Here is a 72089-nt window from a genome sequence, read left to right as displayed (position 1 = left end):
TAAATGGTTCGGAAACACCATGGGAAGGATGTCTGGATGCATCTTGGACTCCCAGGTCACTGCTGGGAATGATGTTGTCCGAGTGTAGTACGCTACTTTTACAGACTGACAATAATACACACAAAACCGAAGATAAAATCGGTTTTAGAGGAAAAATTGCTAGGAAACATTCTTTCCTGTATATATACTTGTATATAAAGTGCAAGTGCTGCCAAAAATTACAAGGAAGAGGCACTCCGATACAACCTGTATATCACATAATGGAGGGCCTCATTCACATTGTCATACAATTGTTCAGGTAGTGGGACTCCTATACTCATAAAGCCTATGCACTAAGTGAAAGGGCTGCCAAAAATTACAAGGAACCGGCACTCCAATACTCCCTTTATTACAGATAAAGGAGGGTATCATACGCCCTTGAAAAATTAAGATTGATGGCCTGCTGGTGACCCTCAGAAACATTAGGAGCAAGGGCCTGCTGGTGACCCTCTAAAACATTACAGGCAAGAGCCTACTGCTGAGTTGACCATCTAAAACATTAGGGGTGAGGGTCTGCTGCAGAGCTGAGCATCAAAAAAATTATGGGCGAGTGCCTGCTGCTTAGCTTACCATTGAAAATATTATGGGCGAGGGCCTGCTGGTAAGGTGACCCTGTAACACATTATGGTTGAGGGCCTACTGGTCAGCTGACCCTGAAAAACATTATATGCGAGGGCCTGCTGGTGAGCTGACCCTCTAAAACATTATATGCAAGGGCCTGCAGGTAAGCTGACCCTCTAAAAGATTGTAGGTGAGGGCATGCTGGTGAGCTGACCCTCTAAAACATTATATGCGAGGGTCTGCAGGTGAGCTGACCATCTAAAAGATAGTAGGTGAGGGCCTGCTGGTGAGCTGACCTTCTAAAACATTATATGCGAGGGTCTGCAGGTGAGCTGACCCTCTACAACATTAGGAGCAAGGGCAGACTAATAAGCATGTTGATATGATGGAAGAGGAGGAGGACGAGAAAAGGAAGATATACCCTTTTTTTGTGGTGGAAGGGGTGCATGGGAATACAGTGTATTCAGTACATTATATAAAACACATTTAGAGTGCATTTATGTTCAGCCTTCACCCTTTCCTCTGGTAGAGTAGGGAAGTCAGGGGCAATCCAGGCCTTGTTCATTTTTATAAGAGTCAACCTGTCAGCATTTTCAGTTGACAGGCGAATACGCTTATCAGTTATTATGCCCCCAGCAGCACTAAATACCCGCTACCAGGGCAGTCCAGCACCTCTAAGGCGTAGAGCGCCAGTTCGTGCCACATGTCCAGCTTGGACACCCAGTAGTTGTAAGGCACAGAGGGATCATTGAGGACCCTGACACGGTCTGCTACATACTCCTTTACCATCTTCCAAAAATTTTCCCTCCTTGTGACACTAGGCCGCGCATCAGGGTGAGGTGGGGGTCGAGAAAGGTGAACAACCAGTAATTGGTGTTGTCCAAAATGCGTAAAACGCCTGGGTCATGAGAGGCAGCCTAACATAAAGTCAGCCATGTGTGCCAGAGTCCCAACAGGCAAGACTTCACTGTTGTCATCAGGACGATGACTCTCAATCTTCTCATCCTCTTCCTTCTCTTCTGCCCATCCACGCTGAACAGATTTGCGATGAGAAGACGAACTGAGGGTGGTCTGGCTATCACCCTGTGTAATGTCTTCTCCCATTTCCACCTCTTCTACATGCAAAGCGTCGGCTTTAATTGTGAGCAGCGAGCGTTTCAGTAGACACAGAAGTGGGATGGTGACGCTTATAATAGCGGCATCGCCGATCACCATCTGTGTTGATTCCTCAAAGTTTCTTAAAACCTCACAGAGGTCAGACATCTATGCCCGCTCCTCACTTATGAAGAGCGGAAGCTGACTGGAAAGGCGAAGACCATGTTGCAGCTGGTATTCCACTACTGCCCTCTGCTGCTCACAAAGCCTGGCGAACATGTGGAACGTTGAGTTCCAGTGCGTGCTCACATCGCACAACAGTCGGTGAGCTGGCAATTGTAAGCGCTGCTGCAGTGTTGACAGACCGGCGGAAGCTATTGACTTACGGAAATGGGAACACACACGGCGCACCTTCACCAGTAGCTCGGGCAAATTGGGGTAGGTTTTGAGAAACCGCTGAAGACGTGGGCTAGGCATGGTATGTGTGTAAGTTTGCGGAGCTCCAAAGCCGCCACCAAGTTACGGCCATTATCAGACACAACCATGGCTGGTTGTAGGTTGAGTGGCGAGAGCCACAGCTCAGTCTGGTCTCTTATCCCCTGCCACAGCTCTGCGGCGGTGAGCTGTTTGTCACCTAAGCAGATCAGCTTAAGCGCGGCCTGTTGCCACTTCCCCACTGCAGTGCTACACTGCTTCCAGCTACCGACTGATAGCTGACTGGTCCTGCAAAAGGATAATTCTGAGGTGGAAGTGGAGGAGGAGGCGGAGGAGGAGAAGTGGGGGTTGGAGCCACTAATGTAGGTGGTGGCGGAAACCCTGATGGCATTAGGGCCCGCAATCCTTGGTGTCGGTAGCACCTGTGCCATCCCAGGGTTCGACTCGCTCCCGGCCTCCACAACATTCACCCAGTGTGCCATCAGGGAAATTTAGCGTCCCTGGCCGAAAGCACTTGTCCATGTGTCAGTGGTTAAGTGGACCTTTCCAGTAATTGCATTGGTCAGGGTATGGGTGATGTTACGGGACACATACTGGTGTAAGGTGGGCACGGCACACCATGAAAAATAGTGGTGGCTGGGGACTTCATAACGAGGGATGGCCGCCGACATCAGGATGTGGAAGGCCTCAGTGTCCACAAGCCTAAATGACAACAATTCCAGGACCAGTATTTTAGAAAGTTGTGCATTTAGTGCTATGGCCTGCGGGTGGGTGGCTGGGTATTTGCGCTTGCGTTCAAATGCCTGGGGTAAGGATATTTGTATGCTGCACTGGGACACAGAAGTGGATGTGGTCGCTGATGGTGCTTGTGAAGGTCCAGGTGCAGGGCAGGAGACATCCGGGCATGCGCCTTCGAAAGGGGATTGGCCAGCACATAACACAGGGGAAGAGGAGGCAGTGTTGAGGGACCCACAGACACAGATTATGAGCCAGGCGTTTGGCCCACCTATTACGGTACTTTGATGCCATGTGGCGGATCATTCTGGTGGTGGTGAGGTTGCTAGTTGCTCATTTTTGTATGGCACAGGTTACAAATTACAATTCTTTTGTCATCTGCACTTTCCTAAAAAAAGCGCCAGACTGCGGAACACCTACCCCTTGGCAAGGAAGATTTCCGCAAGGGTGTGCTCTGGAAAACAGTTGAGGGCCTGTGTGGTGTGGCCCACCTTCTCCCTTTGGCCACCCCACTACCTTTTCCCGCCTGTTGCGGTGCTGCAGATGCCTTCCCCTCTGTACTGCTGTCCTCGCTCGGCTTGCCACCTTCCCAGGTTGGGTCAGTGACTTCATTGTCCACACCTCCTCTTCCACTTCCTCACTCTGCTCACCCTCCTGACTTGTTGACCTAACAAAAACCTCAGTTATTGACAACTGTGTCTCATCCTCATCATCAACCTCTTGAGATACTAATTGACGTTGACTTATTGGGAACTGTGTCTCATCATCATCCTCCACCTCGTGAAACACTAATTGCCGTTCCCCAAGTCATCTTCTTGTGACTGTGGATGCTCAAGAGTTTGGGAATCAGGGCACAAGATCTCATGTCCCTCGTCAAGCGGGCTTGTTGAGAGGCCCAAATGAAGGAATGGCGCTGAAAAGAGCTCCTCGGAATATCTGAGTGTGGAATCACTTGTTTGGCAAGACTCTCCATGGTGGGAGGAAGGAGGATCAGGGTGAGGATTGTGTTGACCAGACTCTTGGCTACTGAGACTGGACTTGGTGGAAGACAGGGTGGTGCTTAAATGACTGGAAGCATTATCTGCTTCAATCCAACCGACCATCTGGTCTCACTGGTCTGACTTCGAGAGCGTTGTCCGGCGCCGCCCTGCAAACAGACATGAAGCTAGGTATCGTGGATGATTGTTTATGCTTAAAAGTATGTCACACGTACAGTAGAGTAGGATTTGTAAGTGTATGCGCAAAATAATTAAAAAAGGTATTTGGGATGTGGAAACATTACACAGGAGAAATAGCGCTGATAATGTCGCTGATGTCAGCAGCAGCTAATATAAAATTACAGGGAATGTCACAGGTATTTGGGATGTGGAAACTTACACAGGAGATGTACCCCAGGCAATGTCACTGTCCGCAGCGGACACCGTCTATGGAAAAAGTACACTGGATGTCACTGATATTTTTTGGATGTGCACACATTACACAGGAGATGTAGCGCAGATAATATCGATGTCTGCAGCTGTCTAACTATTGCACGCTATTTAGCACAGGACGCGCTAAAAATAGATATTGCTGCCACACACAATAGTCCTTAGAAGAACTTTTGGGTCTGTAAAGTATAGGAGTGAACTACAACTCCCAGCATGTCTAGGCTATTAGATGATATATAGGCTATACAGAGGACAATACAGTGAGCTATTAGGTGATGACATTACAGGGAGGAGTATAAGGGGAAAGAACTACAACTCTCAGCACTAGCTCCCTCACACCTGGCTGGCTTCATCCCAGTTCTGCCCTGATGACATGATGGTGTGGTAATCAGAAGTCCTTCCTCACCACTCCTACTCTCCACCCCTTCTGATTTTATCACAGGTCCATCACTTCAATTTCTGGTGTTCACTGCAGAATGCATTAGTCACATGATAGTGACATCATGACAGGTCTTTTACCACCCTATCTACTGTACACTATTGAGAGCCTATAGTTTTTGCTCTAGAGGTGGTTGTATGTGCCATCTGGTGCCCAATTATAACTACAGCTCTGCATGTGATGTATTTATTCATTTTTTATTTTGTTTATGCACATATATAGTGCTACTATATTCCGCAGCACTTTACAGACATTAGCATCACACTGTCCCCAACGGGGCTCACAATTTAAGGTCCCTATCAGTATGTCTTTGGAGTGAGGAAACCCACACAAATACAGGGAGAACATACAAACTCCATGCAGATGTTGCTCTTGGTCGGATTCAAACCCAGGACTTCAGCGCTACAAGGCACCAGTGCTAACCTCTGAGCCACCGTGCTGCTAGACAAAATCAAGGTTGCCACCCGGCCGGTATCTCACCGGCGAAGCTGGTGCCGGTAATTTTTCTCTGGGGTAACTAATGGGGGCAATGTTAATAGAGAGCAAATGGAGGAGGTGAGTGCTTTTTTTTTTTTTTGCAGAAGCAGACCTGGGGGCATTAATGGGGACATTATTCTAACTGTTCTTTTTCATAGACCCCTTTGGACCCAGGATTTAGAAATAATATTGTTCAAATAGCCGAAGGCTACAAAGCTCCTGTTTCTGGTCAAATAAAACTTAACGTTTATTTCTCTCAATAAAACTTATACAAAACAGGAGAAAGAAAAGAAAGAAAAACTTTTTAAAATTTAAAGGTGCTGTGATGATACTAACGGCAGTACATTGGGATTTAATTCCCATAAGTGTGTCCTAAATTGCTTTGGGATGATTCCCACTGGCGCAACCTAAGGTATCACTACTATCATATGGATTGTTCAGAGATAGACTCATATATATCGCTTAGGAGAGATTCCTTATTAGCGCCACTATAGGTGTAGCCACTGACGCTGGTGCGTCCAAGTTTAGTGAGTCTGCAGTTTTCACTACTCAAACACTGAATCCATCACACACCTAATTAAAAAGATATCAAGCTAGAGCTCCCCCGACATGTTTCGCCACTAGATGTGGCTTCATCAGGGGATGGAGCTACTATCAACACGAGTGCTTCGTAAGTAGATGCTTATATCTGTTAGGGGTGGGCTCTTAGTCATCCTCTGCCCTATCCCTATTCAGAACTCGTGTGACAGCGTGATCATCCTATCCGGTACCTTGAAAGCTTCTCTTACGTCATATAATCGCGTCACCCCTTCAAGTGCGCATGCGTCGGCACTTAGAAGATTTTCCCTTTGTTGCTCTGTGTGCCAATTGCGCATGCGTCAATACTTCTAATCAAGTCCCGTTCAACGACGTCTACTGCGCATGCACAAACACTTCTATTGAAGTCCCATTAGGTAACGGCTATTACGCATGCCCCTATACTTAGAAGTTTTTGCCTTCAACTTCTCCAATATATTTCCAGATGTCTATTGGGCATGTGTGAACACTTTACTTCCGATTATTTTTCTTTTTTCTTAGGTTTCTGGTGTGCATATCTTGGGACATAGACTATATTCTCTGCTTATTGATCTAAGTAGGGTATCCACGCATGCGTCGGCACTTTGAAGTTATATCATTGTTGTATATGTAGCCATACTCGCCTGGCAGTTAGAATTTTGCCACATTATTCCTCACCATGTGTCTCTGTTTATTTAAGCGACCATGTTATGGCTTGTCGACTATCCATATATATTAGGGACTTGATTCTTTAATATCTTTAATTGTACAATTTAAGATCTTCTTTTTATTATTCATTTTCTCCTCATTTTTTTAGGGAGAAAAAAAGGGGGGAGGGGCGTTTTTTACAGAATACCGGAAGGATTAATTTTCTCCTTCCCTTTCTCCAGGTAAGTTAACCATATATTTGTATTTTTTCATTTTTAATTATTTGTATCAATGTTCGTATCAATATTTGTACATTCAAAAAGTAAATTACCCTTATAGTTTCATTGAATAGTAGTATTATTATATTAACTAAGGGATTTTTGAGGTCTTTTGTTGGTATACTCTTTCTTTTTTTCTCTTCTTTTCCTTTTTCTTCCCCTCTTTTTTTATTTTACTCTTACATAGAGAGAGGGAGGAACTTCCATTTCCTATTTTTATTTTTATATATATCTATAGTCATATAAATGCCGTGAAGGAAAATCCTTCGTTTAGTCCTTGTGGGCTCATTGTATCCAGTCTGTGTATCCACCTAGCCTCACTCTGTAGTAATTTTTTATCAAGACTACCTCCTCTTGGTCCTAGAGATATTTTCTCTATACCCCAGAAGTGCAGTACTGTACTCTTGTTGTTATGAAAGTACTTGATGTGTCTGGCTATTGCTGTGTCTTTCCCTGTTTCTATGGTACTTAAAGAGGACCTTTCACTACAGCATAAACTAAAAACTAACTAGATCAGTGGGCAGAGCGGCGCCCAGGGGTCCCCCTGCACTTACTAGTATGCCTGGGCGCCGCTCCGTTCGCCCGGTATAGGCTCCGGTGTCTGCGCTCCCTCTGACTGATTTTTTGTAGGAGGCGTGTCCCTTGCTGCAGCCCTGGCCAATCGCAGCGCACAGCTCATAGCCTGGCTATGAGCTGTGCGCTGCGATTGGCCAGCACTGCAGCAAGGGACACGCCTCCTACAAAAAATCAGTCAGAGGGAGCGCAGACACCGGAGCCTATACCGGGCGAACGGAGCGGCGCCCAGGCATACTAGTAAGTGCAGGGGGACCCCTGGGCGCCGCTCTGCCCACTGATCTAGTTAGTTTTTAGTTTATGCTGTAGTGAAAGGTCCTCTTTAAGTGGCCCGATATCCGACGTCGCAGCTCCTGTGTGGTTTTACCCCCATATAATTTTGGACAGGGGCAAGAAGCTAGATAGATTACCCCTTGGGTTTTACAGGTGATCAATTGCCTTATCTCATACTCCTTTTTATCCACAGGGTTGACATATTTTTTTATGCGTGGAACATACCTGCAGAAGGAGCAGTCCCCGCATGGAGCTGATCCACGATATCTCTCAACTCTTCTGCCACATTTGGCTCCTTCTTCCATGAGGTGGCTATGGACCAGTTGGTCCTTAAGATTGGGACCTCGTCTGTATGTAACTGACGGATTGGTGCTAAGTACCATGTTGAGATCTCTATCTGACCTTATTATGTGCCAGTGTTTTTTTTAGGATACTATAGATTTCATTATTGTATCCATCGAAGGTCCCTATGCACCTGATGGTCTCATTTATTTTAGGTGGTGCCTCTTTTAAAAGATCTTCTCTCTTTGTTTTATTATTGTATTATTCTAACTGGGGGCACTAATGGGGGGCATTAATGTGGACATTATTCTAACTGGGGGCACTAATGGGGGGCATTATTCAAACTGGGGGTACTACTGGGGGCATTATTCTAACTGGGGGCACTAATAGGGGTTGTATTCTAACTGGGGGCACTAATGGGTGGCATTATTCTAACTGGAGGCACTAATGGGGGGCATTGTTCTAACTGGATGCACTAATGAGTGGCATTATTCTTCCTGGGGGCACTAATGGGCAGCATTATTCTTCATGGGGGGTACTAATGTGGCCATTACTCTTACTGGGGGGCACTAATGGGGGCATTAATTCTGGGGTGCACTAATGTGGACAGTATTAATTTTGGGGCACTAATGGGGCCATTATTAATTCTGTGCGGCACTACACTAATGAGGGCATTAATTTTACTGGGGGCACTAATATGGACAGTATTAATTCTGGGGGGTGCTAATGGGGGCATTGCAATTACTGGGGGCACTAATGGGGGCATTATTAATTCTGGGGGTGCTAATGGAGGCATTAATATTACTGGGGGCACTAATGTGGGCATTATTAATTCTGGGGGCATTAATATTATTGGGAGTCACAGTATAATAGTGACTTAACACCCCGTGTTAAGCCACCCCCAACAACCACACCCCCTTTGCGGTGTGGCTTAACTTGGCCGGCATTTTTTGTTGGGAAAGGTGGCAAGTCTACATAAAATGCCCCCCAAAACAGCATGATCTGGAAGTGCAGACACCCCAATAACAAAGCTCGGACAGGAGGGGACAATACTGCAGAGGGAAATTCATGTCAATAAAACATTTTCACTGTAAGGCAACCATAGACCCTGCCTGCAGTGTGCACAGTGCTGTTCTGGCTGTAGAAGCGCGGAAGGATGTCATTCATCCAATACTTCCTCGTTAACGTCTGATTGATGACAGCATTTGATTAGTTAGTTTGTTTGACTGACAAATATTTCTCACAGAATGTCATTTTGTCGCACAGAATGTAATTGTGTTGCACACAGGGGCATAACTACCATAGCGGCAGACCATGTGACTGCTATGGGGCCCAGGGCAAGAGGGGGCCCAGTCTTTGTTGGGATTATCTCCTCTTTTACTGGAGGTGACAACTTGGTTGGGACTCTACTCTCTAAAGGAAAATATTTTAGCAGGGTCATTGAAAAGGGTTTTGGCAGAAACCCTTCTGTCCTATGTGGGGGCCTGGTTTTATCTTTGCTATGGGGCCTTTACTTCTCTATGTAAGCCACTGGTTGCACAAAATGTCATTTTTTTACATAGAATTCTACAAAATGCACTGTGAACAAATGATGCCCCATATAAAATAGTGGGTATGGGGGATGCACTGTGAACAAATGATGCCCCATATAAAAGAGTGGGTATGGGGGACAACAGCAGTGGCAGTAACAGAGACAATAGGGGCCCCATGACAGAGCGGGGAGGGAAGGCAACAGCAGTGGCATACAAGATAAGATGGTGGAAGATCACAGTAGTAGCAGAACCCAACAACAGCAGTGTGATAGAAAGGCCCAGTGGCATGCATAGCCTTTAAAAAAAAATGTAACATGTACATATCAGTAGGCCAAGAAGCCCCATCATAGGAATGGCAGTAGAGGCAGCAGGCAGGTGGCATCAGGTAGGTGGCAGCATCAAAATGGTGGCAGCAGGATGTGGCCAGAAGTAATGGCCCATTTTGCAGAATAATCCAGTGTGCCAGCACACTACAGTATGATCATTAATGACAGGCATCGGTGTCTGGAAATCCTGGATGATCCATTCCTGATTCATCTTTATGAAGACTAGTCTCTCAACATTTTGGGAGGAAAGACGAGTTCTTTTAGGGGTAACTATGCCCCCCGCAGCACTAAACACCTGCTCTGATGCCACACTACTAGCCGGGCAGATAAGCATGCCCATGGCAAACTTGTCCACTTACAGCCACACTTCAAGTTTGCATGTCCGGTAGTCCAGGGGATCTTGGATCATGAGTGACAGGGTGCAGTCCAAGTATGCCACCACTTGCTGGTTGAGGTTCTGCTACATGTCCTGCTGCTGCTGGGTGGTTTCTTCAGTAGACAGCTGAAGAAACTGCTCATTATAGACTCCAGAATGAAGTTGCTGCATATGGAGCTGGTGCTGCTCCTTCATCCCATAGTTCTGCCGACTGACAAATAAAGTGGCCTCCTCGAAGGGCCTGAGCAAACGGCACGTGTCACATATGAGTTGCCACTGAGCTTCTAACATGGAAGTTACACCGGGAAGTAGACCTGCAGCATTAAGGAATCGCTGACGACCTTTTTTAGCTCGTACAGGCAGTCTAACATATGTAGTATGTAGTTCCAATAGGTGAAAACATTTCCTATCAGGCAATGTTGGGGAAGAACATTTTGCGTTTGCAGCTCCAGGAGGGTGTGTTTTGCACGGTAAAAGTGGCTGAAGTGCATGCACAGTTTCCTAGACATTTTTAACAGCTCTTGCAGTTCAGTGGAAGACCTGAGGAACCGTTTGACAATGAGATTGAAGATGTGCGCCATGCAGTGATCATGGGTCAGCACTCCCTGACACACACAAAATGTTCTTCCCGTAACCACGGTTCCTATCTCCATTTGGCGAGGAGAAAGACAGTGTTCGATTTCCTAATGGCGCTTAGCAGTTCCTCCCCTGGTGTGGTTTCATTCGCCAAGACTGACCAGATGCAGAACCGTGTGTCAACGCCTAGCTTTGCATAGGTGATATGCTGGTGGACCACTGTCAACTGTTCCTACATTGGAGGGTCAGGACAAGGTGGAGGATGAGGAGGCAGAGGAGGACATTGGCACAGAAATCTCAGCATTGCTATCATTTGGCCAAATTGCTAATGTGCCTGGTCTGGAACCAAATTTACCTAGTGGGCTGTGAACAACATATATTGTCCTTGACCATAGTTGCAAATACATATATCATCTCTGGCTTGAACTCTATCAGACACCGAGAGGCCCAAGGAATGGCCTACCTTCTGCTCAACGTACAGGTGTAGGGCTGGTATAGCTTTTTTTTTTAAGTAATGTCGGCTTGGGACTCTCCACCTTGGTACAAGCCATCAGTTCTCTGAAATGTGCAGTCAACTACATGGAAAGGGAGGGACTGAAGTACCAGCAACTTGGCCAGGTGCACGTTCAGCTTCTGCGCAGTTGGATAAGTGCACGCATACTGTTGTCTTTTAGCAACAGCCTCGGTGATCAATTTCTGTTGAAACAAGTGAAGTAGGAGGAAGAGCATCAGGATCTATAGATGACGTTGAACTTGATGGAAAGGAATGACAGCTTCCTTCTGCTGACATTGCCGAGCCCTGACTCCTGGAGAGGGGTTGCGATCTGATGGATTGCTGCATCAGGCTGTAACACTAAATGAGTGGCACGTTTTTTCCAGGCCACTTTATGGTGACGCTCCATGTGTTGATGTGGGGCTGTTGTGGTAGCATTAGGTGGCTGCACCTCACCTTCTGCCCACATATCCTGCATACTGCCACGCTAGTATCCCCCAGAGACTTGCTGAAAAATTCCCACCACAGTATAGCTTTTTCCCTCCACCACACATGGTGCCTGCCCCTGCTTTTATGAACCTGTGCACTGCTAGTGAGTTCCTTACAGGTAGCCTCCTGAGTAGCAGATGGTGTACCCCTCCCATGTTTGGATGCAGATCTCCCACTGCTTCCATCCTGCTGTCTCAAGGACACGCTGCCACCCTCGCCCCTAATGATGATGATGCCCCCTCTTCACCCAGCTCCCATGTGCAATCGGCTACATCGTCATCTGAATCAGTTTGTTCCTCACTAATATCACCCTTGCGCATGTCCCTGACCTCTCGCAATTTGTGCTCCCACCCGACTGTCATCATCGGTAGTTGCACGCCTAGATATTAGACTGCACTTTAATACTGAGGCACAGTAATATTCTATGTATAAAGTAACAGATTAACTGGGATTGTGGCAGCAGGTGAAGAAGATGCACATGGCGATTACACTAAATCTGCACTGTCTTTGCCCTATGCTCTCCCTACCGTGTCTAAAAACTCTTCCTAAGATCTCCTTACACTGTCCACGCACTGTCCCTATCCAATATTTTACAATTAAAAGCTTTCTGCAACACTGTCCCTAGCGCATAAGCCGTATTGTGGGCTGCATACGGCAGTTCCGCAATACACGGGTCACCAGCCCTGTGCATTCCGCATCATGGATGCGGACCCATTCACTAGAATGAGTCCGCAAATCCTGAGATGCGGTGCGGAATGGAAGCACGTAACGGAACCCCGCAGAAGCACTACTAAGTGCTTCCGTTCCGTAAAATATAGAACTTGTTCTATCTTTTTGTGAAATGGACGGATCGCGGACCCCATGCAAGACATGGGTTCACGATCTGCATGAGGCTGCCCAACGGTCGGTGCCCGTGCATTGCAATTTGCAGTTCACAGCAAGGGCTCGGCCAGCACATGGCCGTATGAAATAGGCCTTATACCTTACCTCTGTAGAGGCTCCAATCCTGGTTATGGCTCACAATCACTGATGTAAACCACTGACCGAACACTGATTGTGTGAATAAGTACAGATACAGTATGTGCCATGTTCTCTGCTGACCCCTTGAGGAGAAAAGGTAATAAGCAACAATTCATGTTCTATTTTAGATTTTATGTGAAATTCCCATTGAAATCACTGGAACGCATTTTGTTAGTGGATATCATTTTTTCCTCTGAAAATATGCCTTATGAACAGACCCGAATAGCAATAGCACAGTATGAGCACAGCCACACAGTCGGGTTTCCTGATACACTTTTGAAATTCAAAATCAGAAGTGGATCATAAAAAGGAAGTAATAAAGGACAGCTACAACTTCTCTTGTTTGAACTCACCCCTAGTTTTGGCTTCCAAAACTGCATCAGGAAACCTGACTGTGTGGTCCTACCCTATGTTTTACGCACTATGTAATACCTATAGTACATCAGTGTGGCACAACAGATGATATGCTTACATATTTCTACATTGTTTGGAAGCCACATTGATCGGCTGGGGCAGTGGTCGGCAAAGTGCGGTCTCGCGAGCCACTTTAGACCCTTCAATGCGGCTCTTTCCCACGGCGACCCATCCTGCACTACAGAGGAATCTAATTTTGCCTGTAGGACCACAAAGCAAGAGAGGGCGTGTTCGCTCACTAGTATTAGCGCACGCGCATCACAGTAGGGCCTACTGTGATGCGCGTGCGCTAATACTAGTGTAACGGGGTTTTGAGGGCGCCCCCTAGTGTCTTTGGGGTCCCTAAACCTAGTTAACTCACTATGCCTGACAGGCGGATCCTGAGCCTCCGCTATCTGGGAGCTGGGGTACATGTCTGCGGCAGTGCCTCCACCCAGTGGAGCATCCGGGGTAGGGATGTGGGGTCCCACTGGGAACATACTTAGTGCAATGAGACTGACACAGCCTAACTGGAATTCACTTTATATAGTAAGCAGCAAATTAACCAACATACATAAGAAAATACAATAGAGTAATACAGGTAACAATGCAATGTGGACTTTCCTCACCCACCCACAAGCACGCCTGTATCCCACCCCCTTATCTTCGCCCTAGTGGCCGTTGGTGCACATAGGAGAGTTGGGGCCCTTATAAGTCCTGCTCTGCAGGGTCACTAAAGCAGCCTGAGCTGTATAATGTACGTCACTGGACCTCAGAGTCTTTACTGTGAGTGAGGAGACAGGTGCCCTGTGGTGATACAGGGAGAGGTTTGGCTTACCCTCACAACACGATTAGCCAGGTCAGTCAGCAGCAGTCTCCTCTCACTGGATTCACCAGACGTCTGGACTCAGTGCTTGTCTTTGCCAGCAGGTCCCTCTCTCAGCAGGTGTGATCTTGGGTGAAGCAGGTTCTCTCAGCAGGTGTGATCTTGGGTGAAGCAGGTTCTCTCAGCAAGGTTCCATCTCTGTGCTGCAGTCTCTCACAACATGTCCTTTCTCTGGCTGAGCATGTAGTAACTTCCAGAAAACTTCCAGGACCTTCGATGATGTCACCATCATGTGACCAATGCTCAATGTTTTATTAACAGCATACTGGGTCCATCTGACATCTACTGGGCATTTCAGATAATGCAGCCTGTGTTGCTTCACAGGGCTACATGCTCCCCCTTGAAAATACTTGCCTTCCACTGGCAAGTCCTAGCCAGGGAGCATAACAAAAACTCAACAGAAAAAGGTTTAGCAAACATACAGTACAGTTAGCACAGTAACATCCTAGCTAGCTAGTTATCTAGGGTAAAGAGTCACTAACATTTACCACTTCAGCTAGTGCATGTAGGAAAGTGGCCATTTTAGATGCTGCTTGTGTCAGCGGGGCATAACTGGGCTCTCCTATATTATCATAAACTAGGGCCCTAGGGGGTTGCCGCACTCTGGTGCTGTGTCTCAGTTCTCGCTGGGGGAGAGGATCTTGGGACATCAATTGTGGAACTTCGACTCCTGCCCTCGAAGTAGAGTCTCTAAGGGAAGTTCCAGGCACAAAACATGGACTTTCTGGATTCAACCTTGGAGAACTTTGTGACCCAGGAGAGGTTTCGGGACTTTGTGAAACCACAGGAGTTAAAGGAGGCAATTGCTGTGTTTCTTCTGCGGGTGATGACCACCACTGATCCTCTGCACTGGGAGTTCCCGGGGTCTCCTCTGTCCCATTTCCAGGACTCTCTGCTGGGTTTTCCTCCAGTTCTTCACTACTCTCTTCCTCTTCATCAGCATACACAACTGGAAGCAGATGGTTTCTATGCCAAGCCTTTACTCGGCCCTCCGGGCCCCTAATGTTGTACACTGGCAGTCCTTCCAGTTTGGACACAACCTTAAGCAGGATATCTTTCCATCTGTCAGCCAGTTTGTGTTTCCCAGGCACACCTAGATTCCAGAGAAGAACTTTATCCCCTGCTTGAATCTCCCGATATCTCACCTTAGAATCATACCTTCTTTTGTTCCGTTCTTCCATTTTTGCTGCAGCTTGGGTAGCCAACTCATAGGCCCGATGAAGGTTTTGTTTGAGGTTCCTCACGTATTGAAAGTGTGAAGTTGAATCTGTTCCATCAGGAGACACTCCCAAATGGACATCTATCGGCAATCGAGCTTCTCTTCCGAACATTAGGAAATAGGGTGAGAACCCTGTAGACTCATGCCTTGTACAGTTGTATGCGTGGACCATGGCTTCCACATGTTTACTCCAAGACCGCTTCTCGACTTGCTTGAGAGTCCCTAGCATATCTAGGAGGGTCCTATTGAATCGTTCTGGCTGTGCATCCCCTTCCGGATGATAAGGTGTGGTTCTGGACTTCTGCACCTGCAACATGTCCAACAGCTCCTTGATCAACTTACTCTCAAAGTCTCTACCTTGATCAGAGTGTATCCGATTGGGTAGTCCATAGTGAATAAAATACTTCTGCCAAAGGACTTTGGCTACAGTCACAGCCTTTTGATCTTTAGTGGGGAAGGCTTGAGCATACCTGGTGAAATGGTCCGTTACCACCAGCACATTTCCAATTCCCGCTGTATCGCTCTCAATGCAGAGATAGTCCATGCACACAAGATCCATGGGTCCCGTACTTTTCAGATGACCCATAGGGGCAGCTCTCACAGGCAGGGTCTTCCTCTGGATACACCTCCTGCATGTCTTTACATGTTGCTCGACATGTTCCCTCATGCGAGGCCAATAAAAACCGATCTTGTACTAGGCCATAGGTCTTGTCCACCCCGAGATGCCCATGTTGATCGTGGAGAGCTCTCAGGACCATGCCACGGTGTCTGTGCGGTAGTACCAATTGTTTTCTGTCAGGGTGATCATGATACTTCACAACCCTATAGAGTACTCCATCTTCGAGATGTAGTCGGCTCCATTCTCTTCGGTATAATTCTCTTTGACTCACAGGTAGAGAAGTCAGCAATTTAGGATTCTTAGTCTTTATGGCTCTGATAACTATCCCAATATACCAGTCCTGCGCTTGAGCCTTCCTCTTGTCTTCTGTGGTTATACTGGACCACTGTTGAAGCATGACTGGAGCATGGAACACCTCAGGCACGGCTTCTGGAGAGTGGCTAATGGAGTCTATCCCTCTTAGCTCGGCAAATTCTTCTTGACTCTCGGCCACCACATACATCTGACAAAAGGCTCCTACCCCCGGCCCAGGGATCTCTTCCCACTCCTCTTCTTCTTGGTGAGGAGGGAGTCTAGGTCTGCGGGACAGGGCATCTGCGCTGACATTCTTGGGCCCAGGCTTGTACTTCAGGCTGAAACTGTAGCTTGACAAGGCAGCCAACCACCTATGTCCTGTGGCATCCAGCTTAGCTGTAGTCTGGATGTAGGTAAGTGGATTGTTGTCAGTCCTTACTTCGAATGTTGCTCCATACAAATAGTCATGCAGCTTATCCACGATGGCCCACTTGAGTGCCAGAAACTCCAATTTATGGACTGGATAGTTCTTCTCTGCTCCTGTAAGACTTCTACTTATGTAAGCCACCGGCCTCAATCCTTCTGGATAACTCTGGTGCAATACACCCCCTAGGCCTTCCATACTGGCATCCACATGGAGGATATATGGTTTCTCAGGGTCTGCATAGGCTAAGACAGGAGCTTCTGTAAGTCTCTTCTTCAATGTCAGAAAGGCATCTTCACATCCTGAAGTCCATTTTTCTCCAAAGGGGTCTTTAGGATATGGTGCCTTAGCACCCTTTACGTCAGAGGTAATCTTCAGTAGGTCATGTAACTCTCGAGCAATCTTTGAGTAGTCTTTCACGAACCTTCGGTAGTAACCACAGAATCCGAGAAAGGACCACAACTCACTGATGTTATTTGGTCTTGGCCAATTCAACACTGCTTCAATTTTAGCAGGATCTGTGGCTACTCCTTCAGCGGAGACTATGTGCCCCACATAAGTGACAGAGTTCTGGACAAATCGGCATTTGTCCACTGATAGCTTCAGGCCTTCAGCTTGAAGTCGATCCAACACCTTTAGCAATCTTTGTTCATGCTCCTCTGGTGTCTTCCCGAAAACAATTAGATCATCTAGATACACTACACACTCTTTGGGATTCATATCCCCCACAGTTTTCTCCATCAGCCTCTGAAAAGTAGCAGGAGCTCCTGTGACTCCCTGTGGCATTCTGGTAAACTGGAAGAACCCCAAAGGGCAGATGAACGCTGTCTTTTCCTGATCCTCCTTCTTCATGGGTACCTGATAATATCCAGACCTCAAGTCAAGCACACTGAACCACTGGCTGCCAGATAGGGCGTTCAGAAGATCCTCTATCCGGGGCAAAGTGTACTGATCTGGCACAGTCCTCTTGTTCAGAGTACGGTAGTCCACACATAGCCGAACTGAACCATTCTTTTTCCTCACTACCACAATAGGTGAGGCATAGGAGCTCCGGGACTCTGTGATGATGCCTGCTCCTTCCATCTGCTGGAGTATGTCCCGGACATCTTCCACATCTCGAGGGGGTATTCTTCTTGACCTTTCTCTGAAAGGAGTAGGATCAGCAAGTCTTATAGCATGGGTGGCACTCTTAGAACACCCCACGTCCATCTCTGCTCTGGAGAACACTCCCTCTCGGGTGGCCAGCTTTGAACGAAGGCTGTCTTTCCACTGCTGTGGTAGAGGAGAATCTTCTAGATCAAAATCTAAAGGTGCTTTCACATGATCCTTCTGTTCTGCGCTCACAGACATGATGGACGAAACTTGATCTAAAAGGTGTATCACACCAATCTTCTGATGACGATCAATCCGGATTTCTGTGGGGGTTAAATTCTGTACCATCACAGGAAAGCTCCGACACCACCTTTTTCGCCAATCTTTTACCTCAGGTATGAGAGTCCACCCCTTCTTCTGATCCTCTTCAGGCAGAGACTCAATAAGGTATTGTCCAGTTCCCCCCAACATTTCATGGTGCATTGAGGCTATGGCTCGTAAGGTTTTGGTCTCACCAGGCTTCACAAATGCGGATTCTGTTCCTGAATAGTAGCACGACCCTGGTTTTGTTTCAAGGGCTAGTCGTCTACACTCTTTTCCTAGGACAGGGCTGACCTCCATCAATCGGTCTAAGGAGACATCTCCCACTTCTGTCAGATAGGCCTTGAATACATCCTGTACCATCTTTGCATTAGTACCCAATATTATTGGGGCACACACTTTCTTGGCTGCAGGGCATATCAAAACTTCCAGCTCCATAGGACATATCATCCCGGTGTTTAACTGGGGAATAGTTATGGTCACTTTTATGCATCCCTCCACAGGTTGAGCTTGAGACCCAACGCCCCATAGCTGAAACTCTCCTGCAGGTTCCATAGGAATGTGTTTCAAATGACGTTCATAAAAGTCTCTGTAGATAATGGTGACTTGAGAACCTGTATCTAGTAATGCTGAAGCATGAATTCCTTCTACTTGCACGTGTATCAAAGATTTTGGCCCAATCTTGGCCCCTACAGATAAACTATATGTAGACCGGGTCTTCCTTCGCTTGTAAGACCTGGTCATTTGAGTCTCCTTGAGCTCGGTTGCCAGCACCTCCACATCCACCTCCATGGAATTCGCAGGGCACTCCCGCTGAAAATGCCCTGACTTTCCACATTTAAAGCAGTCCCCTCGGCGGGGTGAATCCTCAGGAAACAGTTTTTTCTGAGTCTTCCTGTGTTGCCCCCCACTTCCAGGGGGAGGATCTGCTCTCTCTGGTGGTGATTTGCATAAGAGCTCCAATTCAGCCACCTTCTTCCTAAGAGCTGACAGTTCTGTATCCTCTTTCTCCTTCTGTAGGGGTGGACACGTCTGATCTTCCAATCTTCTGGCTGTATTTATTAATGTGGAATAAGGCAGAACTTTATCATCCAACTTGGCTCTCAGCAGAATCATAACTGGATTATTGGTCAAACCACCTCTCTGAATTTGCTTAGATAGCCGAGCATCCAACTCAGAGGCAGTGACTGCTCCTTTATGGAATAACTTTCCAAGCGATAGCTGTAACCGGTTGATATAGTCAGTGGCTTTTTCATGCTCCTTCTGCTTAGTGGCTAGGAACTTAACCAACAGATCATCCAAATCTTCGGATTTCCCATAAGCATCCTGTAAAACTTGTAGATAGTCGTGCACAGTAGCTTGCCCATTTACTCCCTTGTACAGTCTTATCATGTCTGTAGCGGGAAAACGAAGACTCTCCACCAACCGCTGTTTCTTTATGGTATCCGTACAAGACCATTCCTCCAACAACTGCATAGCATTATCCTTCCAGACCTCAAAAGGCTCTTCTCCTGAAGGAACAGGCTGATTCCCAGAAAACACCTTTAGTTTGCGGTAACTATGAGTGTGGTTTGCCGTCACTATGGCTTCTGAGAGTTTCTGTAGTATGTCCGATACATCACTACCTCCTGTAGGCAGGGTGCGTACTTCAGGGTTGTCTGGTTTCAGTAATGCTGTAGATGGATGAGATTCTGCTTTAGGAGTAATCATCCCCTGTCCTCTAGGAGGATGGGCAGCTTGTTTAGGAATGGCTCCGGTCTTTCCGGGGATGGGAGTCAGGAGCTTAGAATAATTTTCTGTGACATAATCTCTCTGTTCTAATTTACAAGGTTGTTGCAGTGAGACCCTTTCTTTCTTATCAAGGAGAGCGTACACTAAGGAGCATCCTTCATCCGGGGCTCCATATAAATGAACGTTAGTAGGCATCTCATGGTCTCCCAAGTCCGTATGACAATATATTAACATGTAAGTTTGGCCTCCGGAATCCTGCAGGATATCCCTGACGGTCGCCATTTCTATTCCCAGTCAAATTTCTACACACAAGATGACATGATTCATCTCACAGCAGGATGGGACTTTGCATAACATCACAGCTTGCTGTAATGGTACATTTCTTTGCTGGGCCCACTCTTTTGCAAAGGAGGGAGTGGCCTGAGGACTTAACTTATTCTCACTGGTTGTACCCCAGTTCATCTCAGCAGTGTCTCCACATGTAACGGGGTTTTGAGGGCGCCCCCTAGTGTCTTTAGGGGCCCTAAACCTAGTTAACTCACTATGCCTGACAGGCGGATCCTGAGCCTCCGCTATCTGGGAGCTGGGGTACATGTCTGCGGCAGTGCCTCCACCCAGTGGAGCATCCGGGGTAGGGATGTGGGGTCCCACTGGGAACATACTTAGTGCAATGAGACTGACACAGCCTAACTGGAATTCACTTTATATAGTAAGCAGCAAATTAACCAACATACATAAGAAAATACAATAGAGTAATACAGGTAACAATGCAATGTGGACTTTCCTCACCCACCCACAAGCACGCCTGTATCCCACCCCCTTATCTTCGCCCTAGTGGCCGTTGGTGCACATAGGAGAGTTGGGGCCCTTATAAGTCCTGCTCTGCAGGGTCACTAAAGCAGCCTGAGCTGTATAATGTACGTCACTGGACCTCAGAGTCTTTACTGTGAGTGAGGAGACAGGTGCCCTGTGGTGATACAGGGAGAGGTTTGGCTTACCCTCACAACACGATTAGCCAGGTCAGTCAGCAGCAGTCTCCTCTCACTGGATTCACCAGACGTCTGGACTCAGTGCTTGTCTTTGCCAGCAGGTCCCTCTCTCAGCAGGTGTGATCTTGGGTGAAGCAGGTTCTCTCAGCAGGTGTGATCTTGGGTGAAGCAGGTTCTCTCAGCAAGGTTCCATCTCTGTGCTGCAGTCTCTCACAACATGTCCTTTCTCTGGCTGAGCATGTAGTAACTTCCAGAAAACTTCCAGGACCTTCGATGATGTCACCATCATGTGACCAATGCTCAATGTTTTATTAACAGCATACTGGGTCCATCTGACATCTACTGGGCATTTCAGATAATGCAGTCTGTGTTGCTTCACAGGGTTACACTAGTTAGCGAGCACGCCCTCTCTTGCTTTGTGGAACGCAAATGCGTCCCACAGGCAAGATAACTAGTATTAGCGCACGCGCATGCACTACTTTTTTGCGGTGCGGAGGCACAGCCAGAAGCACCACGGAAGCACTCTGTAGCACTCATATCCCGGATCCTGGACCCATTGAAGTGAATGGGTCCATGATGCGGGCTGCACACGGCCGTGTGCAGCCCGCATTATGGACCCATTCACTTCAGCATACACTTCCTTCCTATATATTTTAGGTTTTAAAAATGTGGCTTTTAAAAGAAATTTAAAATCATGGTTTTGGCGATATTTGGCTCAGTTGACAAAAAAGTTTGCCCACCACTGGGCTGGGGTTACACTTTTTAGGGTGAATTCACAAGCAGTAGATTTGTGCAGAAATTTCTGTGAATTCAAATTTGTTGCATATCTCTGAATGGTAGCATATGTGTGGATGTGTGCAAACCCCTTTCAGATCAATGAGACAGTTGCAGACATTTCTGATATCTGTCTTGTGTGGACATACCCTTAGAATTACAGGACGTGCAACTTGTATTTTTCATCATATAGAACAACCTTATATAATGTCCATCATCATCATATAGAACACCGTTATATAATATCCATCATTATATAGGATGCCCTTATATATCCATCATCATGTAGATCATCTTTATATAATATCCATCATCATATAGAACTCCCCTATATATCCATCATCATCAAAGAACACCCTTATATAATATCCATCATCATGTAGAATGATGTAATTTCATCATCATATAGAACACCCTTATATATGCATCATCTTCATAGAACACCCTTATCCATCATCATCATCATACAGAACACCCTTATCCATCATCATCATCATATAGAACACCCTTATATATCCATCATCATATAAAACACCCTTATATAATATCCATCATCATAGAACACCCTTATATAATATCCATCATCATCATCTAGAACACCCTTATATAATATCCATCATCATCATCTAGAACACCCTTATATAATATCCATCATCATCTAGAACACCCTTATATAATATCCATCATCATAGAACACCCTTATATAATATCCATCATCATAGAACACCCTTAAATAATATCCATCATCGTCATGGAATACCCTTATATAATATCCATCATCATCATCATATAGAACACCCTTATATAATATTCATCATCATATAGAACACCCTTATATAATATCCACCATCATCATATAGAACACCCTTATATAATATTCATCAAATTGAACACCCTTATATAATATCTATCATCATAGAACACCCTTATATGATATCCATCATCATAGAGAACACCCTTATATAATATCCATCATCATCATATAGAACACCCTTATATAATATCCATCATCATCATATAGAAAACCCTTATATAATATTCATCATCATATAGAAATTCTTTGGACACATATTTAGTCCAGCATTTGGGCTACATGCACATAACAGTGAAAAAAAATGACCATTAAAAAACACACTGTCAGTTTTTCAAGGCCTTTTTTTTAACCATTTGTGCATCCATTTTTTGTATTCGTATCTGTTTTGCATCTGTTTTTCATGGCCATTAAAAATGGATGAATTTAATTGGCTTTTTTGAGTAATGTCCCCCATAATGGCTCCCAGTGGTAATAATGTCCCCCATAGTGGCCCATGTCCCCGATAGTGGTCCCCAGCTGTAATAGTGCCCCCCACAGGGGCCCCAAGAGTAATAATGTCCCCCACAGTGGCCCATAATGTCCCACATAGTGCCTATAATGTTCCCCATAGTGGTCCCTAATGTCCCCCATAGTGGTCCTCAGCTGTAATATTTATTTTTAGCAGAAAAAAAAACGTCATCCACTTGAATACGCAGAGACAGACGCTCCTCTCTTGATTGTGAAGGACCTGCTAAATGACCTGCACTAAGCGTCATGACGTTGCCACGTGCACCCAGCATGATCGGCAGGTTCTTCATAATCGAAAGAGGAATGACTGCCTCTGCGTGGGCAAGTGGATGACGTGAGCCATTTTGTTTACTCCCTAAAAGGGCTGTGACACTTTTGCCACGCATGCTGGTTGCCGGTGGCAACGTGTGTCTGTTTATGCATGTGTGTGAGCTTTCCCTTTAAGGGCTCTTTCACACCTGCGTTCTTTTCTTCCGGCATAGAGTTCCGTTGTCTGGGCTCTATGCCGGAAGAATCCTGATCAGTTTTATCCTAATGCATTCTGAATGGAGTGAAATCTGTTCAGGATGTCTTCAGTTCAGGACCGGAACGTTTTTTGGCCGGAGAAAATACCGCACCATGCTGCGCTTTTGCTCCGGCCAAAAATCCTGAAGACTTGCCGCAAAGCCGGATCCGGAATTAATGCCCATTGAAAGGCATTAATCCGGATCCGGCCTTAAGCTAAACGTCGTTTCGGCGCAAATCCGACGTTTAGCTTTTTCTGAATGGTTACCATGGCTGCCGGGACGCTAAAGTCCTGGCAGCCATGGTAAAGTGTAGTGGGGAGCGGGGGAGCAGTATACTTACCGGCCGTGCGGCTGCAGCATGGGGCGCTCTGATGTCATTCTGGAGCGCCCCGGGAGCCACACGGACGGTAAGTATACTGCTCCCCCACTCCCCACTACTACTATGGCAACCAGGACGTTAATAGCGTCCTGGCTGCCATAGTAACACTGAACGCATTTTGAAGACGGATCCGTCTTCAAATGCTTTCAGTTCACTTGCGTTTTTCCGGATCCGACGTGTAATTCCGGCAAGTGGAGTACACGCCGGATCCGGACAACGCAAGTGTGAAAGAGGCCTTAGGCTGTTTCTCTTCCCTTCTGGTGAGCACAGGGTTAAGGTGTGTGCTAGGTGGAGTTGGGTGTGGCCTCTTAGCTTTTATAGTCTTGGTGTTGAGAGCCTGAGGTCAGATTCACTTCAGCCTTTTTGGGGCTGGATGCAATGCTCCTTTTTGGGCATTTACAGCTGCCCTGTTCTTTTGGGCCACCTTGTGGGACATCGAGGTCCTTGCCTATGTCTACTCTTCCCCATTGTTGTTATGTGTGGTGCTGCACTTATGGGTTGATGTTTGTCTAGTTGTTTGTTCCATGTGTGGTTTGTCTATGGTGTGGTTGATCCCGCATGGTTAATAGACATGTCCTGTTTGTTGTACCTCCAGAAGGGAGTCCCTGGGGTTCCCCGGAGGGGAAACTACAAGACAGCAAGCTGTGGCTTCCAGTAAGTGATCTTGTCATTCTGTTGCCTCTGGTCATCTGGCCACAGGACACTTACCTGCTGTTCTGTTGTTGCTTGCTGTCTCTTCCTTGTTATTAGGCCTGTGGGAGACTCTGATTTATCCCTGTCGTGGGTGAATCGGCCGTCTCTTATTCCTGACTACCATATTGCAGGGACCGATAGGGTCAGTAGAGCCTAGGTTCGAGAGTATGAGCCCCCCTACCATACAGGCCTAGTGGCTTTCCTTAATTTCAGGCTTTGGACGGTGGGGAGTTTTCCCCAGAATGCACTTTTGCTACTGGTGTAGTATTACCTACTCATACCTAGGTGGCACTGTTGTATAAGCTATAAGCATCATACTATTAAGGGTTAACTCATACATGCCTGACATCTTGAACACTACACATACCTGGCATCTGAAAGGCCTTGTCTCAGAGCTGAACGACAAACTTTGATACATGAATACAGTTGCAAGAAAAAGTATGTGAACCCTTTGGAATGATATGGCTTTCTGCACAAATTGGTAATAAAATGTGATCTGATCTTCATCTAAGTCACAACAATAGACAATCACAGTCTGCTTAAACTAATAACACACAAAGAATTAAATGTTACCATGTTTTTATTGAACACACCATGTGAACATTCACAGTGCAGGTGGAAAAAGTATGTGAACCCCTAGACTAATGACATCTCCAAAAGCTAATTGGAGTGAGGTGTCAGCCAACTGGAGTGCAATCAATGAGATGAGATTGGATGCGTTGGTTACAGCTGCCCTGCCCTATAAAATACACACACCAGTTCTGGGTTTGCTTTTCACAAGAAACATTGCCTGCTGTGAATGATGCCTCGCACAAAAGAGCTCTCATAAGACCTACGATAAAGAATTGTTGACTTGCATAAAGCTGGAAAGGGTTCTAAAAGTATCTCCAAAAGACTTGCTGTTCATCAGTCCATGGTAAGACAAATTGTCTATAAATGGAGAAAGTTCAGCACTGCTGCTACTCTCCCTAGGAGTGGCCATCCTGTAAAGATGACTGCAAGAGCACAGCGCAGACTGCTCAATGAGATTAAGAAGAATCCTAGAGTGTCAGCTAAAAACTTACAAAAGTCTCTGTCATATGCTAACATCCCTTTTAGGGAATCTACTATACGTAAAACACTAAACAAGAATGGATTTTGTGGGAGGATACCACAGAGGAAGCCACTGCTGTCCAAAAAAAAAATTGCTGGACGTTTACAGTTTGTACAAAAGCACCTGGATGTTCCACAGCAGTACTGGCAAAATATTCTGTGGACAGATGAAACCAAAGTTGAATTGTTTGGAAGAAACACACAACACTATATTCAAAATATCAAAGTTTATTATATTCACATTAAAAACGTACATACACACATACAGACATGTGGAAACAAAATAAAGTGCCAAAAAGCGACAGCTGGCATATATCCTGAGAGACCGCAATATGATATATGACATGGACTAACATCTGAAAAGCGTGACCATATAGCATATATCTATATCGTCTCAGACTGTCCTAACAACCAAATGTGGTGCATACCTCACTCCTCCTGAAGAAGCTACTCCTCCTGAAGAAGCTAACACGAAACTCGCGTAGGGGGGCACGCCAGCTAGCGATCGCTTATCCTGTTTGACACACACCTGGGCCATCGGGTAAGAGAGGATTAGATCATGATACCATATTCCTTGGACATAAGTCCAGATACTTGTCATTATTGACTAATATGAACCTGTTGTGTTCTTTTCACGTACTTGGATTAATGGGCCGTCTTTACCAAGGGGCAAAAGGGGCAGCTGCCCCGGGCCCAGTTGCTCCTGGGGGCCCCAAGGCAGCTGCCTCTGGAGCCCTGCTAGCTACTGCCCCGGGTGTCAAGCTGTCAGCTACACAGGGGGTGCTGCCATACCATGCCTGCCGGCACTGAGTCCAGGCATCGTACTGTGTTAAAGTTGTGATCTAGGACCTTAATGACATAATCACCATGTGACCAGTAACCTAGCAATTACTGGTCACATGGCTATGAGGTCATCACAGGTCCTAGCAGGAGTGTTGCAGAAGTTAACTGTGGAGCTTTTTTGTGTGAAGATTACATCAGAAAAAGGTGACAGGGGCTGTTATGTTAATATACTGTAAACTACTGTATAGTGGGGTGCTGAACTGAAACAGTTCTGTAAAGAGGAATGGTCAAGAATTACTCCTGACCGCTGTGCACGTCTGATCTGCAACTACAGGAAATGTTTGGTTGAAGTTATTGCTGCCAAAGGAGGTTCAACCAGTTATTAAATCCAAGGGTTCACATACTTTTTCCACCTGCACTGTGAATGTTTACATGGTGTGTTCAATAAAAACATGGTAACATTTAACTTTTTGTGTGTTATTAGTTTAAGCAGACTGTGATTGTCTATTGTTGTGACTTAGATGAAGATCAGATCACATTTAATGACCAATTTGTGCAGAAATCCATATCATTCCAAAGGGTTCACATACTTTTTCTTGCAACTGTATATACTTTGAGGAACATCTAGACAATTCTCGCACTGTGGAATTCATGTTCAGATAAGAAATACAATGAAGCCTCTACTTCTGCAGATGTTGTGTATCTTCTAACTGTCTAAATGTATAATTCATACAAAATAGTGAACATAAACCAACATTGCTCTTAAAGGCAATGAATATCCATTATAACTAGAATAAGTAAATATAACTGTTTACACTTCTGAAAAGGCATAACAACAGGGATGACCATAATTAGCTTGTAGTGCAGTGTCACATCTCATAGATAAAGCCTCTGTATATGAGATCTGACCCTGAGATGCTATAACTGAGACATATGAGTAAATCACAGTATGTGACTGCTAACCCGCAACAGCTATCAGCACTGTGAGTGTGGTTTAAAGGTTTACCTTTCATTTGCTGCAGATTTCCTGCAGTTGCCAGGTTTCAGGTGGACCCCCAATGCAATGCTGGGTCCCCCGGACACCACTGAATTGATGCAACGTCTAGATACTCTCCGGATGAGATGGTAAGGCATGGTTCATCCCAGTGGTTTAGAGAGTCAGGGTCTGTAGTTAATCAGTGTGCTTCTTTACTGGAGGAACTCAAGAGCAAAACAATCCAGGCAATGCACTGAGCTGACTTCTCCAGTCTTTTTTTACACCGTTTTTATTTTTATTTTTTTACGGTGGTCACCTGAGGGGTTAGGTCATGTGATATTTTTATAGAGCCGGTCGATACGGACGCGGTGATACCTAATATGTATACATTTTTTTAATTTATGTAAGTTTTACACAATGATTTCATTTTTGAAACCAAAAAAATGATGTTTTAGTGTCTCCATAGTCTAAGAGCCATAGTTTTTTCAGTTTTTGGGCGACTATCTTAAGTAGGGTCTCATTTTTTGCGGGATGAGATGACGGTTTGATTGTTACAATTTTGGTGTACATGTGACTTTTTTGATCACTTTTATTACCTTTTTTAGGGAAGTAAGGTGGTATTTTTTATTTTTATGGCGTTCACCGTTCGGGTAAAGTAACATGACCATTTTATAGATCAGGTCGTTACGGACGCGGCGATACCAAACATGTGTAGGGAATTTTATTTTTTTCATTTTTAATCAGTGATAAATTAGTTTTTAGATTTTTACTTTTTTTTCACTTTTTTTAACCTTTTTTTTTACCCAGACCCACTTGGTTCTTGAAGATCCAGTGGGTCTGATGTTTGTATAATACAGTACAGTACAATATATATTGTACTGTACTGTATTTTACTTACACTGAACAGAGCTATACCTTCAGCACCATGGACAGCAGGACGCCTGAGAAGGCATCCTGTTGCCATGGGAACCTTCCCCGTCTGCCACAACTTCGTAGACGGAGAAGGGTGAGGATCGGGGCTTCGGGGGGCTGTCTGGGGGCTCTCTCCCATCGGGGGGCTGCAAAGGCACAGCAGCCCCCCGATCGGAGAGGGAGGGAGCTCCCTGCGCTGTTAACCTTTTCCATACCGCGGTCCATTCAAGGGTTAAACGGCTGACATCGCATCACCAATGTCAGCTGTTTATACCAGGGTGCCAGCAATGTGCGCAAAAGCGCATCAAACCGCAGGTCTGAATTGACCTGCGGTTTCTTGCGATCGCCGACATGGGGGGGGTCACGGGACTCCCCCGCGCATTTAGCCTAGGTGCCTGCTCAACGATTTGAGCAGGCACCTTGTTCCGATCACCGCCCGCCGGGCGGCAGTGATCGGAACAAAACATGACGTACCGGTACGTCATGTGTCCTTAAGTACCAGGACATCATGACGTACCGGTACGTCATGTGTCCTGAAGAGGTTAATTTGAGGGTATTTACAACCAAATCAGGTGAACGGTGTAAGAATTACAACAGTTTGCATATGTGCCTCCCACTTGTTAAGGAACCAAAAGTAATGGGACAATTGGCTTCTCAGCTGTTCCATGGCCAGGTGTGTGTTATTTCCTCATTATCCCAATTACAATGAGCAGATAAAAGGTCCAGAGTTCATTTCAAGTGTGCTATTTGCATTTGGAATTTGTGGCTGTCAACTCTCAGGATGAGATCCAAAGTGAAGCAAACCATCATTAGGCTGAAAAAACTAAACAAACCCATCAGAGAGATAACAAAAACATTAGGCGTGCCTAAAACATCTGTGAGCTCAGCAACACCAAAAGACCCGGAAGACCACGGAAAACAACTGTGGTGGATGACCAAAGAATTCTTTCCCTGGTGAAGAAAACACCCTTTACAACAGTTAGCCAGATCAAGAACACTCTCCAGGAGGTAGGTGTTTGTGTGTCAAAGTCAACAATCAAGAGAAGACTTCACCAGAGTGAATAGAGAGGGTTCACCACAAGATGTAAACCATTGGTGAGCCTCAAAAGCAGGAAGGCCAGATTAGAGTTTGCCAAACGACATCTAAAAAAGCCTTCACAGTTCTGGAACAACATCCTATGGACAGATGAGACCAAGATTAACTTGTACCAGAGTGATGGGTAGAGAAGAGTATGAATAAGGAAAGGAACTGCTCATGACCCTAGGCATACCACCTCATCAGTGAAGCATGGTGGTGGTAGTGTCATGGGGTGGGCATGTATGGCTGTCAATGCAACTGGTTCTCTTGTATTTATTGATGATGTGACTGCTGACAAAAGCAGTAGAATGAATTCTGAAGTGTTTCGGGCAATATTATCTGCTCATATTCAGCCAAATGCTTCAGAACTCGTTGGACGGCGCTTCACAGTGCAGATGGACAATGACCCAAAGCATAATGCAAAAGCAACCAAAGAGTTTTTTAAGGGCAAGAAGTGGAATGTTATTCAATGGCCAAGTCAATCACCTGACCTGAATCCGATTGAGCATGCATTTCACTTGCTGAAGACAAAACTGAAGGGAAAATGCCCCAAGAATAAGCAGGAACTGAAGACAGTTGCAGTAGAGGCCTGGCAGACCATCACCAGGGACGAAACCCAGCATCTGGTGTTGTCTATGCGTTCCAGACTTCAGGCTGTAATTGACTGCAAAGGATTTGTAACCAAGTATTAAAAACTGAAAGTTTGATTTATGAATATTATCATGTCCCATTGCTTTTGGTTATTTAACAAGTGGGAGGCACATATGCAAACTGTTGTAATTCCTACACTGTTCACCTGATTTGGATGTAAATACCCTCAAATTAAAGCTGACAGTCTGCAGTTAAAGCACAACTTGTTCGTTTCATTTAAAATCCATTGTGGTGGTGTATAGAGCCAAAAATGTTAGAATTGTGTCGATGTCCCAATATTTATGGACCTGACTGTATCTTGATTTTTGTACAGAAATACACCACTAAAGGCTTTACCTCATATAACTGCAACAGTGAAAGCTGAATATATTTTTATTTTTATACTGATATATGTCAATAAATGTTTTTCAAGATATAAGTGCAGCAGCGAATGGCGAATGTACCGGTATATTTCTTTTTCTACTGATATACGTCAATATAGGTTTTTCTACATATAAGTGCACCAGCAAATGGTGACTGTATATATTTTTTTATACTGCAATATGCCAGTAAAGGCTTTAACAGATATAACTGCAACAGTGAACTGAGAATATATTTTTCTTGTAGTACTGAAATACACCCCTATACGCTTTCACCAGAAATAACTGCAGAAGCGGCCTGAGAATATATATTTCTTGTTGGACTCAAATAGACCACTATACGCTTTCAACAGAAATAACTGCAGAAGTGAACTAAAAATATATATTTATTTTGGGACTGAAATAGGCCACTATACGCTTTCACCAGCAGTGTGTATGTATTTTAATTTTTTTTTATGAAATAAGCACCTATACTCTTTCACCAGAAATGAATGCAACCATGCAGTGCGTTTAAATGTTTTGTGTATTACTGAAATACCGCCCTATGCTCTTCCACAAGAAATGACTGCAAATCATTTTAGCGTAAATAACACCCCTGCTTCAATAAATTTTTTGGGGGGGTAACTGGTAAATCACACTAGTAGAAATTATTTGTTACAATGGCGTTTGTCACAATTGATCACCCCCCGTAAGGCTCCATTTAGACGTCCGTATGTGTTTTGCGGATCCGATCCATGGATGCGTGGATCCGTAAAACAAATACGGCCATCTGAATGGAGCCTTACAGGGGGTGATCAATGACGGGGGGTGATCAATGACAGGGGGGCCCTGTTTGCATTCAAAATCTTGCGCATGCGCCGTACCTGTCTTCAATCGGCGCAGGCGCACTGAGAGGCGGCCGCTCGCTCGGCTACTCCATCCTCAATGCGCCTGCGCCGGGTATAGATGTGACGTCATCGGCGCAGGCGCATTGAGGATGGAGCGGCCGAGCGAGCGTGTGCCTCTCGGTACGCCTGCGCCGATTGAAGACAGGTACGGCGCAGGCGCCAGATTTTGAATGCAAACAGGACCAGCAGAGAACGATCCCGTTCGCTGGCCCTGTCAATCAACATGCGGAGGGGGCGTCATTATGATAGGAGGATGCGGCTTCTACTAGCAAGTAGCCGCCCTACTTGCTGGTAGACAGGTAATTTACATATTATAAAAGTACTTTTTTTTAGCAAAATCTACTGAACCAAAATGATTAATCACATTATGTATGGATAAATCGCAGTATAGGGATTATAAGTACACAAAAAAAAACATGTTTAGTGGGGTGACAGAAGCCCTTTAAAGTTCTTTTTTCTCAATAAAGGCTTCAGGCAGTGAGATGGCACTAATATAGTTATGTTCAGATGACATTAGCACATCGCTGTCAGCCAGCGTAATACCCATTCTTCAGGTGACAGAAACCCTTTAATTATAGGAGCATCAGATACTTATTCAGTTGGTGGCTGCAGGTGCCCTCCTGAACTCAGCTGTATAGCCATCCTCAGGACAGTGATAGAATTGAATGCTGTGGGGTGGCAGTATTTTAGGCTGTACTTTAGTATTTGGTTCTAATGGGGCAGTATTTTAGGCTGCACTGTGGTATTTGGTTCTAATGGGGCGGTATTTTAGGCTGCACTGTGGTATTTGGTTCTAATGGGGCGGTATTTTAGGCTGCACTGTGGTATTTGGTTCTAATGGGGCGGTATTTTAGGCTGCACTGTGGTATTTGGTTCTAATGGGGCGGTATTTTAGGCTGCACTGTGGTATTTGGTTCTAATGGGGCGGTATTTTAGGCTGCACTGTGGTATTTGGTTCTAATGGGGCGGTATTTTAGGCTGCACTGTGGTATTTGGTTCTAATGGGGCGGTATTTTAGGCTGCACTGTGGTATTTGGTTCTAATGGGGCGGTATTTTAGGCTGCACTGTGGTATTTGGTTCTAATGGGGCGGTATTTTAGGCTGCACTGTGGTATTTGGTTCTAATGGGGCGGTATTTTAGGCTGCACTGTGGTATTTGGTTCTAATGGGGCGGTATTTTAGGCTGCACTGTGGTATTTGGTTCTAATGGGGCGGTATTTTAGGCTGCACTGTGGTATTTGGTTCTAATGGGGCGGTATTTTAGGCTGCACTGTGGTATTTGGTTCTAATGGGGCGGTATTTTAGGCTGCACTGTGGTATTTGGTTCTAATGGGCGGTATTTTATGCTGCACTGTGGTATTTGGTTCTAATGGGGCGGTATTTTATGCTGTACTGTGGTATTTGGTTCTAATGGGGCGGTATTTTATGCTGTACTGTGGTATTTGGTTTTAATGGGGCGGTATTTTATGCTGTACTGTGGTATTTGGTTCTAATGGGGCGGTATTTTATGCTGTACTGTGCTATTTGGTTTTAATGGGGCGGTATTTTATGCTGTACTGTGGTATTTGGTTCTGCTGGGGAGGTATTTATACACAGGAGGTGCGCAGGAGCTTCTCAAATTAACACCCACAACAACAGCCGCCCGCTGTCTCGCCAGTCCTCCTTCCCCCTTCCTTTCCTGTCCTCGGTCAGCCACTTCTGTTCCGTCCTTGGCTGTTTTTACATCTCTCTTTCGCTCCTCCCATCCAGTTTCCTACCGCGCATGACTGACAACCAACCACAGATCCTACCCCTCCCTGCCGGCACCAAAGCAAGGCTGGTAGGAAGGAATAACCATTACGTGCAAAATGTGTCTGACAGAATTATGGGCAATTATTATTGTAGGTAAATAAAATACCAGCATCGGCGTGCTGAGTAAAATACCATCTAGGCTGGGGAGATACTGGCCAGATGGCGGCTTTAGGTGGGACCCTCACCGATCTTAGGCCTCTTTCACATAGGCGTCATGGATTTGGGCCAGATAAGATGCGGGTGCGTCACGGGAAAATGCGTGACTTTTCCGCGCGAGTGCAAAACATTTTAATGCGTTTTGCAAACGTGTGAGAAAAATCGGCATGTTTGGTACCCAAACCCGACATTCTTCACAGAAGTTCAGGTTTGGGTTAGGTGTTGTGTAGATTGCATTATTTTCCCTTATAACATGGTTATAAAGGAAAATAATAGCATTCTGAATACAGAATGCTAAGTAAAATAGGGCTGGAGGGGTTAAAAAAAAATATAATACTGTAACTCACCTTAATCCACTTGTTCACGCAGCCCGGCTTCTCTTCTGTCTTCTTCTTTGACAAGGAGGAAAAGGACCTGTGGTGACGTCACTCCGGTCCTCACATGGTCCGTCACATGATCCATCACCATGGTGAGCGCAGTGACGTCACCACAGGTCCCTTTCCTCCTGGTCATCAAAGAAGAAGACAGAAGAGAAGCCGGGCTGCGTGAACAAGTGGATTAAGGTGAGTTAAAAAATTTTTTAACCCCTCCATCCCTAATTTACTTAGCATTCTGTATTAAGAATGCTAGTATCTACACTACACCTAACCCAAACCCGAACTTCTGTGAAGAAGACCGGGTTCGGGTCTGGGTGCCAAACATGCAGATTTTTCTCACGGCGTGCAAAACGCATTAAAATGCTTTGCACTCGCGGGGAAAAATAGCGCATTTTCCCGCAACGCATCCGCATCTTTTCTTGCACATCACCCGCAACGCCCGTGTGAACCCAGCCTTAGTATCTACATAGAGGATAACTTTTAAAGGGGTTTTCCGAGAGTTTTTTTTTTTTTACTAATGACCTATCATCAGTATCTGATCGTTGGGGTCTGACAACCAGGACCCCTACTGATCGGCTGTTTTGAGAAGGCACCAACGCTCCTATGAGTGCCGCTGCCTTCTTCCAGCCCACCAGGCACAGCGCCGTACATTGTATAGTGGTTGTGCTTGGTGTCACAGCTCAGCCCCATTCACTTCAATGGAGCTGATTTTCCCCTAGGACATAACATAGGCCAGTGATTGCTAACCTCTGGCACTCCAGCTGTGGTAAAACTACAACTTCCAAGATGTTCACTTGCTTGGCTGTTCTCAAAAGTCCATAGAAATGAATGGAGCATGCTGGGAGTTGTAGTTCACCACAGCTGAAGTGCCTGAGGTTAGCCATCATTGGCCTAGGCAAAGCTGAGAGAAGGCTGCGGAGTGACTGCAAGAACCAATGCCTTCTCAAATAGCTGATTGGCGGGGGTCCCGGGTGTCACACCCTCACTGATCATATACTGATGACCGATCCAGAAGATTGGTCATCAATAAAAAAATAAAAACTTTAACCCCTTTAACAACTGGACCATATGATGCTGGGTTGACCACTGGACCATATGATGCTGGGTTGACCACTGGACCATATGATGCTGGGTTGACCACTGGACCATATGATGCTGGGTTGACCACTGGACCATATGATGCTGGGTTGACCACTGGACCATATAATGCTGGGTTGGGCACACTGCCCATATTCCTACAAATGGTGAGAACACGCTGCCTGCAATGTCCTCCTAGAGATCAAACAGGCTGTAGTGCACGTTTGTGGACAGCAGATGGCGGCAGAGTTCAGGAAATGAGTGTCAGTGAGTGTACAGCGTCGCTTCCGGTGGCGCTGGTGGGCTTCCGGTAAGAAAGGTCAGTGTTACTACATGGCGGCACACGGGAAGGTCACCGCTCAGCCGACATGTGCTGCTGCGGCTCTTATTTTACGGCTAGCTGCATACCGCCATGCCTGTGGGAAGTCTTGTACTGCACGGTTTTGCTGCATATCGCAACAAAACTTCTATAGAATGCTGCCCACAGGTGCAAATGTATGAGGAAACTGGGAATAGCACATGACCACGTCACATGGCGGTTCACAGGTCCTGTACTTCACTGGAGCAAGGAGACCACAGAAACCGCACAAGGTCTGTGTAAGGGAAGAGAGAGTGAGTGTGAGTGAGTGCTGGGTGTAATCCTCAATATCCGCAGAAAACGGTTGCCGCCCATGTGCCTTCTGCACTTTGCGGAATGGAACAGGAGGACCATTAGGCCTCCTGCACACGTACGTGTACTGCCCGTTGCTGTATTGCGGATCCGCAATACACTGGCGCTGCTTCGTGGGCATTCTGCATCACAGATGCAGACCCATTCACTTGAATGGTATGGAACGGAAGCACTACGGAGTGCTTCCGTGGGGTTTTGTCCCGTACTTCCGTTCCGCAAAAAGATAGAACATGTTCTTTTTGCGCAGTGGCCGGATTGCAGACCCATTAAAGTGAATGGGTCCGCGTTCCGCTGCGGCTGACCCACGGTCGGTGTTCGTGCATTGCGGGCCGCATCAGGGCGCATACGTTTGTGCAGGAGGCTTTATAGAAATGCCTATTCTTGTCTGCAAAACGGACAAGAATAGGACATGCTCCATCACTTTTGCTGGGCCACAGAACGGAGCAACGGATGCAGTCAGCACACAGAGTGCTCTCCGCATCTTTTGCGCATCCATTGAAATGAATGGTACCGTATACGGAATCAAAATACGGCCCGTATGTGGAAAGGAAAAAAAGTTTGTGCATGTTCCCTTCTGTATATATGGACACTGCACAGTACCACTTCTGTCCTGTATACTGGGTGTAATCCTCAGTATCTGCTCTTATCCTGTATATACGGACACTGCACAGTACCACTTCTCCTGTCCTGTATACTTATCTAAACTGGTGTAAAGGTAAGGCTACTTTGACACTAGCGTTCGGGTGTCCGCTCGTGAGCTCCGTTTGAAGGGGCTCACGAGCGCCCCCAAACGCATCCCTCCAGCACTAATGCATTCTGAGTGGACACGGATCCGCTCAGAATGCATCAGTCTGGCGGCATTCAGCCTCCGCTCCGCTCAGCAGGCGGACACCTGAACGCTGCTTGCAGCGTTCGGGTGTCCACCTGGCCGTGCGGAGGCAAGCGGATCCGTCCAGACTAAGTGTTCAGAACGGATCCGTCTGCATTATATATATATATATATATATATAAAAAATTCTAAGTGTTAAAGTAGCCTGAACGGATCCGTCCAGACTTTACATTGAAAGTCAATGGGGGACGGATCCGTTTGAAGATGACACTGTATGGCTCAATTTTCAAACGGATCCGTCCCCCATTGACTTTCAATGTAAAGTCTGGACGGATCCGTTCAGGCTACTTTAACACTTAGAATTTTTTTTTTTATATATAATGCAGACGGATCCGTTCTGAACGGAGCCACCGTCTGCAGTATATGAGCGGATCCGTCTCAGACGGATCCGCTCTGAACGCTAGTGTGAAAGTAGCCTAAAACTGTCTTAGGCTACTTTCACACCTGCGTTAGGTCCGGCTACGTCTGGTATCTGCATAGACGGATCTGCACCTATAAATGCAAATGATGGTATCCGTTCAGAATGGATGGCCAGGCGTTTTGGCGCATCCATTCAGAATGCATTGGGGCAGCTTGTGAGAGCCTTGAAACGGATCTCACAGACGGACACCGAAACGCTGGTGTGAAAGTAGCCTTAGTTGCCTATAGCAACTAGTCAGATTCCAGCTTTCATTTTACGGAGCTCCTTCAGAAAAGGAAATATGGAATCTGGTTGCTATGGGAAACTAAGCCAGTTTTCCTTTACACCAGTTTTGTTAAATCTCTCCAGTGTGTGTCCTGGGAAATGTAAGATTTTTTTCCTAAGCATTTTTTATTTTATTTTTTTACCTTTTTTAGGTCACAAATTCAGTGTTTTTACATGGATTAAACTTGTATAAATAACTAGTGGATTGAATTTCTCAGGGACAGTCACTTGTGTAAAGCTGGTCATACTCATTAGATAAATGTCTACTCGAACCCTCCGACCTTCTATGTATAGGGGGACACGTTTCAACTGCTTGATGTTTTTGTCTTCAGGGCGTCGCCCTCTCACTGGTGTTTGGCTGCGGCTATTTCTCCCCTTCTTGCTCAGGTCACATCCATGCTTGGCTGGCTGGGCATGCAGGTGTATGGTTGATCAGGAGAGAGCTGTCGGTCGGACCACTGTATAATGTGTATGGTCAGGCTAACTGGAGGCATGAGAAGGTTGAGCAGTCCCCTGTACTGCATCATACTGGTTATAGCCTCCTATACTAATAATGCAGATGCTTATTCACTTCCCCTTTGTGGTTATGGGAGAGGACTTTAGCGTTTTGCAATAACAGATGTGATTTTCCATGTGTGTCACGTTGTAGGATGTTCTTCAGGAATCCATGGTCTACAGACACTGCAAGCGCCAGTAGTAGCAGTGTCTTCATTATCCCTACCTCTAGGCCATGTCCAACCCTGGGTATAATGATCTTTATTACCACAGACAGAAATAAAGCTCTTTCTTTGTGTAATGAAATGATGACCCTCTTACATTTACTTTCTGTCAATTCCTGGCAGTTTTCAAGATATCTGCTTGCAGTCGTTGAATGGGTGGAAGTCTTGCATGTGTTCAGCTTACGCTGATTGTCCATCTTATATGACCAGAACAGATTTTCATCCTCTAGAAGTAAGCAACCACATCCCTATTCATTGACTGAAAGCAGAGAGCTCAAAAACTGTGAGGAACCGATACACTACGGCCAGGCCCACACCAGCGACAGTATGTCAGTGTGAGGTCCCGTTTTGGCATCCGCTCCTCTGACATGATTGCCCTGCATTTTAAAGGGCTTCTGTCACTCCCAAAAGTCATATATTTTTTTTTTAGGCTAATTAAAATCCTTATACTGCGATTTTTCAATATATAGGGGGCTTACCCTTTTCTGTTGGCTAGTTTCTTTAAAAACGGCACTTTTATAATATGTAAATTACCTCTCTACCAGCAAATAGGGTGCGGCGGCTACCAGCAAGTAGATGCCCTACTTGCTGGTAGAGAGGTAATTTATATATTATAAAAGTGCTGTTTTTAAAGAAACTAGCCAACAGAAAAGGGTAATAGCCCTATATATTGAAAAATCGCCATATAAGGATTTTAATTAGCCTAAAAAAAAGGACTTTTGGGAGGTGACAGAAGCCTTTTAATGATTTATAATGCTACGTGACCTAGAAGTCTTGAAATCTGTTACACTGACAGCATTATGTCAGTGTAAAGCCTCGTTCAAATGTCAGTGATTTCCATCAGTGATTGTGAGCCAAAACCAGGATTGGAGCCTCCACAGATAAGGGAAAGATCTACACATGTTCTGTGTTTAGACCCACACCTGGTTTTGGCTCACAGATCACTTACTTAACTTGTTATTATGCCTTTAAAGGGATTGTCCAGGATTAGAAAAACAAAACATGGCTACTTTATTGCATAATCACCACCACGATTGTGGCTCAGCTCCATTGAATTGAATGGAGTTGAGAAGCTATTTCACACCCAGCCTGTGGACAAGTGTGGTGGTGTTAGTGGATAAAAGCAGCCATTTTTCTCAAGTCCTGGCCAACCTCTTTTAACATGAGGCTACAGCTGTACTACGTGTTTGTCCTGCTATCTGGTTGGCTGCTCTGGCGGTATTACATTAGGGACTCTGAGAAATACAATCTGGATATACCCTCAGCTGATCTGTGGCTTCTGTCCCTACAGTGATGAGACACAATGATAAGACACAGCAACCTCCAGAAACAAGTCCTCAGTCTATACAAACAGTTTTTACGAGCTGGAAAGGACAAACCTGGTTTCCTGCCTCAAATCCAGCATGAATTTAGAAAAAATGCCAAAATCCCCAGGACGGACATCATGCACATAGAGTATCTCCTGCGCCTTGGCCGAAGGCAGCTCGACCAACTGAGGGATGCAAGCACAAAACAGCTCGGAGTCTTCATCAAAACCTCCATGGAGGCAGAGAAAGGTCCCTCAGCATCATAAGTGGACTACTGCTGACAAACCCCCTATAGCCTGTAAATGTACGGTGGGTATGATATAATGTGAGTGCTGCCTATACAGTCTAACCTTTAGCAATGTCGTGCATATGGTTGTTTGGGGTATTGAACTTTCGATACCCAATCGATACTTTTATGCCAGTATCGATTTGGTATCAGGATGTTAATTTTTTCAATACTACTCTCTCCTCTTACGGAGCTCGGCGCGTGCGCAGACAGTGGCGGAGGAGGGAGTCCCTCTCCTATGACGCGGCCCTGCTGAACCCAATAAAGTGAGCGGGTTCTGAAGCTGCCTGCACCACTGCCACCCATGAATGTGCCGCTATTAATTAAAGCCGGAGACGGGACAGGGGAGGGAATACACTGCTGCGCGGTCTGAGCTAGTGAGCTTGGCGAATGGCAGCAGCCTCCTCCTCCTGAGTGTCCTCCCCAGAGTCGAGCAGCCAGCATAGTAGTGGCCACAGGGTCCCCTCCTCATTGGTGGCAGTTGTGATCGGAGCTCTAGCAGTGTAATCCTGGAGCTCTGATCGGTTACCATGGCAGCCAGGACTCTACTGAAGCCCTGGCAGCCATGATAATCTCCTGCTGTGTGTGTACTATGCACAGGAGAGCAGGGAGAGTGTGAAGTCCTATTCACCCTAACAGAGATCTATTAGGGTGAATAGGACAAGGGATGACGCATAAAACTGAACGCAATTGCAAAAAAAAAAAAACAGTTTGAACTTGCATGCAAAACAATCTTTTTTGCTGAACACATCCGAACACAATCCGTATTGCTCGTGTGAAAGAGGCTTTGGCTTTATTGTCCAGACTGCAGCAGTGATGTTCCCACTGCAGGTAAACGCTGGACTCATGCCATATAACACTGAGACCAGGGACTGGCTGCAGAGGCCACTTGCAGTAATAGAGGCATGTCATGGCTGCAGCAGCAGGGAGAATAGAGTGGATGTTTAGGATGGGGGCTATCATTCTTTTATTCTAACAGTATTCCTGATAGAATAATATAAGAACTTTATGATTAGGCACAAAACTTTACTACCCAGCTATAACTTTCAGAATCCAAAGCCATTTAAAGAATGGCAAAAAAAAAAAAAGGAAACGAACATATACAGTATTTGACGTTGCTTGGTTTTTCACTGACCATTTGGCATGCATGTGGAGGCATGAGAAGGTGGAGCAGTTCCCTGTACCGCATCCTACTGGTTATTTCCTCCTACAGTAATAATGCATCTGATTATTCACTTCCCATTTTCTTCTGGGAAATGACTTCATTTTGCAGTGACATTATACACGGGTCCTTCTAAAAAAATTAGCATATTGTGATAAAGTTCATTATTTTCTGTAATGTACTGATAAACATTAGACTTTCATATATTTTAGATTCATTACACACAACTGAAGTAGTTCAAGCCTTTTATTGTTTTAATATTGATGATTTTGGCATACAGCTCATGAAAACCCAAAATTCCTATCTAAAAAAATTAGCATATCATGAAAAGGTCCTCTAAACGAGCTATTAACCTAATCATCTGAATCAACTAATTAACTCTAAACACCTGCAAAAGATTCCTGAGGCTTTTAAAAACTCCCAGCTTGGTTCATTACTCAAAACCGCAATCATGGGTAAGACTGCCGACCTGACTGCTGTCCAGAAGGCCATCATTGACACCCTCAAGCAAGAGGGTAAGACACAGAAAGAAATTTCTGAACGAATAGGCTGTTCCCAGAGTGCTGTATCAAGGCACCTCAGTGGGAAGTCTGTGGGAAGGAAAAAGTGTGGCAGAAAACGCTGCACAACGAGAAGAGGTGGCCGGACCCTGAGGAAGATTGTGGAGAAGGACCGATTCCAGACCTTGGGGGACCTGCGGAAGCAGTGGACTGAGTCTGGAGTAGAAACATCCAGAGCCACCGTGTACAGGCGTGTGCAGGAAATGGGCTACAGGTGCCGCATTCCCCAGGTCAAGCCACTTTTGAACCAGAAACAGCAGCAGAAGCGCCTGACCTGGGCTACAGAGAAGCAGCACTGGACTGTTGCATGTCATTCGGAAATCAAGGTGCCAGAGTCTGGAGGAAGACTGGGGAGAGGGAAATGCCAAAATGCCTGAAGTCCAGTGTCAAGTACCCACAGTCAGTGATGGTCTGTGTTTTATCAAGGGCAGGGTCAATGCAGCTAGCTATCAGGAGATTTTGGAGCACTTCATGCTTCCATCTGCTGAAAAGCTTTATGGAGATGAAGATTTCATTTTTCAGCACGACCTGGCACCTGCTCACAGTGCCAACACCACTGGTAAATGGTTTACTGACCATGGTATTACTGTGCTCAATTGGCCTGCCAACTCTCCTGACCTGAACCCCATAGAGAATCTGTGGGATATTGGGAAGAGAAAGTTGAGAGACGCAAGACCCAACACTCTGGATGAGCTTAAGGCCTCTTTCACACGACCGTTTTTTTTTTCCGTTTTGCGGGCCGTTTTTTGCGGTCCGTATACGGTCCGTATACGGAACCATTCATTTCAATGGTTCTGCAAAAAAAACGGAATGTACTCCGTGTGCATTCCGTTTCCGTATTTCCGTTTTTCCGTTCCGTTTAAAGATAGAACATGTCCTATATTTGGCCGCAAATCACGTTCCGTGGCTCCATTAAAGTCTATGGGTCCGCAAAAAAACGGAATGCATACGGAAATGCATCCGTATGTCTTCCGTATCCGTTCCGTTTTTTGCGGAACCATCTATTGAAAATGTTATGCCCAGCCCAATTTTTAATATGAAATTACTGTATACTGTATTTGCCATACGGAAAAACGGAACGGAACAACGGAACGGAAACGGAACCACAACGGAAGCAAAAAACGGAACAACGGATCCGTGAAAAACGGACCGCAAAACACTGAAATGGACATACTGTCGTGTGAAAGAGGCCTAAGGCTGCTATCGAAGCATCCTGGGCCTCCATAACACCTCAGCAGTGCCACAGGCTGATTGCCTCCATGCCACGCCGCATTGAAGCAGTCATTTCTGCAAAAGGATTCCCGACCAAGTATTGAGTGCATAACTGAACATAATTATTTGAAGGTTGACTTTTTTTGTATTAAAAACACTTTTCTTTTATTGGTCGGATGAAATATGCTAATTTTTTGAGATAGGAAATTTGGGTTTTCATGAGCTGTATGCCAAAATCATCAATATTAACCCCTTAAGGACACAGGGCGTACAGGTACGCCCTTGTGCCCTGGTACTTAAGGACACAGGGCGTACATGTACGCCCTGTGCATTTTCGATCACTGCCGTGCGGCTGGCAGTGATCGGAACCCGGCGCCTGCTCAAATCATTGAGCAGGCACCTAGGCTAAATGCGCGGGGGGGTCCCGTGACCCCCCCATGTCGGCGATCGCGGCAAACCGCAGGTCAATTCAGACCTGCGGTTTGCTGCGATTTCTGCAGTTTCTGATCCCCGCGGTCCCTGACCGCGGGGATCAGAAACTTTAGGATTAAAAATTGTTTCCTGTATCCCTCCCCCCTGCACCCCTGAGTTGTTCGAGCACGGTGGGAGGTGCAGGGGGAGGGTTGCGGGCGGTGCGGGAGGCGGGCGGTGCGGTAGGCGGGATCGCGATCCCCCGCCCGCCTCCCATTGCGTAATCGTTGGCGTCTAGTGGGTATACCAGGGTGCCAGCACATTGCTGGCACCCTGGTATAAACGGCTGACATCGGTGATGCGATGTCAGCCGTTTAACCCTTTCCATACAGCGGTCCGTACGGACCGCTGTATGGAAACGGTTAACAGTAAGAGGGAGCTCCCTCCCTCTCCGATCGGGGGGCTGCTGTGCCTTTGCAGTCCCCCGAATGGAGAGGGAGAGAGCTTCCAGGCAGCCCCCCCAAGCCCCGTCCTTACCCTTCCCCGTCTGCGCAGTTCTGGCCACTACTGAGCAGACGGGGAAGGTTCCCATGGCAACAGGACGCCTTCTCAGGCGTCCTGCTGTCCATGGTGCTGAACAGATCTGTGCTGAAAGCATAGATCTGTTCAGTGTAAGTAAAATACAGTGCAGTACTATATATATTGTACTGTACTGTATTATGCAGACATCAGACCCACTGGATCTTCAAGAACCAAGTGGGTCTGGGTCAAAAAAAAAGTGAAAAAAGTGAAAAATAAAGTAAAAATCAAAAAACACATTTATCACTGATTAAAAATGAAAAAAATAAAATTCCCTACACATGTTTGGTATCGCCGCGTCCGTAACGACCTGATCTATAAAACGGTAATGTTACTTTACCCGAACGGTGAACGCCATAAAAATAAAAAATTAAAAACTATGATGAAATTGGAATTTTGCCCACCTTACTTCCCAAAAAAGGTAATAAAAGTGATCAAAAAAGTCGCATCTACGCCAAAATTGTAACAATCAAACCGTTATCTCATCCCGCAAAAATCATACCCTACCCATGATAATCGCCCAAAAACTGAAAAAGTTATGGCTCTTAGACTATGGAAACACTAAAACATGATTTCTTTTGTTTCAAAAATGAAATCATTGTATAAAACTTACATAAATAAAAAAAAAGTATACATATTAGGTATCGCCGCGTCCGTATTGACCGGCTCTATAAAAATATCACATGACCTAACCCCTCAGATGACCACCGTAAAAAAATAAAAATAAAAACGGTGTAAAAAAAGCCATTTTTTGTCATCTTCCGTCACAAAAAGTGTAATAGCAAGCAATCAAAAAGTCATGTGCACCCCAAAATAGTGCCAATCAAACCGTCATCTCATCCCACAAAAAATGAGACCCTGCATAAGATAATCGCCCAAAAATTTAAAAAACTATGGCTCTTAGACTATGGAGACACTAAAACATTTTTTTTGTTTTAAAAATGAAATAATTGTGTAAAACGTACATAAAAAAAAAAATTGGATACATATTGGGTATCACCGCGTCCGTGACAACCTGCTCTATAAAATTACCACATGATCTAACCTGTCAGATGAATGGTGTAAATAACCAAAAAAAAAAACGGTGCCAAAAAAGCAATTTCTTGTTACCTTGCCGCACAAAAAGTGTAATATAGAGCAACCAAAAATCACATGTACCCTAAACTTGTACCAACAAAACTGCCACCTTATCCCGTAGTTTCTAAAATGGGGTCACTTTTTTGGAGTTTCTACTCTGGGGGTGCATCAGGGGGCTTCAAATGGGACATGGTGTCAAAAAAAACAGTCCAGCAAAATCTGCCTTCCAAAAACCGTATGGCATTCCTTTCCTTCTGCGCCCTGCCGTGTGACCGTACAGCGGTTTACGACCACATATGGGGTGTTTCTGTAAACTACAGAATTAGGGCCATGAATAATGAGTTTTGTTTGGCTGTTAACCCTTGCTTTGTAACTGGAAAAAAAAATATTAAAATGGAAAATCTGCCAAAAAAGTGAAATTTTGAAATTGTATCTCTATTTTCCATTAAATCTTGTGCAACACCTAAAGGGTTAACAAAGTTTGTAAAATCAGTTTTGTATACCTTGAGGGGTGTAGTTTCTTAGATGGGGTCACTTTTTTGGAGTTTCTACTCTAGGGGTGCATCAGGGGGCTTCAAATGGGACATGGTGTCAAAAAAACCAGTCCAGCAAAATCTGCCTTCCAAAAACCGTATGGCATTCCTTTCCTTCTGCGCCCTGCCGTGTGACCGTACAGCGGTTTACGACCACATATGGGGTGTTTCTGTAAACTACAGAATTAGGGCCATGAATAATGAGTTTTGTTTGGCTGTTAACCCTTGCTTTGTAACTGGAAAAAAAAATATTAAAATGGAAAATCTGCCAAAAAAGTGAAATTTTGAAATTGTATCTCTATTTTCCATTAAATCTTGTGCAACACCTAAAGGGTTAACAAAGTTTGTAAAATCAGTTTTGTATACCTTGAGGGGTGTAGTTTCTTAGATGGGGTCACTTTTTTGGAGTTTCTACTCTAGGGGTGCATCAGGGGGGCTTCAAATGGGACATGGTGTCAAAAAAACTGTCCAGCAAAACATGCCTTCCAAAAACCAAACGGCGCACCTTTCACTCTACGCCCCGCTGTGTGGCCGTACAGTAGTTTACGGCCACATATGGCGTGTTTCTGTAAACGGCAGAGTCAGGGCAATAAAGATACAGTCTTGTTTGGCTGTTAACCCTTGCTTTGTTAGTGGAAAAAATGGGTTAAAATGGAAATCTAGGCAAAAAAATGAAATTCTCAAATTTCATCCCCATTTGCCAATAACTCTTGTGCAACACCTAAAGGGTTAACAAAGTTTGTAAAATCAGTTTTGAATACCTTGAGGGGTGTGGTTTCTTAGATGGGGTCACTTTTTTGGAGTTTCTACTCTAGGGGTGCATCAGGGGGGCTTCAAATGGGACATGGTGTCAAAAAAACTGTCCAGCAAAACATGCCTTCCAAAAACCAAACGGCGCACCTTTCACTCTACGCCCCGCTGTGTGGCCGTACAGTAGTTTACGGCCACATATGGCGTGTTTCTGTAAACGGCAGAGTCAGGGCAATAAAGATACAGTCTTGTTTGGCTGTTAACCCTTGCTTTGTTAGTGGAAAAAATGGGTTAAAATGGAAATCTAGGCAAAAAAATGAAATTCTCAAATTTCATCCCCATTTGCCAATAACTCTTGTGCAACACCTAAAGGGTTAACAAAGTTTGTAAAATCAGTTTTGAATACCTTGAGGGGTGTGGTTTCTTAGATGGGGTCACTTTTATGGAGTTTCTACTCTAGGGGTGCATCAGGGGGCTTCAAATGGGACATGGTGTCAAAAAACCAGTCCAGCAAAACCTGCCTTCCAAAAACCAAACGGCGCACCTTTCACTCTACGCCCCGCTGTGTGGCCGTACAGTAGTTTACGGCCACATATGGCGTGTTTCTGTAAACGGCAGAGTCAGGGCAATAAAGATACAGTCTTGTTTGGCTGTTAACCCTTGCTTTGTTAGTGGAAAAAATTGGTTAAAATGGAAAATTAGGCAATAAAATGAAATTCTCAAATTTCATCCCCATTTGCCAATAACTCTTGTGCAACACCTAAAGGGTTAACGACGTATGTAAAATCAGTTTTGAATACCTTGAGGGGTGTAGTTTATAGAATGGGGTCATTTTTGGGTGGTTTCTATTATGTAAGCCTCGCAAAGTGACTTCAGAGCTGTAGTGGTCCCTAAAAATTGGGTTTTTGTAAATTTCTGAAAAATTTCAAGATTTGCTTCTAAACTTCTAAGCCTTGTAACATCCCCAAAAAATAAAATATCATTCCCAAAATGCTGCAAACATGAAGTAGACATATGGGGAATGTAAAGTCATCACAATTTTTAAGGGTATTACTATGTATTACAGAAGTAGAGAAACTGAAACTTTGAAATTTGCTAATTTTTCCCAATTTTTGGTAAATTTGACATTTTTTTATGCAAAAAAAAAATATTTTTTTTAACTTTATTTCACCAGTGTCATGAAGTACAATATGTGACGAAAAAACAATCTCAGAATGGCCTGGATAAGTCAAAGCGTTTTAAAGTTATCATCACTTAAAGTGACACTGGTCAGATTTTCAAAAAATGGCCTGGTCCTAAGGTGTAAAAAGGCTGTGTCCCTAAGGGGTTAAAACAATAAAAGGCTTGAACTACTTCAGTTGTGTGTAATGAATCTAAACTATATGAAAGTCTAATGTTTATCAGTACATTACAGAAAATAATGAACTTTATCACAATATGCTTATTTTTTGAGAAGGACCTGTATTTACTTCAGCCAAGTAAGCTTCCTTAAATCATGTAGTGGAACTGCTGCAGATCTGTGGTTGGGAAAATCCACGGCGTACTACAATAGCAGCAAAGTAGAATTCAAAGGGAATCTGTCACATCTGATGATCCGCATGAAGTACAATAATACATGTATAGAACAGCGGCTCCTGACTCCAGTAATCTGTGTCGATAATCGCCTCCCTTCCCCTGCTATGTGCCTACTGTCCAGCTGTGGAATGCATAGAGGACTTCTTTATGTGCGCATGCACAGGAGGCCTCAATGTATTCCAGGGACCATTTATGTGTTAACACTATACAATCTTCACTGGAAATGTGGCACTTTAGTTTTCTAGCACCACCCGAAACTTAGTGGGTGTATAGATTGATATCTCCTATGGACCACCATTAAGAAAACCGCATGTCTCTTCTATTGAATGTTTTATCCATGAATTTCATGCATACAGACATTATTCAATATTATAAGCGCATTTTTTCCTATGAATGTCCATACCTAACTTAGTCATGTTTACAAGTTGGGTGACATCAAGATTCAGCGCACATGGCACCCAGCAAACACGTAGCTACATTTCAGGGGTGCGTCCCCTTTATCAAGCATGCGGCAGGGTTTAAATACCAACAATCTAAATACTCCTGTTTCTCCAACTGTTACAAATGAATACTGAATATCATAGCAATATAAAACTACAGAAAGACATTGAAATGACACCATTCATTCAGCCCTTTTGGGCTCGTTGATTCTAATTTCAGTATCCAGTGAACCTCCCATTGTAATAAATGAACATCTTGCTGAGTATATTCATCACAAACTACTTCCTCCAAAATTGTCCACGTCAAGTCACATACACATTGTCACGCTCCTCAAGAAAATCTCTTGCCACCGCAGTTTCTCCAAAGTTCTCTTTTTTTCTGTACTCCCTTTTTATTACCTTTCATTAACTGCTTGCTTATTAACTTCTGTCTCTTGTTTTTTCAGATGCAAATGTTCTCCTTACACAGTGGCGTTCATTTAAGGCCTCTTTCACACTTGCGTTGTCCGGATCCAGCGTGTACTCCACTTGCCGGAATTACACGCCGGATCCGGAAAAACGCAAGTGTACTGAAAGCATTTGAAGACGGATCCATCTTCAAAATGCGTTCAGTGTTACTATGGCAGCCAGGACTCTATTAAAGTCCTGGTTGCCATAGTAGGAGCGGGGGAGTGGTATACTTACAGTCCGTGTGGCTCCCGGGGCGCTCCAGAATGACGTTGGAGCGCCCCATGTGCATGGATGACGTGCTATGCGATCACGTCATCCATGCGCGTGGGGCGCCCTGACGTCACTCTGGAGCGCCCCGGGAGTCGCACGGATGGTAAGTATGCTGCTCCCCCGCTCCCCGCTACACTTTACCATGGCTGCCAGGACTTTAGCGTCCCGGCAGCCCTGGTAACCATTCAGAAAAAGCTAAATGTCGGATCCGGCAATGCGCCGAAATGACGTTTAGCTTAAGGCAGGATCCGGATCAATGCCTTTCAATGGGCATTAATTCCGGATCTGGCCTTGCGGCAAGTCTTCAGGATTTTTGGCCGGAGCAAAAAGCGCAGCATGCTGCGGTATTTTCTCCGGCCAAAAAAACGTTCCGTTCAGGAACTGAAGACATCCTGATGCATCCTGAACGGATTTCACTCCATTCAGAATGCATTAGGATAAAACTGATCAGGATTCTTCCGGCATAGAGCCCCGACGACGGAACTCTATGCCGGAAGAAAAGAACGCAAGTGTGAAAGAGCCCTTACCTGATCTTCACTGATCTTGGTGTCTGTCCTACATACACTTTCCCATAGGGGCACTTCAACATAAAGACTACATTTCTGCTGTCACATGTAATAGCATTGCAGTTTTGACAATTTAGGTACAAACATGTCCCCTGTTTCTGTGTGCAGAGGAACAATATGGGGGTTCTTTACATGTGACAGGAGAAATTGTATAAAAGTGTATGTAGAACAGACACGTAGATCAGTTAAGATCAGGTTAAATGAACACCGCTCTGCGATTAGAACATTTGCATCTAAAACACAAGTGACAGAAATGAATAGGCATTTAATGAGCAGTAATAAGTAGATGGTACAGAGAAAGCGCTTTGGTGAAAATGTGGCGGCAAGACATTTTCTTGAGGAGAGTGACAATGTGTACGTGACTTGAGGTGGAAGGTTTTGGAGGAAGTAGTTGGCGATGATTATACTCGGCAAGATGTTCGTTTATTACAAAGGGAAGTGTACTGGATAGTGAAATTAGAGTCTGTAGGTTTATATTGCTATGATATCTTTTCAATGTATTAATTTGTAACCGTTTGAGTAACTTATATATATATAGATTGTGAGTATTTGAACCCCGCAGCATGCTTGACAAAGGGGACGGACCCCTGAAACGTAACTACATGTTTGCCGGTGCCATGTGCACTGAATCCTGATGTAACCCAACTTGTACATCGGCTTATAAGTAAAGTATAGACATTCATATGAAAAAAAAGGGCTTATTATATTGAATAGTGTATGTGTGCATGAAATTCAATTGGTTTTTGTGCATTTTCTTGAAGTATAGCCGTTTATGGGTGCACAGCAGGGGATCGAGGTGGGGGCGCAGAGTGTATCAACATACAAATTACTGCTCTGGGGTCGGCTGCAGTTGTCCTACACGTACTACTGTATTTACTAGGGCTTGATGGAGGAGACAGATTACTTTTAATATATCCACACATGATTTGCACCATTTAGTTTTTTTTTCCTGTTGATTTCAGCCTTTGTAATGCATAGGTTAAAATCTGCACAACAAATTACACATTTTGTAGCAGAGTGTGCAGTGAAATCTACGGAATTTTTCCATCCCATATTTATGTCTCCAAATGGAGAGAACTTGCACCGAGTGCAGTCACCTTTGCATTTATTTTCTCCTTCCATGAAGGGAACCTACAGTATGTTCTACAGATAATCGTTTTGCTCATTGCAATCAGGTATCCCAGTATGGTATGTACATTCATCAGTTAAAGGGGTTCTCTTGAAATTATGTAAAAATGGCCACCAGCAAATTATCCTAGAATGTAATCGGGACTGGTTGCCTCCATTTGTAGAACTGCCTAGAGGCAGGTGAGGAGTATCACTACACTACTTTACAATAGATGTTAATGATGCCAGCCTGCCTATGATGTGCCATTATGGCTGAGCAGCCTGACTGGAAAACTTACCAGTATGTGGTATATGCAAATGCTCTAGTGAGGCCCCACGCCCGCACCTCCCTAAGTAGCTCTGCAAGTGATGGCAACCAGTCCTGCTCACATTCTAGGACAGGCTGCTGGTGGACATTTTAAATTAAAGAGCATTTGTCAGCAGGATCACCTATGTTGCCTAGTGGGGTTGATCCTGCTTATTATGATTTATATCATTATAATGATACCTTTCTTCTGGACAGATCATCAGCTTCTGATCGGCGGGGCTCTGACACCCGGGACCCCCCCCCCCCAATCAGCTGTTTGAGAAGGCAGCGGCGCTTCAGCAGCGCCGCGGCATTCTCACTGTTTACCGCCGGCCCACTGACGTCACGACTAGTATCAACTGATTGGTGGGGGTCCTGGGTGTCAGAGCCCCGCCGATCAGAAGCTGATGATCTGTCCAGAGGATAGATCATCAGTTAAATGAAAGTGCAGAACCCCTTTAAGATAACAGTGCACTAATAGGTGTGGCCAGAGTAGGCTCCACCCCTCTGAAGTCACTAAACCCTTAAGTTGCATAAAGAATAACTGTCCTTGCCTGACTGTCCTTGTCCTTGAATAACTGTCCTTGCCTGAACGCCGGATCCGGCATTTTTTCCCATAGGGATGTATTAGTGCCGGATCCGTCGTCCTGTTATGCGCAGACTGAAAAAAAGGTGAAAAAAATAAATGCCGGATCCGTTTTGCCGGATGACACCGGAACGACGGATCCGGCATTTCAATGCATTTTTTCGACTGATCAGGCATTTTTAAGACTGATCAGGATCCTGATGAGTCTTACTAATGCCATCAGTTAGCATACATTTTGCCTGATCCGGCAGGCAGTTCCGGCGACGTATCTGCTTGCCGGATCTCTCTGCCGCAAGTGTGAAAGTAGCCTAAGATGAAGATCAGATCACATTTTATGACCAATTTGTGCAGAAATCCATATCATTCCAAAGGGTTCACATACTTTTTCTTACAACTGTACATCCTTAAGGTGTGACACCCAATGAATATCCCCAATATCAAGAATATCCATATTAATTCTTATCCTTACCTATGTCCACCGAAGGCATATCATGGTGCTCACATGTATCCCAAAAAGAAGACGGGAATTCTTCTCCCAATTTTCAAATTGGTATATCTCCTGAGTCCCTCACAAAATGTTCACGTTCTATACTTCTATACTGCATAATCCATGTTCAATCTTCCCACAGCATGTGCACAGTTCTTCCTAAAATAGAGATAGAAAAGGGTTAATTTTAATTTTAAAAAAACACGGCTCATGGCTGGGTACCTTTACTTAAGTAACTAAAACGCACGTTTCTTAGGGGTTCAGATAAGAGAGCCCACCTTAAATTCCCTATTCAGACCTTTTGGGTTCCATGGTATCTAGTTCAGAGATCCATCTTAGTTCCTTCCAGCAATTTTTCCCTATCTCCTCCTCTCCTCCTCTCCTCCTAAGTGGGGGAACACCATCCATAATCCTATACTGCAATTGCGAGATATTATGTTGATATCTTAAAAAATGTTCAGATACAGGTAATTCTACTTCATCCCCACTGTCCGGAATCTGTTTCTTAGTTAGTAGCCTTCGGATTGTGTATCTGTGCTGATTAATTCTATTCTTGTAAGGCTGCTATAGGAGGCCACACGGACCTTGCAAGCTGTAAATTACAAAATCCGAACTGCAGGTGTTAATAATCATTAATTTCATCCTTTTTTTCCAGTTCTCGGATGACAGAAGGAGTTGCAGTTGCAGCAGCCCAAGCACGGGTAACAACCACTCTTCCTCTCCTGTTTATTCTTCACCTTTTATATCTGCACGTGTCAGGCTATCACTCGGATTCTTTGGTCTTTTATATGACATAAGTGGAGGAGACCGAAACTCCTCTACCCCAGGAAAAGATTGAGTCAAAATATGCCAGGTAGACTGGAATAGCTTCTGCACCATGGATGGACACCACAGCGGACTTTAGGACAGAAGATGCAGCCTTTATTTGAACTAAGACATTGCATTTCTTATACCTGTATATGATCCTGTTGTATCTAGATACAAAACTATATTTATAGAGCTAATTTATATTTCACTTCAATTATATTCTGGCTGTAATGTCAAGTGAGAAAGCACAGGATCTGTCAAGAGTAAAGTCTGCTTTTTATTTTTCAAGAAAGAATCTTTACAATCCCTTGAAGTATACTGTGTAAGATAAATGTGGAATACAGTTGTAAATCAGTATTGTGACTATTTTTAACAATAAAAATTCTAAAACTTCACTGACACTGCAAGTAGTATGAAGTGATTCCTTCAATTCTGGATAGCTGTAGTCACTCCTAGGGGGCGCTTGCTGGTTTAGTATTGGGATTACCATCTATGTAGAGTCCAGTAAGCCACAACATTGTAAACGTCTTAAAATTGTCCAATGAGAATCACGGATTGTACAGTTCCTCATGGAATACCAGGATAAGTGGATGGATTTCTATGCAACACCATTTTAAAAGTAATTCCATAAGCATGACCGTTCAGGTTCACATCCAGTTTTACGTTTTCTGTTCACGTTAGATGGAAGGCTTCAACATATTTCACTGTTTAGGCGGATGCAACCCCAAAGAGAAGAAATCAAAGGTGAAGAGGAAGCAGGCTGAAGAAGAGCACCATTTATGGGGAAAAGGCAATGGGCACCCCAGAGGTGCTCAACCTTGCTACCTCCTTGTCACACTAAAGGATCCCCAGTTATGCACTGCCCCAGGAAGCTCTAGGGATATTAATGACTAGATATGGTTACTCAAGCTTCCTTGGGCAGCTCCAATGACCTGGGAAGATAGCAGCAGCAGCAAGGGACCCCTCCCATCCTGAGATCTCTCCAGCTCTTCTTCCCCTGTCAGCAGCCAAGGGGGTGTGTGGGATGTAACAGCAAGAGTAGGTACCAGCTAGCTGGGTGCTACACAGGTAGCTAGGTTGGCGTTATGCTTTTTAGGGTGAGTTCACAAGCAGCAGATTTATAGCAGAAATTTCTGTGAATTAAACTTTGTTCTATACATTTGATTTGTGACAAGTTTGTAGATTTCTGCAAACACCATTGACCGGAGGGATTTATTACTTCACCCATTCTTACATCACACCTTCTGATCGGAGCCCCTCCAGTGATATTGCGTGGCTCTGATTGGTTACTATGAAGCCTTGGGCCTGCTGAGGCTTCCCAGGGCTGTCCTAGTAACCTTCCTGTTAAGTGGGAGTTTACATCACCATTATTTAGCCATTCTTCTGAGCCGTCAGAAGAACAGAAAAAAAAAAGATCCTGTTCATCAAGCTGTGCATGAGAGACAGCTCAGCAGGGTGCGTTTCAAAATCCCCTTCATCCTATTATGGTAAATGGGATAAGGGATCAAAAGATCCCATTTTCTAGCGCACTAGGAACTTGATAGTTATTAAAGTTTAAATTTTTTTTTTTTTAAAAAGCCACAAATATTAAAAGTTTAAAATCTCCCCCCTTTCCCAATATTAGACATAAAAATTAACAATAAAAACATAAACATTAGTTGTTGCCATGTACAAAAATGTCTGACCTATTAAAATATTTTAGAAATTATCCTGCGCAGTAATGGGAAAAAAATTAAAAACATGATTTGCCCTATTTTTTTTTTTTTAGGCACCTTTTTCACCTAAAAAAATGGAATATGACCAGTTCGTTCAAATTTTTTTTTTTTTAAAGGTTTTAATTTTTTTAAAAGTTCTAAGACATGTTTGGTATCGCTGTAGTCATATTGAGCTGCAGAATTACCCCACAAAGATTTTTTTCTCGTACATTCCATTGGGGGACACAGACCATGGGTGGTATAGCTTAGAGGTATTACTAGGAGGGACACTATGCAAAAACGAAGCTCCTCCTCCTCGGGCTATACCCCCAGACACCTCCAGGAGGACTTCAGTCTTTGCTTAGTGTCTGTCCAAGGAGGTGACGCTTATTCTTCTCCTGTTTATTTTTTTCTGTTTTCAGATGGGGACGCAGGTCAGCATTGCGCTTTCCTGGCCCCCGTGGAGTGTCTGCCACCGTCTTTCGACGTGTCCTGGCTACCTCCCATCCCCCCACAGAAGAAAAGTGGATCCAGGCTCAACATGTCAGCTCTGGCATCCCACCAGCTGCTGGGACGCCTGCTGCCTACCCTCCTCCAGAGCACTGTTCTCCTGGATTGGAGTCAGAAGTCTGAAGAGGTGCATCCCTGCTGGTCTGGACATCGAGGGAGCATGCTGAGCAGATAAGTATTGCCCAGTCCCTCCCCCTCCCTCTGTGTCTGTTTGTCTGTGGCTACCTGGGTGAGCTTGAAGAAGGATCCTGATGGGGCACTTTCTTCATTTTGGCACTGGAGTACTGGCATCTCTTCCCCCTAAAACTGTGGGCTTCAGCGCTTCTCTCGTCGGGCCTTGGCTGCTGCGCTCTCACAGCGCCCGCCGGCAGGCTGCTCCTCCATGGCCTCGTTAACCCCTGCTCCTCCGCGTGAGGGGAGTCGGGGTGTTTGTTCAAATCGCGCGCGCTTTTTTTCGCGCCATGATGACGTGTTCGGGGGGGCGGAGCCTCGGTATGCCGCATGCCGCTCTGACTCTCCTTACACCGGAGACTGTTTGCTCACGGCCGTGCAGCTCCTCATCTCTCTACACCGGAGACTTCTGCTAGCGTTGCCTGGGTGGTAGGAGAAAAGCTTGCTCTGCTCCTGATCTTTGCAGCAACTGGTAGGAGATCTTTTACTGTGGGGTTCCATCATGCCAAAGCCTGGGGCACTTAAATCTGCCAAGGCCTCCTCTCAGGCTCTTTTGGGGTCATGCAAGGTGTGCCTTTTGCCTTTTTCTGCCTCTGGCACCTGTGACTCGTGCCCTGCTCCTGGACAGGATCAGCCTCCTTCTCTTGCTCAGCCCAGTCCTCCCTCTGCCCCTGCGGAACCGGCGGTACCCGCCTGGGCTTCCGCCATGTCTAGTGCGGCAGCGGATCTGGCCCTAGTTGCCAAGGCAGCCATGTCCTTCATGGAGCGTATGGCAGCTACTACTCCAGTAGCGTCCACCGCTCCATCTCCTCTCAGTGATTCTCACAGGGGGCGTCTGACGTCTAAGAGGCAGCGTGAGCGGCAGCATTCCTCGTCGGATGACTCCGCTTCTCCCCCACGCCTTGAGGCATGCCCGGTTGACTCTCCCTCTCGTGGGGAGCGCAAATCCGAAGGGGAATTGTCCGGATCGGACGAGGCCACGGAGCGGGAACCCCTGCCTAAGCTTTCCACCATGGTATCCGAATTGGTGGAGGCTGTCCGTGACACTTTTAATATCCAAGGAGATTCCACTCCCTCCACTAGTCGGGAGTTCTCCCTCTTTCCGCCCAAAAGGCCCGAATCCGCAATGTTTCCCGTTCATGAGGAATTCATAGCGGTCATATAAAAGGCTTGGGATCGACCCAATCAGAAATTTTCGGCCACCAAGCGCGTGGATACGCTTTACCCTTTCCCCTCTGACTCGGTGGAAAAGTGGACTTCTTCCCCTAAGGTAGATCCTCCGGTGGCCAGGTTGGCCAAGAACACTGCCCTTCCTGTCCTAGACGGTTCCTCCCTGCAGGATGTGGTGGACACACGCCTGGATTCACTTTCCAAGTCAATCTTCTCTCTGGCGGGCGCTTCCCTGCGACCGGCTTTTGCGTCAGCTTGGGTTGCCAGATCCCTTACGGCGTGGTTGCCGCGCCACCACCAGGATCTGATGGAACAGGGCGCCCCTGCAGACACTTTGGAATTTATTCTCCAAATGTTTCAGGCTTCTAAATATCTCTGAAGCTTCAATGGATATCGGTTCCCTATTTGCCCGTATTTCGGCCCTCTCGGTCATTCAGCGTAGAGAGGTTTGGTTGAAGGTGTGGGATGCTGATGCTTCTTCCAAGCGTTCCCTCGCTAACCTTCCCTTTTGAAGGATCTAGACTCTTTGGAGCCCAGTTGGACGAATTCATTTCTGCCGCAACGGGGGGGGGGGGGGGGCAAGAGTACTCATCTGCCTCAACCCAGATCCAAACGGCCCTTTTGATCTCGGGCTTCAGGGTTCCGGGTCCAGTCCTTTCGTCGCTTCTCCACGGCCAGGATGTCTTCGTCCTCGTCGGCTGGGGGATCCCAGGAATCCCGCAAGAAGCCTTTCTTCAAACCCCAGCCCTCTTGGCGACCACGGGCACAGTCAACCCGTCCCCCTGCTCCCAAGCAGCCCTCCGCATGAAGGGGTGCCCCCACCCCTCGTGGTGGGGGGCCGTTTGCTCACCTTTCAGCAGGTCTGGAGGGCTCACGTTCAGGACGCCTGGGCTCTGGAGATTGTGACGTCCGGTTACAAATTGGAGTTCGCGTCCAGCCCGCCGGAACGCTTTTTCCCGTCTCGCGTTCCGGGGGGATCCAGACATGGCCTCGGACCTCCTTTTGGCGGTCTCCTCTCTTCTGGACCGGGGTGTCATTTTTCCCGTTCCCCCGGAGGAACAGGGAACAGGTTTTTACTCAAACCTGTTCATCGTTCCGAAGAAGGAGGGGTCGGTGCACCCGATACTGGATCTGAAGCTTCTGAACAAGTTTCTAAGGCTCCTTTCACACTAGCGTTCGCTGGTCCGCTCGTGAGCTCCGTTTGAAGGAGCTCACGAGCGGACCCGAACGCAGCCGTCCAGCCCTGATGCAGTCTGAATGGAGCGGATCCGCTCAGACTGCATCAGTCTGGCGGCGTTCAGCCTCCGCTCCGCTCGCCTCCGCACGGACAGGCGGACAGCTGAACGCTGCTTGCAGCGTTCGGGTGTCCGCCTGGCCGTGCGGATCCGTCCAGACTTACAATGTAAGTCAATGGGGACGGATCCGTTTGAAGATGCCACAATGTGGCTCAATCTTCAGGCGGATCCTTTCCCCATTGACTTTACATTGAAAGTCTGGACGGATCCGTCCGAGGCTATTTTCACACTTAGCTTTTTTTTGCTATTTTAATGCAGACGCATCCGTTCTGAACGGAGCCTCCGTCTGCATTATTATGAGCGGATCCGTTCAGAACGGATCCGCCCGAACGCTAGTGTGAAAGTAGCCTAAGGGTGCGGAAGTTTCGCATGGAGTCCCTTCGCTCCGTTATTGCTTCTCTGCTTCCGGGGGAATTTCTCGCGTCTGTGGACATTCAAGACGCCTACTTACACGTCCCGATTGCGAAGTCTCACCATCGCTTTCTGCGTTTTGCCATCTGGGGTCGTCATTACCAGTTCGTCGCCCTGCCTTTTGGGTTGGCGACCGCCCCTCGCGTTTTCACCATGGTTTTGGCGCCTCTCATGGCGCTTCTTCGCACCAGGGGCATCTCGTTGTTGCCCTACCTGGACGACATCTTGATAAAAGCCCCGTCTCTTCCACAGGCCGAGGACAGCGTCCGCATCACCGTTCAATCTCTAGAACGGTTCGGGTGGCTGATCAATCTACCCAAATCCTCTCTGCACCCTTCCCAGAGACTCTCCTTCCTGGGGATGGTTTTCGACACCTCGAGTTCTCGGGTGTTTCTTCCGGATTCCAAGTCCTCTCAGATTCAGAGGGCGGTGTCGCTCCTTCTACAAGCTCCTTGTCCCACCATTCGGGAGTGCATGCGGGTTCTGGGCCTTATGGTCGCCTCCTTCGAGGCGATTCCGTATGCCCAGTTCCACACTCGTCCGTTACAACAGTGGATTCTTGCCCTCTGGGACAAGACCTCTCTGGGTCTGGACGCTCCCGTCCGACTGTCCTGGCAAGTTCGGTTGTCTCTCCCTTGGTGGCAGGCCTCCCCGAATCTCTCATCAGGGAGGTCCTTCCTTCCGTTCTCCTGGACGATGGTCACCACCGATGCCAGCCTCATCGGTTGGGGAGGCGTTCTCCGGAACCTCACAGTTCAGGGGTTCTGGTCGACGGAGGAATCCCGTCTTCCGATAAACGTTTTGGAACTAAGGGCGATCTTCAACTCCCTCTCCCACTGGACTTCCCTCCTTGCAGCTCGGCCGGTGCGTGTTCAGTCGGACAATGCCACGGCTGTGGCCTACGTCAATCATCAGGGCGGAACGCGCAGTCGGGCAGTGATGCAGGAGGTGGCGAGGATCCTCCTATGGGCGGAGTCTCATGTTCCAGTGTTGTCGGCGGTGTACATTCCGGGCGTCGACAACTGGACGGCGGATTTTCTGAGCCGCACCAAGGTGGATCCGGGAGAGTGGTCCCTACATCCGGAGGTGTTCGAGGACATCTGCCGCCGATGGGGCCGTCCGGACGTGGATTTAATGGCGTCCCGGCTAAACAACAAGGTGCCGGTGTTCCTGGCCCGCGCTCGAGACCCAAGGGCGTGCGGAGTGGACGCGCTGGTGTCTCCTTGGCAGCGATTCGGCCTCCTCTATGTCTTCCCTCCACTTCCTCTGTTGCCGAAGGTGCTGCGCAAGATCGAGGCGGAGGGGATACCGGCCATTCTTATCGCTCCGGATTGGCCTCGCCGTGCCTGGTTCTCCGTCGTCCGAATGCTAGCGGACGTTCCGTGGCCTCTTCCCGACAGAGGGGATCTTCTATCTCGGGGACCGCTCTTCCACCAGAATTCACGTCAGTTGCGTTTAACGGCGTGGCTATTGAGACCTACATCCTGAAGAAGAGAGGCTTCTCTGATGCAGTGGTGAGAACCATGATCAGAGCTCGAAAGCCGGCTTCTTCGCGGATCTATTATCGCACCTGGAGGGCCTATCTAGCCTTTTGTGAGAAGTCGGGTTTTCCGCCACTTCGTTTCTCTGTTCCGGTGGTGCTGGCCTTTCTACAGTCCGGCCTTGAGGTGGGGCTGTCGCTCAGTTCTTTGAAGGGTCAGGTTTCGGCCTTGGCGGTCTTTTTTCTAAGGTCTATTGCCTTTTTAGGGCCTGTGAGAACCTTCCTGCAGGGGGTGGCGCATTCGGTTCCTCCGTATGTTCCTCCGTATGTTCCTCCCTTATTCCCCTGGGATCTTAACTTGGTCCCGCGCGCCCTTCAGGAGGCGCCCTTTGAGCCTCTGAGGGAGGTCTCCCTAGTCTTCCTCACCTGGAAGGTGGTTTTTCTGGTGGCCATTACCTCCATCAGGAGGGTTTCGGAGCTGGCCGCGCTTTCCTGTCAGGAGCCTTTTCTGGTCTTCCACCAGGATATGGTGGTGCTACGGCCGGTTCCTTCTTTTTTGCCCAAGGTGGTTTCTCCGTTCCACCTTAACGAGAATCTTGTCCTGCCCTGAAGGTGTATCTGGGGGCCACCGCCTCCTTTCGTCGTTCGGACTCCCTCTTTGTGATTCCCGAGGGGTCTCGTAAGGGTCTGGCGGCTTCCAAGGTTACTGTGGCGCGGTGGATCCGTTCCGCTATTGCTGCGGCCTATCGCGCGCGTGGTCAGGTTCCCCCGTCGCGGATTACAGCTCACTCCACAAGGGCAGTGGGAGCTTCCTGGGCCAGACGCAATCGCGCCTCCGCCTCCCAGTTGTGTAAGGCGGCCACTTGGTCATCTTTGCATACGTTCACAAAGTTTTATCAGTTGCACTCGCTGGCCTCGGCTGATGCTGTCCTCGGACGCAGGGTATTGCAGGCCGTGGTGCCCGATTGACGGCTGGACGTTTCTTTTCCTGGCGGTTTTGGATTTTTCCCACCCCATGGACTGCTTTTGGACGTCCCATGGTCTGTGTCCCCCAATGGAATGTACGAGAAAAGGAGATTTTTGTGAAACTCACCTGTAAAATCTTTTTCTCGTCTTTTCCATTGGGGGACACAGCTCCCGCCCGCTTTTTTTGTTTAGTTGGTGTGGTGGTTTCCATTGTGTTTTTTTCAGTTCTTCTACTGCTTTTGCAACGACTGAAGTCCTCCTGGAGGTGTCTGGGGGTATAGCCCGAGGAGGAGGAGCTTCGTTTTTGCATAGTGTCCCTCCTAGTAATACCTCTAAGCTATACCCATGGTCTGTGTCCCCCAATGGAAAAGACGAGAAAAAGATTTTACAGGTGAGTTTCACAAAAATCTCCTTTTTTTTTCCATTTTTCAATATGAGACATAGTAAATTAAATAATGCCATTAAGAAATGCATCTTATCTCCCCACAAATATGATATATGATAATTGTGAACGGAAAAATTAAAAAAAGTTATGGTTATTAGAACATGGAGAGGAAAAAAATGCAAAAAAATGAATCTTTAAGGCTAGGGCTACATGGTGACAATAAGTTGCACCAATAAGTTGCGCAACATATAGGGTACAACTACAGTGCAACATGTTTCATGTGACATTCGTTGGATGGATTTTTTTGCGACTTCCAAATGTGGTGGAATTGAAAAAAAAAAAACGCAATTCCTCCACCGTTTTACAGGATTTGTTCCCACGGCGTTCCCTTTGCGGCAAAACTGACCTGTGCAATTACTGACCTGTACGATTACAACGATGCCACATATGCATAGTTTTTTTTTTATGTCTAGATAGTGTAAAAATAAATGTAGACTTTGAAAAAGTTGACACCATTTTGGAGTGTGTGTGACTTTTTGATCACATTTTATAAAAAAAAATTAGGTTAAGAGAAGCGATGAAAAAATGGCAAATTGGCCAATTTGACCCTTATTTCTGTTACACCATTCACCGTATAATTTTAAAAAAAATATATTTTAATAGTATGGGCGTTTTTGAACGCGGTGATGCCCATGATGTTTGTATATTTTTTAATATTTTTTTTTATTCTACGGAATGGGGGGGGGGGGGGGTGATTTTAAACTTTTATATAAAAAAAGTATAATTTTAAAGCTCGTATTTGAGCCTACAAAACTGTTTATTTTTTTATTTTTTATTCTTAACCCTCATGAGTCTTTTAGACCCATGATTTGTACAGAATTGCTCATTTCTTATATTGGCCACTTCCTGGCCAAAATAAGAATTGCAGCTTCAGTACCCTGTGTATTGAATTCAATTGCTTGGTATCCTCATTGGCTGCAGAGGATGCCTGTATCTAAAGGCTTTAACCCCTTAAGGACACAGCCTTTTTACACCTTAGGACCAGGCCATTTTTTGCAAATCTGACCAGAGTCACTTTAAGTGCTGATAACTTTAAAACGCTTTGACTTATCCAGGCCGTTCTGAGATTGTTTTTTTGTCACATATTGTACTTCATGACACTGGTAAAATGAAGTAAAAAAAAATATTTTTTTTGCACCAAAAAATACCTAATTTAACAAAAATTTGGAAAAATTTGTAAATTTCAAAGTTTCAGTTTCTCTACTTTTGTAATACATAGTAATACCCCTAAAAATTGTGATGCCTTTACATTCCCCATATGTCTACTTCATGTTTGAATTATTTTGGGAATGATATTTTATTTTTTGGGGATGTTACAAGGCTTAGAAGTTTAGAAGCAAATCTTGAAATTTTTCGGAAATTTACAAAAACCAAATTTTTAGGGACCACTACAGCTCTGAAGTCACTTTGCGAGGCTTACATAATAGAAACCACCCAAAAATGCACCCATTCTATAAACTACACCCCTCAAGGTATTCAAAACTGATTTTACAAACTTCGTTAACCCTTTAGGTGTTGCACAAGAGTTATTGGCAAATGGGGATGAAATTTGAGAATTTCATTTTTTTGGCTAATTTTCCATTTTAACCCATTTTTTCCACTAACAAAGCAAGGGTTAACAGCCAAACAAGACTGTATCTTTATTGCCCTGACTCTGCCGTTTACAGAAACACCCTATATGTGGCCGTAAACTACTGTACGGCCACACAGCGGGGCGTAGAGTGAAAGGTGCGCCATATGGTTTTTGGAAGGCAGGTTTTGCTGGACTGTTTTTTTGACACCATGTCCCATTTGAAGCCCCCTGATGCACCCCTAGAGTAGAAACTCCATAAAAGTGACCCCATCTAAGAAACTACACCCCTCAAGGTATTCAAAACTGATTTTACAAACTTCATTAACCCTTTAGGTGTTGCACAAGAGTTATTGGCAAATGGGGATGAAATTTGAGAATTTCATTTTTTTGCCTAATTTTCCATTTTAACCAATTTTTTTCCACTAAAAAAGCAAGGGTTAACAGCCAAACAAGACTGTATCTTTATTGCCCTGACTCTGCCGTTTACAGAAACACCCAATATGTGGCCGTAAACTACTGTACGGCCACACAGCGGGGCGTAGAGTGAAAGGTGCGCCGTTTGGTTTTTGGAAGGCAGGTTTTGCTGGACAGTTTTTTTGACACCATGTCCCATTTGAAGCCCCCCTGATGCAACCCTAGAGTAGAAACTCCATAAAAGTGACCCCCATCTAAGAAACTACACCCCTCAAGGTATTCAAAACTGATTTTACAAAGTTTGTTAACCCTTTAGGTGTTGCACAAGATTTAATGGAAAATAGAGATACAATTTCAAAATTTCACTTTTTTGGCAGATTTTCCATTTTAATATTTTTTTTCCAGTTACAAAGCAAGGGTTAACAGCAAAACAAAACTCATTATTTATGGCCCTGATTCTGTAGTTTACAGAAACACCCCATATGTGGTCGTAAACTGCTGTACGGGCACATGGCAGGGCGCAGAAGGAAAGGAATGCCATACGGTTTTTGGAAGGCAGATTTTGCTGGACTGTTTTTTTTACACCATGTCCCATTTGAAGCCCCCTGATGCAACCCTAGAGTAGAAACTCCATAAAAGTGACCCCATCTAAGAAACTACACCCCTCAAGGTATTCAAAACTGATTTTACAAAGTTTGTTAACCCTTTAGGTGTTGCACAAGATTTAATGGAAAATAGAGATACAATTTCAAAATTTCACTTTTTTGGCAGATTTTCCATTTTAATATTTTTTTCCAGTTACAAAGCAAGGGTTAACAGCAAAACAAAACTCATTATTTATGGCCCTGATTCTGTAGTTTACAGAAACACCCCATATGTGGTCGTAAACTGCTGTACGGGCACACGGCAGGGCGCAGAAGGAAAGGAATGCCATACGTTTTTTGGAAGGCAGATTTTGCTGGACTGGTTTTATTGACACCATGTCCCATTTGAAGCCCCCCTGATGCACCCCTAGAGTAGAAACTCCAAAAAAGTGACCCCATTTTAGAAACTACGGGATAAGGTGGCAGTTTTGTTGGTACTAGTTTAGGGTACATATGATTTTTGGTTGCTCTATATTACACTTTTTGTGCGGCAAGGTAACAAGAAATAGCTTTTTTGGCACCGTTTTTTTTTTTTGTTATTTACAACATTCATCTGACCGGTTAGATCATGTGGTAATTTTATAGAGCAGGTTGTCACGGATGCGGCGATACCTAATATGTATACAAATTTTTTTATTTATGTAAATTTTACACAATGAATTAATTTTTAAAACAAAAAAAAGTTTTAGTGTCTCCATAGTCTAAGAGCCATAGTTTTTTCAGTTTTTGGGCGATTATCTCAAGTAGGGTCTCATTTTTTGCGGGATGAGATTACGGTTTTATTGGCACTATTTTGGGGTGCATATGACTTTTTGATCGTTTGCTGTTACACTTTTTGTGAAGTAAGATGACAAAAAATTGCTTTTTTTACACCCTTTTTTTTTTTTTTTTTTTACGGTGGTCACCTGAGGGGTTAGATCATGTGATATTTTTATAGAGCCGGTCGATACGGACGCGGCGATACCTAATATGTATACTTTTTTTTATTTATGTAAGTTTTACACAATGATTTCATTTTTGAAACAAAAAAAATCATGTTTTAGTGTTTCCATAGTCTAAGAGCCATAGTTTTTTCAGTTTTGGGGCGATTATCTTGGGTAGGGTATGATTTTTGCGGGATGAGATGACGGTTTGATTGTTACAATTTTGGAGTACATACAACTTTTTTGATCACTTTTATTAACTTTTTTTGGGAAGTAAGGTGGGCAAAATTTCAATTTCATCATAGTTTTTAATTTTTTATTTTTATGGCATTCACCGTTTGGGTAAAGTAACATGACCGTTTTATAGATCAGGTCGTTACGGACGCGGCGATACCAAACATGTGTAGGGAATTTAATTTTTTTTATTTTTAATCAGTGATAAATGTGTTTTTTGATTTTTACTTTATTTTCACTTTTTTTCACTTTCTTTTTGACCCAGACCCACTTGGTTCTTGAAGATCCAGTGGGTCTGATGTCTGTATAATACAGTACAGTACAATATATAGTACTTTACTGTATTTTACACTTTGTCTGAACAGATCTATGCCTTTCAGCACAGATCTGTTCAGCACCATGGACAGCAGGACGCCTGAGAGGCGTCCTGTTGCCATGGGAACCTTCCCCGTCTGCTCAGTTATGGTCAGAACTGCGCAGACGGGGAAGGGTAAGGACGGGGCTCTGGGGGGGCTGCCTGGGAGCTCTCTCCCTCTCCATTCGGGGGGCTGCAAAGGCACAGCAGCCCCCCGATGGGAAAGGGAGGGAGCTCCCTGCGCTGTTAACCTTTTCCATACAGCGGTCCGTACGGACCGCGGTATGGAAAGGGTTAAACGGCTGACATCGCAGCACAGATGTCAGCCGTTTATACCAGGGTGCCAGCAATGTGCTGGCACCCTGGTATACCCACTAGAAACCAACGATTATTCAAGGGGAGGCGGGCGGGGGATCGCGATCCCGCCTACCGCACCGCCCGCCTCCCGCACCGCCCGCAACCCTCCCCCTGCACCTCCCACCGTGCTCAAATAACTTAGGGGTGCAGGGGGGAGGGATGCAGGAACATTTTTGGAATCCTAAAGTTTCTGATCCCCGCGGTCAGGGACCGCGGGGATCAGAAACTGCAGAAATCGCAGCAAACCGCAGGTCTGAATTGACCTGCGGTTTGCCGCGATCGCCGACATGGGGGGGTCACGGGACCCCCCCGTGCATTTAGCCTAGGTGCCTGCTCAATGATTTGAGCAGGCACCGGGTTCCGATCACTGCCAGCCGCACGGCAGTGATCAGAAATACACAGGGCGTACATGTACGCCCTGTGTCCTTAAGTACCAGGGCACAAGGGCGTACCTGTACGCCCTATGTCCTTAAGAGGTTAATGACCGCGATCGGCATTGTCGGTCACGGTCATTAGCCACGGGTCTCTGCTGTTTGAAAAACAAGATCCCCGCCAGCCATGACGCCTGCTGCATGCAGGACTGGTGCAAGGATTTTTGCCACCCTAGACAAAAGCTAATTTTGCTGCCCCTTGACTCCACCCCTTTACCCGCCCCATTTTTCAGCCACCTATTGCATGCAACATTTTACTTGACCAGCTAATTTTAGATATTCTACAGAAGTCCCATTACAATCCCCCCTCCCCCCCAATCAGCCTTTCAAGCAAATAATACAAATAGTAAAATAGAACATTTAATTAAAACATTTTAATTGTAAACATTTTCTCGTATGTAAAACATAAAATAGCAGCATTGCACATATATCAAGTACCAACAAGATTTCCAAACATAACATCCAAATTACAATAGAAATAGAAATATTAACAGTATAGAATGGTAAAATAAATAACCAAAAAAACACCTGGAGACAGGAGAGATATTAAATAGAGACTAATATTCCAAACACCTCAAATACAGTACAAAAAATAAAAATGTCAAACTGAAGTACAAAAGTGCAAATTGTGATTAAATTATAGTGCAAAACAACAAAGTGCAAACTAACATAACAGTGCAAACCTAAATACAATCAATAATGCAAGTGCCAATCTGTGATCTTTATGCTGTAAAAGTATAATGTCACCAAGGTTATTGGGTCTACAAAAAATTGACTTTTCTTGCTCTAGCATTAGCAAAGTCCTTCGTCAATATTTCAAAATCAATATCTTGAGCAATGGCATTCTCAATAGACGGCATGGCAAGACCCACCAGCCGTTCTTGAGACATTGAAGACCGCAGATCATTTTTTATTATTTTCAATTTTGAGAAGCTTCTTTCACCTGAAGCCACTGTGATGGGGAGTGTCAGCAGTATTCTAAGTGCTATTGCTACATTTGGAGCAAAACCATTCCTGACGGCATAGCCCAGAACTTTTTTTTGTCAGTTAATACGGTTTGTAGCTCCATACAGCTCTTTAAAGGGAACCTGTCACCAGTTTTATGGTGTCCTAACTAAGGGCAACATAAATAAGTGACTGATTCTCTTAGCAAAATGCTGGGTCACTTTCTTTAATTGACCCAGTCAATCTGCCTACATCTTGTATTGAAAAGCTCCAGCTGATAATATTCATGAGCTCCTGACTCTCCCTGCCTACCTGCCTGTTATTTTCCATATGAGTCAGCAGCAGGTGGGCAGTGGAGTGGCTATAGCTCTGAATTAAAAATACGCTGGACTCAATGACATCACGCTGGACTCAAATCAGCTCATTAGCATACGGCATGTAGGCATCTTTGTGTGTATATTATGAGGTAACCATCTGTAACACCAGGAAGTGAATACATCTAAGGTACTTTTTAGTAGTTAATGATTGTATATCCACTTCAGCCCCGCTAGGTGAAACCCCCTTCATGACCAGAGCACTTTTTACACTTCGGCACTACACTACTTTCACCGTTTATCGCTAGGTCATGCAACTTACCACCCAAATGAATTTTACCTCCTTTTCTTCTCACTAATAGAGCTTTCATTTGGTGGTATTTCATTGCTGCTGGCATTTTTACTTTTTTTTTTATTAATCAAAATGTAACGATTTTTTTGCAAAAAAAATGACATTTTTCACTTTCAGCTGTAAAATTTTGCAAAAAAAACGACATCCATATATAAATTTTTCGCCAAATTTATTGTTCTACATGTCTTTGATTAAAAAAAAATGTTTGGGCAAAAAAAAAATGGTTTGGGTAAAAGTTATAGCATTTACAAACTATGGTACAAAAATGTGAATTTCCGCTTTTTGAAGCAGCTCTGACTTTCTGAGCACCTGTCATGTTTCCTGAGGTTCTACAATGCCCAAACAGTAGAAAAACCCCACAAATGACCCCATTTCGGAAAGTAGACACCCTAAGGTATTCGCTGATGGGCATAGTGAGTTCATAGAACTTTTTATTTTTTGTCACAAGTTAGCGGAAAATGATGATGATTTTTTTTTTTTTTTTTTTTCTTACAAAGTCTCATATTCCACTAACTTGCGACAAAAAATAAAAAATTCTAGGAACTCGCCGTGCCCCCCACGGAATACCTTGGGGTGTCTTCTTTCCAAAATGGGATCACTTGTGGCGTAGTTATACTGCCCTGGCAATTTAGGGGCCCAAATGTGTAAGAAGTACCTTGCAATCAAAATGTGTAAAAAATGGCCTGCGAAATCCGAAAGGTGCCCCTTTGCCCACCTTGGCTGCAAAAAAGTGTCACACATGTGGTATCGCCGTACTCAGGAGAAGTTGGGCAATGTGTTTTGGGGGGTCATTTTACATATACCCATGCTGGGTGAGAGAAATATCTTGGCAAAAGACAACTTTTCCCATTTTTTTATACAAAGTTGGCATTTGACCAAGATATTTTTCTCACCCAGCATGGGTATATGTAAATAGACACCCCAAAACACATTCCACAACTTCTCCTGAGTACGGAGATACCACATATGTGACACTTTTTTGCAGCCTAGATGCGCAAAGGGGCCCAAATTCCTTTTAGGAGGGCATTTTTAGACATTTGGATCCCAGACTTCTTCTCACACTTTCGGGCCTGTTGTGCTTTTCCTAAAAAGCCAGGGCAGTATAAATACCCCACATGTGACCCCACTTTGGAAAGAAGACACCCCAAGGTATTCAATGAGGGGCATGGCGAGTTCCTAGATTTTTTTATTTTTTTTGCATAAGTTAGCGGATATTGATTTTTTTTTGTTTTTTTCTCACAAAGTCTCACTTTCCGCTAACTTAGGACAAAAATTTCAATCTTTCATGGACTCAATATGCCCCTCACGGAATACCTTGAGGTGTCTTCTTTCCAAAATGGGGTCACATGTGGGGTATTTATACTGCCCTGGCTTTTTAGGGGCCCTAAAGCGTGAGAAGAAGTCTGGAATATAAATGTCTAAAAATGTTTACGCATTTGGATTCCGTGAGGGGTATGGTGAGTTCATGTGAGATTTTATTTTTTGACACAAGTTAGTGGAATATGAGACTTTGTAAGAAAAAACAAAAACAAAACAACAAAAAATTTCCGCTAACTTGTGCCAAATAAAATGTCTGAATGGAGCCTTACCAGGGGGGGGGGGTGATCAATGACAGGGGGGTGATCAATGACAGGGGGGTGATCACCCATATAGACTCCCTGATCACCCCCCTGTCATTGATCACCCCCCCTGTAAGGCTCCATTCAGACATCTGCATGATTTTTTACGGATCCATGGATACATGGATCGGATCCACAGAACGCATGCGGACGTCTGAATGGAGCCTTACAGGGGGGTTATCAATGACAGGGGGTGATCAGGGTAATCAGGGTGATCACCCCCCTGTCACTGATCACCCCCCCTGTAAGGCTCCATTCAGACATCCGCATGATTTTTTACAGATCCATGGATATATGGATCGGATCCACAGAACGCATGCGGACGTCTGAATGGAGCCTTACAGGGGGGTTATCAATGACAGGGGGTGATCAGGGTAATCAGGGTGATCACCCCCCTGTCACTGATCACCCCCCCTGTAAGGCTCCATTCAGACATCCGCATGATTTTTTACGGATCCATGGATACATGGATCGGATCCACAGAACGCATGCGGACGTCTGAATGGAGCCTTACAGGGGGGTTATCAATGACAGGGGATGATCAGGGTGATCACCCCCCCCTGTAAGGCTCCATTCAGACATCCGCATGATTTTTTACGGATCCATGGATACATGGATCGGATCCACAGAACGCATGCGGACGTCTGAATGGAGCCTTACAGGGGGGTTATCAATGACAGGGGGTGATCAGGGTAATCAGGGTGATCACCCCCCTGTCACTGATCACCCCCCCTGTAAGGCTCCATTCAGACGTCCGCATGATTTTTACGGATCCATGGACACATGGATCGGATCCGTAAAAATCATGCGGACGTCTGAATGGAGCCTTACAGGGGGGTGATCAATGACAGGGGGTGATCAGGGAGTGTATATGGGTGATCACCCGCCTGTCATTGATCACCCCCCTGTAAGGCTCCATTCAGACGTCCGTATGCTTTTTGCGGATCCGATCCATGTATCCGTGGATCCGTAAAAATCATACGGACGTCTGAACGGAGCCTGACAGGGGGGTGATCAATGACAGGGGGGTGATCAATGACAGGGGGATGATCAATGACAGGGCGGTGATCAATGACAGGGGGGTGATCAGGGAGTTTATATGGGGTGATCAGGGGTTTATAAGGGGTTAATAAGTGACCGGGGGGGGGGGGGGGTGTAGTGTAGTGTGGTGTTTGGTGGGACTGTACTGACCTACCTGAGTCCTCTGGTGGTCGATCCTAACAAAAGGGACCACCAGAGGACCAGGTAGGAGGTATATTAGACGCTGTTATGAAAACAGCGTCTAATATACCTGTTAGGGGTTAAAAAATTCGGATCTCCAGCCTGCCAGCGAGCGATCGCCGCTGGCAGGCTGGAGATCCACTCGCTTACCTTCCGTTCCTGTGAGCGCGCGCGCGTTCACAGGAAATCTCGCGAGAAGACGCGTATATGCGTCCAGGAGGAATAAAGCAACCACCTCCCGGACGCATATACGCGTACAGCGGTCGGGAGGTGGATATAGTTAGTTAAATTATAATCAAATATCCACATGACAGGTTCCCTTTAAGAGTTGCTCCCTATCCATGTCTTTAAGCTTCCTAATGTCATACAAAAATTGAAAATTGTTGCTATGATCTTTAAGCTGTTCAAATCTCTCTTGGAACAGATTTGATTACAACATCCAAGATGGTATAGAAACACTCAACCTTAAACTATTTTTGGGGATCTTGGATTGGTTCATCTTGTCCCTCGTAGGGAAAACGTTTTTTTTTTTTTTTTTCTGTGCCTATGCAATGTAGAAGGAAACACAGGATCAATTTCCATTTCTGATGCCATCGTTTTTGCTTCTGTAAGTAACTCCTCAAATCCAGTATCAGAACGATAATTTTCTAAGTAGCTCTTGCTGGCTTCTAAAAGCTCCACCACATCTCGCAAGTAAATAGTTTGACTTTGAAGAAGTTTGCTTAGGCCTCTTTCACACTTGCGTTGTCCGGATCCGGCATGTACTCCACTTGCCGGAATTACACGCCGGATCCGGAAAAACGCAAGTGTACTGAAAGCATTTGAAGACGGACCCGTCTTCAAAATGCTTTCAGTGTTACTATGGCAGCCAGGACGCTATTAAAGTCCTGGTTGCCATAGTAGGAGCGGGGGAACGGTATACTTACAGTCCGTGCGGCTCCCGGGGCGCTCCAGAGTGACGTCAGAGCGCCCCATGCGCATGGATGACGTGCCATGCGATCACGTGACCCATGCGCATGGGGCGCCCTGACGTCACTCTGGAGCGCCCCGGGAGCCGCACGGATGGTAAGTATACTGCTCCCCGCTACACTTTACCATGGCTGCCAGGACTTTAGCGTCCCGGCAGCCATGGTTACCATTGAGAAAAAGCTAAACGTCGCATCCGGCAATGCGCCGAAACAACGTTTAGCTTAAGGCCGGATCCGGATCAATGCCTTTCAATGGGCATTAATTCCGGATCTGGCCTTGCGGCAAGTCTTCAGGATTTTTGGCCGGAGCAAAAAGCGCAGCATGCTGTGGTATTTTCTCCGGCCAAAAAACGTTCCGTTCCGGAACTAAAGACATCCTGATGCATCCTGAACGGATTTCTCTCCATTCAGAATGCATTAGGATAAAACTGATCAGGATTCTTCCGGCATAGAGCCCTGATGACGGAACTCTATGCCGGAAGAAAAGAACGCAAGTGTCAAAGAGCCCTTACTCTGTTTATGCGATTTAATATGCTATACCACATTGCTGCCAAACACACAAATGTAAAGTTGTTTATCTCTTGTGCCAATGATGCAGCCTCATTTCTTGCAAGAGAAGAAAATGCTGCATCTTCCTCAATTTCCATCAGTGTGTCATATATTTCTGACATTTGAAATCTAAAAGGACGAATGGCATCAATTCTGCTAGAAAATCTTGTGTCTGATAGTGGCTTCACAGTCAGCCTACTGATGTGCTTCTTTAGAATGTCCCAGCGATTTGTCGAGCCAGACAAAAACACATACAGGTCCTTCTAAAAAAAAATAGCATATTGTGATAAAGTTCATTATTTTCTGTAATGTACTGATAAACATTAGACTTTCATATATTTTAGATTCATTACACACAACTGAAGTAGTTCAAGCCTTTTATTGTTTTAATATTGATGATTTTGGCATACAGCTCATGAAAACCCAAATTTCCTATAAAAAAAAAATTAGCATATTTCATCCGACCAATAAAAGAAAAGTGTTTTTAATACAAAAAAAGTCAACCTTCAAATAATTATGTTCAGTTATGCACTCAATACTTGGTCGGGAATCCTGTTGCAGAAATTACTGCTTCAATGTGGCGTGGCATGGAGGCAATCAGCCTGTGGCACTGCTGAGGTGTTATGGAGGCCCAGGATGCTTCGATAGTGGCCTTAAGCTCATCCAGAGTGTTGGGTCTTGCGTCTCTCAACTTTCTCTTCCCAATATCCCACAGATTCTCTATGGGGTTCAGGTCAGGAGAGTTGGCAGGCCAATTGAGCACAGTAATACCATGGTCAGTAGACCATTTACCAGTGGTTTTGTCACTGTGAGCAGGTGCCAGGTCGTGCTGAAAAATGAAATCTTCATCTCCATAAAGCTTTTCAGCAGATGGAAGCATGAAGTGCTCCAAAATCTCCTGCTAGCTAGCTGCATTGACCCTGCCCTTGATAAAACACAGTGGACCAACACCAGCAGCTGACATGGCACCCCAGACCATCACTGACTCTGGGTACTTGACACTGGACTTCAGGCATTTTGGCATTTCCCTCTCCCCAGTCTTCCTCCAGACTCTGGCACCTTGATTTCCGAATGACATGCAAAATTTGCTTTCATCCGAAAGAAGTACTTTGGACCACTGAGCAACAGTCAAGTGCTGCTTCTCTGTAGCCCAGGTCAGGCGCTTCTGCCGCTGTTTCTGGTTCAAAAGTGGCTTGACCTGGGG

The 72089-nt window shown here is 45.4% G+C and overlaps 1 protein-coding gene and 2 non-coding genes across 7 annotated transcripts; all 3 read left to right on the top strand.

Annotated features, from left to right (window-relative positions):
- The first annotated feature begins 34662 nt into the window (after positions 1 to 34662).
- On the top strand, positions 34663 to 52245 carry SDHAF1 (succinate dehydrogenase complex assembly factor 1). Of its 5 annotated transcripts, none has more exons than XM_044292108.1 (3): positions 34663 to 34728; positions 38664 to 38988; positions 51693 to 52245. In XM_044292108.1, exon 2 carries the CDS (start codon positions 38676 to 38678, stop codon positions 38943 to 38945), a length of 270 nt encoding a protein of 89 aa, XP_044148043.1. In that variant the 5' UTR covers positions 34663 to 34728; positions 38664 to 38675; the 3' UTR covers positions 38946 to 38988; positions 51693 to 52245. The 5 variants fall into 5 exon arrangements, 4 of the variants coding, with proteins under 4 accessions (XP_044148043.1, XP_044148036.1, XP_044148022.1 ...); XR_006388878.1 differs by lacking the exon at positions 34663 to 34728 and adding an exon at positions 34735 to 35000 and having other exon boundaries at positions 38664 to 39004; XM_044292101.1 differs by lacking the exon at positions 34663 to 34728 and adding an exon at positions 34735 to 35000 and having other exon boundaries at positions 38664 to 38983.
- Positions 37139 to 37256, top strand: LOC122925321. Its single transcript, XR_006387624.1, has one exon. It is a non-coding gene; the product is annotated as a small nucleolar RNA SNORA47 (small nucleolar RNA).
- LOC122925320 lies at positions 40116 to 40247 on the top strand. The gene has a single exon (XR_006387623.1). It is a non-coding gene; the product is annotated as a small nucleolar RNA SNORA47 (small nucleolar RNA).
- Positions 52246 to 72089: the final 19844 nt, after the last annotated feature.

Source organism: Bufo gargarizans, chromosome 1 (assembly GCF_014858855.1).
Source record: "Bufo gargarizans isolate SCDJY-AF-19 chromosome 1, ASM1485885v1, whole genome shotgun sequence".
NCBI classification, from domain to species: domain Eukaryota; kingdom Metazoa; phylum Chordata; class Amphibia; order Anura; family Bufonidae; genus Bufo; species Bufo gargarizans.
Note: the sequence above shows the minus strand (reverse complement) of the source record. Positions and strands in the feature narration are given on the sequence as shown.

Bases quoted from the DNA above. Each gene is read 5' to 3' on its own strand.
- SDHAF1 (XM_044292108.1), top strand. From the start codon at position 38,676: ATGATAAGACACAGCAACCTCCAGAAACAAGTCCTCAGTCTATACAAA.